We start from the raw sequence: 72,089 nt of genomic DNA, 5'->3' as shown, positions 1-72,089 counted from the left end.
GCCGACTGGAACACTATATGACCTTTATGAAGCTGCCGCCAGAACTGCAGCTTCGCATCAGCAAGTACTACCAGTTCCGCTACGGAGGGAAATGGTTCGACGAGAAGGAGGTTATGGACACTGTCTCCTCTGCATTGAAAGAGGTACACATACTCTCTCTCTCTCTCTCTTTCTCTCTCTCTCTCTCTCTCTCTCGGTGCACGCCGCTCCAATGAAGGGCTGTGTGTCTCTCTCTATGTCTGTCTGTTTAGAGTACGACCTATTGACCCCTGCATTCGGGTCACACACTGTTGAGCTGCTCACTGAGCAGTCAGCTAATTGGGGTCGCATTCAGGTCACACACGCACACACACACACAAGCCTGCACCGCTCAGTTCACATGTGTGCGTGCGTGCGTGCGCGCACAGGTTTTTTTTTGCGGTGCCAAACCGTTCCAATGAGTGACCGTGTGTGTGTGTATGTATGTATGTCTGTTTAGAGTACGACCCATTGACCCCTGCAGCTGATTGGGGTCGCATTCGGGTCACACACTGTTGAGCAGCCTAAAAGCAGCCAGCGCAGCCTGGGGTGTTGCTGAACAGCCTGCACTGCTCAGTTCACACGAGTGTGATTCTTTTAAGTAGTAGCCAATTTTCTTTTACACCTTACTTGTCCACATTTAGTCGTTAATTCCTCCCACTGCTCGCTCCAGGGCTGTTGTACCCTACTGGCTCACTCACCCCACCAGTGAGGAGCCACTGGTCAGAAACAAATCAGAATAAAAATGTCCACCGGAGGACAATATGTTGAACATTTTATTAATCTATATTAACTCGTATTCAGTATTATGACTTTAGAACAATGAGATCAGGGTCTACTCCATATGGGGATTGAGACATTGCGGACGTACAGAGATTCCACCCAATTATAGTAGTACTGTTTTATTGTTATTCCTGTTTGGTTGGATTCATTTGAATCGTTATGTTTTGCCAGTACGTACAGTGCAGACCTATATACTTTGTTGTCAATGTCATACCGTTACCGTGTACTCTCTCTCTCTCTGTGTGTGGGTGCGTGCGTGCGTGCGTGCGTGCGTGCGTGCCTTTGTGTTTCAGCAACTCCTGTCAGTGTTATGCCTCCGCCTCCTGGAGAAGGTTCCGTTCTTCCAGAACAGGGACCCAACGTTCCTCAACGTCGTCCTCCACAAGATGGAGTACAACATGTACCAGCAGAATGACGTCATCGTCCACCAGAACGCGCCCGGAGACCGCATGTACTTCATAGACCACGGACAGGTCTGCATGGAGGCCACCATCGAGAAGGAGCTGTGTGACGGAGAATACTTTGGAGGTAACCACTAACTAAGTTATTAGTACATTTACTCAAGTACTGTACTAGGAGGACAATTATTATTATTTATTTTCAAGTCATGTTTTAGGTTGTTATTAGAGAGTGTTGAATTTTTTTCATTTGTATTGCTGCTTTCTTTCGTTTTAACGATTTTAGCTATTTTTGACAGGAGGGCGGGGGCATTCGAATATGTGGTTAACACCATGGAGGCCCAGGGCGGAGATCTCCGTCAAGTTCAAGGTCATGGTCAAGTGCCCAAGGCGGAGATTGATAAATAGGACGGAGATTAATGATATCAAAACCGATCGCATCGCTCCACAGCCTAGGAGCGCTTGTTGCCCAATCCTCGATGACGCGCAAGAGTGACACGTCATCGAAAATGTTCCCTGTCTGTTTAGCTGACGAAAATGAAAATCTTAAAACGTTCATAACTCCCGATCTAAATCATCCCGTCTAATTCTGAAAAAAGATCCTGTGTTTGACGGCCTTCCGCGGTCCAGTCGCTAGTCGCGATAGATTTATTCTTACCTCCCGTTGTTGTCGATCGACTCTAGAGTGGTGTGGCTATTGTTAGCTGCTACACAGACATTCACAACAACTTCCGGTGCGCCGGTAAAAGTGGTCCGGGCGCTATAAATGATGGGCCTTTTTTTCTTTTTTACAATTTTTCATGGCCATTTCTTTATTATTATTTACTATAGTCCTACTAGACCCCAGGCAATTAGATCTGACCACAAAAGATCACAGGATCTATTGAATGTGAAGGGGGAGGTGACAAACTCACAGTATGGCAGCCCCCTAGTACCCCCCCTTCACATTCAGTATAGCGCGTGATCTTTTGTGGCCAGGTGTAATTTCCTATGGTCTAGTAGCACTGTGGTAAATAACAATAGTGGTGCCAAAAGTAATCGATTCAGCAATGCATCGCGATTCGGCCGTGCATAGCAATGCAATGAAATGCAGCGATGTTACCGGGGTTGACCAGGGTCTCTAATATATTATACTTCCTCCTCTTCTTTCTTTCACAGAAAATAGCCAATCCAATAGCTCATTGTGAGCTTGTAGATTGGCTATTCTTTCTCACTGAATGTCCGCCTCAGAAGAGAGACGCTGGGGTTCATGTGGTTAAAGTGGGTAATAGTTAGACCTTGAAATGAAAGATGCGCGCCGGGCTCTAGTCCCACTCGGTGGTGGGAGAACAAAGTTAAAATATCTCCTTTATTAATGGACCACTTCAGAAAGGTTCAAATGTTGCCTATCTATTTAAAGAGTTTTTGGAGTTTCTTCAAGGTTAAGGACAAAACCTTTCTTCAAGGTTTAGCCCACATGCACTTGCTGTATAATTTTCGGCTGACATATCTTTTTTTTACCTGGTCTGGCAGAAAACCTTATGAGGACCAGGGATTGTGGGGTTTGTTATGAGTTGGTCTTCTTAATCAATTTGAACATTATGGTTAAGTAACACTAACACTAAGAGGCTTCTTGAACAGGTTCCAAACAAAGCTATTATAGTTTTTCATTTTTCATTCGTTTACATTTTTTTAATTTAGTTTTTACCTTTGTGTGCAATTTGAGTTTTCATTATTATTATAAAAAAATATGGTTTAGTTTTAGTTTAGTTTAGTTTGTTTACGCTCACAGTGCATCGCTATGCGACCCGTTGTGATGAGCTTGCAGATCTGCTTTTTGTCAGACTGAAACTAACTCACCACTTTTCAACCTATCTTTATATAATTGGTCCTCACTAATGTTCATGATAAAATAGCACAATTCTTTTCTACTCAGTCTGTGTCTCATAGGAGGGCTGTGGGCAGTTCAGAAACCAGTCTGTGTCTCATAGGAGGGCTGTGGGCAGTTCAGAAACCAGTCTGTGTCTCATAGGAGGGGCTGTGGGCAGTTCAGAAACCAGTCTGTCTCATAGGAGGGCTGTGGGCAGTTCAGAAACCCGTCCACCAGTGACATCATCGATGGGGAATCCAAGCTACTAGAAACTGCAGGCTTTCTATTCCTGGAAAGTTACCATGCTATAGAGAGTCGCAGTCCCGCCCCCTCGAGAGACCCGGAAAAGAAATCCCCGTTCATTTTTCTCATAGACTTTTCAGAAAGTATTTACTTAAAGACGTTTACTTGTGTCGTGACAAATCATGACAATAACACTTTTTTGTTGTTTTTCTTCTTTGTAATTATTTGTTTGGTCCAAAATATTGTGTTTGTTGTCATGATTTGTCACGACTCGAGTTGGCTTCGTACAACGCTTAAAAGGTCTTCAAATAAATACTTTTTGAAATGTCTATGGGAAAATGCATTGGGATTAATTTCCTGGGCCTGGCGTCGTCATGAAAGAGGGCGGGACTGCGACGCTCTATAGCGGAAGCCATTGTTCTCGCGATAATACAAATCTAAATATAAAAAAATAAATCTGCCTAACGATGATGTCACTAGAAGATGGGTGGGTTTCTGAACCGCCCACAGCCCATGAGACACAGACCCAGTAGAAACGAATTGTGCTATTTTATCATGAACAGAATAGTTTTATTTCAGTTAACTAAAATGTTAAATGCCAATTATAGTTTTATAGCTTAACTATCATAACCCTGGTTCCGAATCATCCCTCCCGTTTAGGATTTAATCTCCCATGTGATTAAGCTCATCACTGCATCACTAGTCGCACAATTGGCAGTGGTGGAAAGTAACTAAGTAAATTTACTCAAGTACTGTACTTAAGTACAGTTACTTACTCCACTACATCTCAGAGGCACATATTGTACTTTTACTCCACTACAATTATTTTAAATTATTATTATTTTGTTTATTATTACAAAACTTACATGAAAACTTTGAAATGGGAGTATGTGACATTATGTATAATGAGTTATTTTACTTTTGGTACTTACCAATACTTCCATACTTTTACTCAAGCACATTTTGATTACAAGACTTTTACTTGTAACATGAGTATTTCACCTTTTCGGTGGTGAGGTGACTAGACCACCGAACTACAACATGACGTCACGGTGAAGAGCAAACCACCGCCACCGCCCCAGCCCTTCTCTCTGTTTTTACTCACCACCGTTCAACGTTATTTCAGCTCCGGTGGTCACCTCACCACCGGAGCAGTGGTCACCTCACCACCGGAGCAGTGGTCACCTCACCACCGGAGCAGTGGTCACCTCACCACCGGAGCAGTGGTCACCTCACCACCGGAGCAGTGGTCACCTCACCACCGGAGCAGTGGTCACCTCACCACCGGAGCAGTGGTCACCTCACCACCGGAGCAGTGGTCACCTCACCACCGGAGCAGTGGTCACCTCACCACCGAAGATCCAGACTATGAATGAGTCTTTAGCCTCCCGCAGCCTGTGTGATTTCTGCATGGCAGTGTTATTCCTCCACAGCCTGTGTGAACTGATTTCTGGTCTAGAGGCAAAAACAGCCGATGGATCCTATTGGTTCACCGATCTGAGCGCCCTCCTCCTCCTCCCCACTGACGTCAACAAATTTGGAGCGACGCCTCTCTGCTCTGTTATTGTTTAGCGAAATACAAGTTGGCTACGTTCTGCACCATATACCATATACATCTGGCCACAGTGCGAGTTAGGGTTTGAGTTAATCAGTTCTCTCCCCTTCCCTTCCCTTCCCTTCCCATCTCTTCCAGACATGTGCATGCTGACCAGGACCAGACATACGGCCACAATGCGAGCGCTGACCGACTGCCAGTGCTACTCCCTGTCCTGGGACGGCCTGCAAGACTCTCTGGAGTACTTCACAGATATCAGGAGCGACCTGGAGAAGTTGACCCTACACGAGGAGGACGATCACTTGACGATATGTTAGTTAGAACCATGGTTCCCAAAGTGGGGTCCGGGGACCCCCAGGGGTCCTTGAGGGAGTTCCAGGGGGTCCCCATCTGTATGATATTTTGGAACCAAATGGACCTGTAACGCCAGGGCTCCACCGGACGCGTTGCGTCTCCGTCGCGTCGCGTCAAAAAACGCACCGGTTCAATTTTAATGCACGCGTCGCGTCTCCGTCAACGCGGGCTGTGTAGCCACCCTTCATTGATTAAAAAGGGAACATTCCCTGACGGTGACGGAGACGCGACGCTGACGCGCCCGGTGGAGCCCGGCCGTAATGGTCTGTAACTCTGAGAGTGTACAAATGGAACCATTCGTACACTCTGAGTTAAATTACCATTGATTTAACAATACAAATTGGGGTCTCAATAGAGATAGAAAGGCCATTAAATGGGGGTCCGTAGCCTATTGCATGTCAAACTGGGGGTCCTTGAAATGAAAATGGTTGAGAATCACTGCTAGAGCCGTAAAGATCTTCTCTTATGGGGGTTTTCAAATGGGGGTCTAATTAGTGTCAATTTGGGGGTCCTTGACGTGAAAAGGTTTGGGAACCACTTCCCTGGAGTACAGGGACCCAAAAGAAAAATCTGATGTCTCCTCCGCGGGACCCAAACTAACAAATGTATTGCCTGGAATTTCTTAGATTTTTCATTGATTTCTTCTTGAAATTACTGAGAAGTGAATTTTGTTTTTAATTCATGATTTTATTTATTTATTTATTTTGCTTGTCAAGGACCCCCAAATTGACACTAATTAACCCCATTTGAAAAGGTATGCCAGGGACCCCCATAAGAGAAGAGAGTTTTACGGCTCTAGCAGTGATTCTCAACCTGTTTAATTTCAAGGACCCCCTTTGACATGCATTAGTCTATGGACCCCCATTTTAATGGAACCAGATGGACCCTAACGGGTCCTTTTGGTTCAAATTGTACACTCGCTGAGTTACAGACCCATAAGGGTCCGTTTTGGTTCCAAACTATCAATTAGCTGGGGACCCCCCGGGACTCCCTCAAGGACCCCTGAAGGTCCCCGGACCACACTTTGGGAACCACTTATCTACTGTATTATTGTAACGAATCGGGAGGACAATAAAGCTGTGTGGGGCCAAGAACATTGGCCCCCAACGTTGTACCATTTAATGGCGGACAATATAGAGTACTGAAGTCCTGGCGTCACTCTCGCTACCCCTGGGTCACAGTCAGAAGTATATTTTTTCAGACCACTGGTTGAAAACCATTGAAATAGGACATGCATTCAAGGACACTTTGAGACCCACTGGTGTAGCAGAGTCATGTTTCCAGTGAGCCAACATGCACAAAAGCAGCACCCTGACAGTACGTTTTAACATCGGGGCGAACAGCGGCGAGTCTGGGCGACACAAATCTCCCAGTGGGCGTTCCTGCTGTCATTAGCTATGTATGTGGAGGGTAAACAAAGAAACACATGAATTTGATTGGCTATATCGCCGGACGATGTCGTCCGAAGATATATATATATAAATACTTTCATGTTTTCGGGCGATGTTCCTCCGCCTCCGACTCTTTGACTATCGCCTCTTCGCCTGCTATACCGCCAGCAGTTGCCGGGTCCCGTAGACAAATAAAATATGCAAGGCTGTCACCCGCTGTTAGAACGTACTGTGACTTCATTAATATCAGCGCTAACACCTGTGAGGGAAGCGGAGAAGGGCCCCTGAAGTACTTTGGGAAGAGTTATTCTGTGTGCATAGAGCCTGTTGGACATCCGTTAGGATATATTATTAATATATAAGAACTGTGTTACAAAAATAAGGTATGTGACTCTGTGTCGTTTATTTTCTTACTCTTTGGATAAATTATAGTAGGCGCCGATTTGTTTACTTTTGGAACACATGCAGTTCTTATATGACGCGATCTTAGATGACCCTATGGGATTTTCAATAGAATAAATTACTCCGTGACCCAAAGGGGATAGCAGCCTCTATAGCGGTAGCGACGTCAGACTTCGGTTCTCTATAGTTGTGTGTCACACCGCAGATATATTAGCCTAGAGATGCTACTAATATAACAATCTTATATATCACACAAAATACATACTAATCCTATAGCGACGCTGTCTAAGACCACGGGCTAGCACATTTACCTACAGTATATATTGTACAGAATGAGCCGGACAATAACGTTATACAAGTACCATGGATGTTGCACAGAAATTACATGGACACTGAGCTTGTATAAGACGTATGGGCATTATTCGGTAGTGTCTAATTGTACAAAAGGTATGTTAAGACTGTATAGATTACCCTGACAAATACCAAATGTACAGAATACGACAATAAAGTTATATGAGACTGTCTGTCTGTCTGTCTGTCTGTCTGTCTGCCTGCCTGCCTGCCTGCCTGCCTGCCTGCCTGTCTGTCTGTCTGTCTGTCTGTCTGTCTGTCTGCCTGCCTGCCTGCCTGCCTGCCTGTATAGGACATGCATTCATGAACACAGAGAGATGTTGAGAGAAGGTATTGCAGATGACAGTCCGATGACACATCTGTTACAATGTTCGTTGCATGAGAACGATTCAGGTGATTTGGACTGTTAACTGAACATTATTCATCACAGTTAATCTCGCAAAAAAAAAGAGTATTGTTTTTTCTAAAATTACATTTTATTTGATGCAATGTTTATTTGACCTTTATAGAATAACCTGGAGGTAAATACCACATAAAGACAACAGCAATTGTTGATACATTGATACCTGTGATAAGAAATACAGCTTTGTAAGCTTGAGTTGAATATGAAAGATGGCTTCCTGGAGAGTGGAGGGGAGGTATATTCACACATAATGACACTGTACACAGTAAAAACCTAACCTTAGATGTATTTGTAACCAAATGGAGCCTTAGTGGGCCATTTGTACAATCTCACAGTTGAGCTGTACTACTGTGTGTAACTTTACAGAGTATGTACATACAATATAATAACTTATACAATTGGGGTGGTTGTATATGGTCTCCTTGCTCTTCTATTGAGACATTTAGTGTGTTCTGGTTTGACACGACTGGTTGACAAGTGTTACTTGCCTGAAGGACAAATTTAAATTCCTCAGCTGAACAATTCAGCACTTAGACACAGTAGACCAGAGTTCAAGTGCGGGGCAGGACCTAAAGGTTACGTAATGCTTTTTAACACGGAGGATTTTAGTCTGTACCTACTGCGAAAACAACTGCTGAGTGCTGACCTCACTATTTCCTCATCCAGCCAGTCCATGCCAGTCTTAGTACAGGAAATCTATGGAAAATACAGGATCAACCTCTAACTAATTGCAAAAAAAACGAACTCAGCTGATTTTGCATCTTCAATATATCCTGAATAACAGAAACAAAGTTGCCTGGAATTGTCTGAGGGGAAAGTGTTGAAAATAGCCTGTACAGTATGGCCACCATTGACATCCTAGTATAAGGTAATATTTTCTAGATTTCCTTATGCTTTAAGTAGCATGTGACATATCAAACTAGGGGGTTTTCATGATGCTGAATCCATTCCAAGCATTAGTTTTGCATAAAAACACTCATTGGGCTAAATTTGGCCATAGCAACTTGCCCAAATGTGCTGACCTCATGACATTTTGGCAAGTTGCTATGGCCAAATTTAGCCCAATGAGTGTTTTTATGCAAAACTAATGCTTGGAATGGCTTCAGCATCATGACAACAACCTAGTTTGATATGTCACATGCTACTTAAAGCATAAGGAAATTTAGAAAATATTGCCTTATAATAGGATGTCAATGGTGGCCATACTGTACTGTACAGGCCATTTTCAACACTTTCCCCTAAGACAATTCCAGGCAACTTTCTTTCTGTTATTCAGGATATATTGAAGATGCAAAATCAGTTGAGTTTGGTTTTTTTGCAATTAGTTAGAGGTCAAATTACATTATTACTGGACTATCTCTCTCATCATCTCTTTCCCTCACTTTCTCTAGTCTTACTTTTCTTTCTTTCACCTCTCTCCAGTGGTGGAAAAGTACATATCTTTTTTACTTAACACATTCCCTCCCGTTACCACAGGCAGTAACGTGAGGCTAGTGCCAGAGAAATGCACGACATAAGCAAAGAAGAAGAGCCATCATCTGGCCGACCCGGAGGCGATTGCCCTCCATTGTCGCGCCAGGCTCGCTCACGGCCATGATCTGCCGCTCGAACTATTATTATGCATAGCGCGACCTTGAATTAATGTTTTACTAAGATCTAAACATGGTCCTTTATCTCAATCTGAGCCCTAAAATGCTTTAGATCGTGTGCGTGCGAGTGCACAAGGAGATTTTGGATATTCGATGACTAGTACACACCATAGGAGCCACCAGAGGCTAAAAAAGGTAAATAAAATACTATTAATTCTGGATTAAATTACATTAAACAAACCCGAGATTTCTCGTGTTGGCAAAGGAGGTTGCAAGCATGAATCCTGAGAAATCCCGGGATTGGCATACATTCGGTTAAGTAAAAATATCAATACTGCAATGTCATGTGCTTGTACTTGTACAGGTAGTATAGGATACCTCCCTCCCTCTCTCTCTCTCTCTCTCCTATCCAAACACACAGACGGTCCCCGAGGCCAGGCGGTGTTTGTATTCGTACAGGTAGTAGGAGGCCTGGGGGAAGTTGCACCTCATCTCCATGCGTCCGGGCACCACGTGCACGGCCACGCCGGGCCTCAGGCCCTCGCGCAGCTTGCGCTGCATGCGCGCGGCCAGGTAGCGGCGCGCCCGGCCCGGGTCCTCCTCGATGGAGGCGTACACCTCGGGCGGCGGGTTGGGGATCTTCCACTCCAGGTCCACGATGAGCTGGTGGATGCGGCTCTTGTCCAGCGAGGTGGGCGTGTCCCGGTAGCACGCCACCACGTGGGGGCTGGGCGGCTCCGACGCCACCGACAGGAAGTGGTGCGTGGTGGTCGGCGGCGGCGGTGCGGGAGCGGTGGCAGCATCGTCGGCCTCGCCTTCCTCCCCGCCCTCGCCTTCTGTAACAGAGAGATAGGTCCTCGGTTACTTATGTTTGCACATGTAACCCTTATTTGCACAGCACATTTGCACTTTGAGTCATTTCCACAGTTTCTTTTTTTTCTTTTTTCTTTGTTTGTTTTTTATCCCACGATTTTGAAACCCATTTTTTCGTAATGGAATCCTGGGCACTACACTTCCTCTGCCAACCTGGGGGGGCAGCGGACTGACCTCATGCTTCTATGCATGAGGAGTCCAAGCTGCTTCTTTTCACCTGACAGGGGAGAGTTTCCCCGGCCGGACGTAGCGCGTGGAAGTTATTACACGTTATTCCGACAACGACAAGTTCCTTTCCCCTCCATCAGGCGCCCCGGTTGGCCAGGGGGAGGTAGTTTAGAGACCAGGATTACTGCATGTTTTTGTGAGGGGAGAACATGCAAACTCAGAAAGACCACAGTTTAACTTAACTTTAAGCAATAATTATGAAAGAGTGCAATAGGTTTGTATATAGTGTGAAGTTTGAATGCTTGTGTGTTTCAGTAGATTGGGCTGGACCACAGTCAGGATGTCGGTATGTCTATGTACGTCTAAGATCCTTCGGTGCTAGTAGACGGATTCTTCTTTTGTTTTTCACTTCTGTTAATATTAGTGTTCTTCAGTACTGTAGTACCACCTGGTATGGATGTTTGTCTGCAGCCCTAAAGTCACAACTGCTGCAACAACTGAACACTTGTTCAAAGATTGTTTGACAACCACTTCAGAAACTTTATACATCCACGTATGATAACAGCATCCTAAGGTTAGCAAGGAATGTCACCTCTAATACTAAGCATGTGTTGTATGGAGAATATAGGTTGCTACCTTCAGGAAGGAGATATGGTGTACCAGCATACAATAAGGTCAGACTAAAGAGGTCCTTTGTCCACCAGTCGACCTTGAGGCTTAATCAGGAGTTGTAGTAGCCACTAGCCACGGGGTAATCTAAGCGGTGGATATTGCTCTTGTCTTCATGTCTTTATATGTATGTAAATTGTCTTGTTCTTTGTGTTATGTCAAATGTGTGTAGGCCTATATATGTTCTGCATACTTGGCTGCTGGGTCGCAAGACAAATTTCAGTGTGAACTGACAATAAAGTACTATATCATATATCATATATTGTGTATCATGTTTTAGAGTTATAATGCACCCCTTGGAATGGAGCAGTCCAGGCTCATTAACTTCAGCTGTGTATAAAAGGCTGGAGCAGAGGGGTGGAAATCACCATCATGCCAAGAGAGTGACAGAATTGATTGGTGGATTTTGGTGAATAAACACAATATCTGGTTGAACTCTAACATGCCTCTGTAGTCTGTACTAATTCCAACCGCTAAGATCATAGATATATAAACACTTAGATGCCTCATTCGCCGCTGCAGTTCATTGGAGCGACCTGCATTAATTTGCACAGGAGGGCGGAAGTGCACTGGAAGCGCTGCCACGCAAGTGACTAATTGCCAAAGTGTCTTTTCCAGGACTTGTCAGAATCTCGCTGTAGGCTATACTGTAAAAATATCATGCAGCCGAGCCTTCTAACGCATTTATGTCTATTCACACCCCCACCTGCCTCTGATTGGCCTACCGAACGACCGCTCTGTGACGCACACGGCAGTTTCTGTGACGCACGCGGAAGCTTGCCCGTCCCAGAGCCGAAGGAGGCGTCTACCTTTCTATGTCTATGGCTAAGATGGTGCATAGGTTGGTTAGACGTACTAACCGACCGACAGGCATTAGTCCGACAACAGCGTCGCTCCCGACATGCGTGGCAGGTTAAAACTAACCTGTTGGTGGTTATAAAACTCACCCGTGGCTCCCAAACATGCGTGACAGGTTAGAACTAACCCGTTGCCGGTTACAATTCACCTGTAGCTCCCGACATGCATGGCAGGTTAAAACTAACCTGTGGCAGGTTAAAACTAACCCGTGGCTTCCCTGTGAGGTTAGGGTTATAGGTTAGGGTTTGGGGTAGGGTGTCGGACTAATGGACTGTTAGTAGGCTACGTCGGATCAATCACATGCACCCATGGCTAAGGTGGTCATTCTCTCACCTTCGCTCTCCTCGTGCTTCTTCTCCTCCTCCTTCTTGTCCTCCGAGGTCTTGTCGTCCCATGCCTCGTCCTCCAGGGGGTTCACGGCGGGGTGCAGCATCACCGCCCAGCGGAGCCAGTCGTAGTTCTTCTCCAGGGTCTTGAGGATGCCCGCGGCGGCCTCGTCGGGCGGCGCGCGGCTACACATGGCCTCCTGGAGGTCCCGCCGGATGTCCTCCTCGGCCTGCTCCAGGAAGTAGCCGGAGCAGCGGCCCCCTGTGGCCTTCATCTTCCTATAGAGGGCGCCCATGCGGTCGGCCCAGGTCTTCATCAGCAGAGGCTGGTCGCGGCCCGTCAGCGAGGCCTGGGTGAACAGGCAGAGCAGCCCCGTGCCGAGGACAAAGTTGATCTGCAACGGGAGAGAGCAGATATCATCGTCATAAAAATCTAACTTTATTTATATAGCACATTTAAAACAATCAAGATTGACCAAAGTGCTTTACACAATAAAATCTAGAGACAGTTATGCATACAAAATACAAAACATCAAACAAGTAACAACAAGAAATGAAACAGTTCAAATGACAAAAATAAAAAATCAGGAAGGATCAAAGGCCATAGAAAAGAGATGAGTCTTAAGAAGAGACTTAAATAGTTCAATAGACTGAGCACTTTCAAAGGAAGGCTATTCCAGAGAGTGGGTGCTGCAACAGCGAAGGCACGATTACCTCTGGATCTTAAATTGGATGGGGGAACAGTCAAAAGCAGCTGGCCGGCAGACCTCAAAGGTCTAGCTGGAGTATAATCATCCAAGAGGTCAGATATGTATGCCAGTAAGCCAGCCCAAATAAAAGTATCTTAAAATCAATATGAATATGGCTAAATTGAATGATGTGAATCCCGAGACCACAAGAGTAATCTCTCTCTCATTGCATTTTCCCTCTATGAGAGCAGAGAACAGATCATTTTTCTATTATTATTATAAATTATTGAGGGGCGCTATAAACAGCTATAATGTAGTTTCTGTCTTAACACAACCGTTAAATGCCATTGGCAATGAATGGAGAATTTACATCATATATGTCTGAGCAAATCGGCTGTCGGTTTTCGGTGGAAAACCTTCGCCAATAAGGGACCACCATTCTTGGTGATGTAACTAAGGTATGTTTCAAGGTTGGTATAAGGTAAATAATTGATTAGACGCGCCCCTCACTTCACACAGGTGTGATTTTTAGTTTCGTAGGGGCAGATATTCCCGAAATTTCAATTTGAGCCTTTTTTGAGAAACAGAAGACTGGAGTTTGCTAGCCTGGATCCAGCCCATAGACAATCAGGCTAGGAGTTTTCTGCATTTGGGGAATTGTTTAGCAACAGGACACTGACTATTTTAAGACTGATTTGGCTCACTCATTTAAACAGGAAAGCACACATGGCCTCGTGAGACTAGTATTCACAAACTGTTCTTTTTTTTTTTCAAACAGACCTCATTTAATTCCCATCAAATCAAATTCAAATCAAGTGCCATGTTTTTGTTTTATATAATCATTTTGAGTGGGTCTTTCCCCCTAGCCTCGGTATTACCCAGGCGCAATGTAGCCTACTTTCAATCGCATTAGTTTCCTCCCAATATCTCAATTTGACCATACAAACGCAGGCACACTCACTCACACACACGCACGCACGCACGCACGCACGCACGCACGCACGCACGCACGCACGCAGGCACGCACACACACACACACACACACACACACACACACACACACACACACACACACACACACACACACACAGCATGTGTGTTGGAGTGAAGGAGGACGTGTGAGCTTATCAGCTACGTATGGTCCATGTTTGTAGCTGATAAGTTCTTAAAGGTTAACAGGCCTCATTGTGCTTCATTGACTTCACAATGTCAAGTTGGTTCACGAAAAGTCGGCTTGTGAGTGAGTGAGTGAGTGAGTGAGTGAGTGAGTGAGTGAGTGAGTGAGTGAGTGAGTACCAGGGTGGGTTGTTGGCCAGTAAACATCTGTGTTCTGACCTATAGCAACCTGCTCATTCATTCACATGATGTGTCACATTTGTTTATAATATGGAAAAGCAGTCAGCCTATTTTTGGAGAGCAACGTGTCATAAAACAACAAAGTGGTTAATAGACTGGAAACAAGAGCGGCACTAGCTGTCATTGGCAACACAATACCACAGCTTTATCATTGCACACACACACACACACTTCATTAAAATTTTCTTTCATTTGATCATTCTCCTTTTTTTATTATTTCCTATGCTGCCATAAAAATAGCAGCTTTCTCGGGAGATCCATGCACATTGCATGGATGGATGCCAGAACAGAACCTCTCTGGCCCAAATAGCGGCCTGTTGTATATGCTACACTAGTTGTAGCCTATAGAGCGTCGCAGTCCCGCCCCCTTTCATGACGACGCCAGGCCCAGGAAATGAATCACAATGCATTTTTCCCATAGACATTTCAAAAAAGTATTTATTTAAAGACCTTTTAAGCGTCGTACGAAGCCAACTCGAGCCGTGACAAATCATGACAACACACACAATATTTTGGACCAAACAAATAATTACATAGAAGAAAAACAACAAAAAAAGTGTTTTAACCTGCCGTTTTTTTTCTACTTTCTAATTCTTTGTTTGGCCCGAAAAATTGTGTTTGTTGTCATGATTTGTCACGACAAGAGTTGGCTTTGTCCGCGGCGCAAACGTCTTTAAATAAATACTTTCTGAAATGTCTATGAGGAAAATGAACGGAGAATCATTTCCTGGTCCATGGTAGGGGGCGGGACTGCGACGCTCTGCAAAACACATTCTTTTTATATTACTCCTAACCACGCAAATCACTATAGTCATGTGATCAAAACGCATCTTTTGGAATTTTCATATTCCATCCTGATGGGCTAAGATTGGCTTCCAAAGTTTGCAGGAGTGGCTCGTTTTGAACAAAATGCCTCACATCATGAACGCAGCGTCCCGATTGCCGTGAAACTTTGCCTACATTATTCCTACAGATAGCATACAGATTTTGGCCAAACATCACACTAATCAGTACATATCATCTTTAACCACTTAGACACAAGACACATATGGGGCCAGGAATAAAAGCTGTTTCCATGGTGCCCACTATACCCATTCAGCTACAGCCACCCCAATAAGCCTGTGCCCAAAACAGGGACGGGGCTTGAAAGTGGTTAAGAACAACGTATATCCTTTGCCAGCTCAGAATGCAAGAAGAAGATAACAGTATAGGTCCCCCAACTCTGCAGAATTAAATATTTAGTTTATTTTCATACTGAGAAGATGGTTGCAGCATGCGTTCCCTCCCCCCGGGGACTGAGATGCGTTTCTGTGGTATTTATCATTTTGGACAACAACACAGACTGAACATTTAATCCTGTACAGCTGTGCTCATCTCTATTTTTTCTCTCTCTCTCTCTCTTTCTCTCTTTTTTTTAAATGGACACTGGGATTGGATTGGGCATATCTCTTTATGTAAGGCTGTCTGGCATGATGTTCATGTAACTCTAGCCTATAAAGGAGCCAGTGGTGGAGCACAGAGTATAACTAAAGTATATTTACTTTAGTAGCTACTGTGGGTCTGTGTGAGTACATTTATTATATTTTTTGCAAGCTCATGAATTGACCACTCCAATACATTTCAAATAGGGCCTACAGAGGAAATATTGTCCACTGAGTCCACTGAGTCCACAGTGTGTGTGTGTGTGTGTGTGTGTGTGTGTGTGTGTGTGTGTGTGTGTGTGTGTGTGTGTGTGTGTGTGTGTGTGTGTGTGTGTGTGTGTGTGTGTGTGTGTGTGTGTGTGTGTGTGTGTGTGTCGACCCTTCCGGGTCGACACAGGAGTCAAACAGGGATGTGTCATCGCTCCAACACTATTCTCCATCTTTATTGCTGCTATCCTCCATCTCACAAGCATGCATCTGCCCCAGGGAGTCGACATCATGTACAGGACTGACGGTCAACTCCTCAACATCAACCGTTTCAGGGCTAAAGGTCAAACCACCACCGTATCAATCATGGAGCTGCAGTATGCGGACGACAACGCCCTTGTAGCCCTTTCGGAAGAGGACCTACAGTCCATCTTATCCGCATTTGCGAAAGCATACAAACAGCTTGGTCTGGCCATTAACATAAAAAAGACCCAAATCCTCCACCAACCACCACCAAACAGCAGTACACCTGTCCTACCCCCCAACATCTCCATCGACAACATCACACTGGAAAATGTGGACCACTTCCCATACCTCGGCAGCCTCCTATCCTCAAATGCTGTCATCGATGATGAAATACACCATCGCCTCAGTTGTGCCAGTGGCTCTTTCTCAAGGCTAAGGAAGAGAGTCTTTGAGAACCGCGACCTCCAACCAAAGACCAAAATCTTGGTATACAAAGCTGTGGTGCTCCCCACCCTTCTGTATGGGTCAGAGGCCTGGACCACATACAGCAGGCACATAAAGGCACTTGAGACGTACCATCAGAGGTGTCTCCGGAAAATCCTCAGGATTAGCTGGGAGGACCGACGCACTAACACCAGCGTCCTGGAGGAGGCAAACGTTCTCACCATCACTGCCACCATTGCCCAAAACCAGCTCAGATGGACTGGCCATGTTGTCCGCATGCCTGACTCTCGCCTCCCAAAACAAGTCCTGTACTCCCAGCTTGTTAAAGGAAAACGGGCCCCGGGAGGTCAAAAGAAGAGGTATAAGGACAATATTAAAACAATCCTAAAGAAGTGCTACATTGACCTCAAAGCTTGGGAAGACAAGGCAACAGACAGGACGACCTGGAGAAACCTTGTCCGTGAGGGTGCTGCAAAGTATGATAATGACCTCCGCCATGCTGCACAGGACAAGCGCAGACTCCGAAAGGAGAGAGCATCCAGTAAACCGGTCCAACCCAAACCCACCACTGCATTCCCCTGTCCACACTGCACCAGAATAATCGGGTCCAGAATCGGCCTCCATCGCCACCTGACGACCCACAAGGACCAAGAAGGAGGACAGTCATACTCGGATACGAGTGACCGCCGATGATGATGGTGTGTGTGTGTGTGTGTGCGTGCGTGCGTGCGTGCGTGCGTGCGTGCGTGCGTGCGTGTCATGAACACGTCATGAACGCAGCGTGTAATTTACGTGAAATCTTTCATGGACTTTCCTACTAGTCTGAGGAATATATCCCACCCTTTTCACATTGGCCTGTTATAGCGCCACCAACAGGTGGATTTTTGATAAACACATTTTTGGAACAAAATGCCTCAAATCATCCAATTGCCATCCAAGGCGTAAGAAGAAATGGAGAGAGAGAGAGAGAGAGAGAGAGAGAGAGAGAGAGAGAGAGAGAGAAAGAGAGAGAGTGTGCATGGTGGGGCTTTAGGGCTTTCCACAGCTACCCCAACACAGCAGGCACTGTCTGTGCAGACAGCAGATCGCAATGTTTTAACCATAATACTAAATATTCAATCACTAAACATAAATCTCACTTTAATTGGATTGCAATACTTGCACATGTGTGAAAGCATTTCATCACATACACACTGCATGAGTGCAATATGCATTCATCACATCATCACTTCAACAATATTTAGCACGGAAAGGAGCCTTGTCTGTTGACTGGGTGTAGGGACAGACAGACGGACGGACGGACGGACGGACGGACGGACGGACGGACGGACGGACGGACGGACGGATGACAAGACAAGACAAGACAAGGCAAGGCAAGGCAAGGCAAGGCAGGCATGCAGGCAGGCAGGCAGGCTTTCTACACAACCCTCCTTCTACTCCACCCACCATTTACACAGAACTCCTTCATCTCCCAGTGCCCTCCACCCAGAACTCCTTCATCTCCCAGTGCCCTCCACCCACCTTCACACAGAACTCCGTCATCTCCCAGTACCCTCCACCCACCTTCACACAGAACTCCTTCATCTCCCAGTGCCCTCCACCCACCTTCACACAGAACTCCTTCATCTCCCAGTGCCCTCCACCTGCACCTTCACACAGAACTCCTTCATCTCCCAGTGCCCTCCACCCACCTTCACACAGAACTCCTTCATCTCCCAGTACCCTCCACCCACCTTCACACAGAACTCCTTCATCTCCCAGTGCCCTCCACCCACCTTCACACAGAACTCCTTCATCTCCCAGTGCCCTCCACCCACCTTCACACAGAACTCTGTCATCTCCCAGTGCCCTCCACCCACCTTCACACAGAACTCCTTCATCTCCCAGTACCCTCCACCCACCTTCACACAGAACTCCTTCATCTCCCAGTGCCCTCCACCCACCTTCACACAGAACTCTGTCATCTCCCAGTGCCCTCCACCCACCTTCACACAGAACTCCTTCATCTCCCAGTGCCCTCCACCTGCACCTTCACACAGAACTCCGTCATCTCCCAGTACCCTCCACCCACCTTCACACAGGACTCCGTCATCTCCCAGTGCCCTCCACCCACCTTCACACAGAACTCCTTCATCTCCCAGTGCCCTCCACCCACCTTCACACAGAACTCCTTCATCTCCCAGTGCCCTCCACCCATACCTTCACACAGAACTCCTTCATCTCCCAGTACCCTCCACCCACCTTCACACAGAACTCCTTCATCTCCCAGTGCCCTCCACCCACCTTCACACAGAACTCCTTCATCTCCCAGTACCCTCCACCCACCTTCACACAGAACTCCTTCATCTCCCAGTGCCCTCCACCCACCTTCACACAGAACTCCTTCATCTCCCAGTGCCCTCCACCCACCTTCACACAGAACTCCTTCATCTCCCAGTGCCCTCCACCCACCTTCACACAGAACTCCTTCATCTCCCAGTGCCCTCCACCCACCTTCACACAGAACTCCGTCATCTCCCAGTACCCTCCACCCACCTTCACACAGAACTCCTTCATCTCCCAGTACCCTCCACCCACCTTCACACAGAACTCCTTCATCTCCCAGTACCCTCCACCCACCTTCACACAGAACTCCGTCATCTCCCAGTACCCTCCACCCACCTTCACACAGAACTCCTTCATCTCCCAGTGCCCTCCACCCACCTTCACACAGAACTCCTTCATCTCCCAGTACCCTCCACCCACCTTCACACAGAACTCCTTCATCTCCCAGTACCCTCCACCCACCTTCACACAGAACTCCTTCATCTCCCAGTACCCTCCACCCACCTTCACACAGAACTCCTTCATCTCCCAGTGCCCTCCACCTGCAACTTCACACAGAACTCCGTCATCTCCCAGTACCCTCCACCCACCTTCACACAGAACTCCTTCATCTCCCAGTGCCCTCCACCCACCTTCACACAGAACTCCTTCATCTCCCAGTGCCCTCCACCCACCTTCACACAGAACTCCTTCATCTCCCAGTGCCCTCCACCCACCTTCACACAGAACTCCTTCATCTCCCAGTGCCCTCCACCCACCTTCACACAGAACTCTGTCATCTCCCAGTACCCTCCACCCACCTTCACACAGAACTCCTTCATCTCCCAGTGCCCTCCACCCACCTTCACACAGAACTCCTTCATCTCCCAGTGCCCTCCACCCACCTTCACACAGAACTCCTTCATCTCCCAGTGCCCTCCACCCACCTTCACACAGAACTCCTTCATCTCCCAGTGCCCTCCACCCACCTTCACACAGAACTCCGTCATCTCCCAGTGCCCTCCACCCACCTTCACACAGAACTCCTTCATCTCCCAGTGCCCTCCACCTGCACCTTCACACAGAACTCCTTCATCTCCCAGTGCCCTCCACCCTCCTTCACACAGAACTCCTTCATCTCCCAGTGCCTTCCACCCACCTTCACACAGAACTCCTTCATCTCCCAGTGCCCTCCACCCACCTTCACACAGAACTCCTTCATCTCCCAGTGCCCTCCACCTGCACCTTCACACAGAACTCCTTCATCTCCCAGTGCCCTCCACCCACCTTCACACAGAACTCCTTCATCTCCCAGTGCCCTCCACCCACCTTCACACAGAACTCCTTCATCTCCCAGTGCCCTCCACCCACCTTCACACAGAACTCCTTCATCTCCCAGTGCCCTCCACCCACCTTCACACAGAACTCCTTCATCTCCCAGTGCCCTCCACCCACCTTCACACAGAACTCCTTCATCTCCCAGTACCCTCCACCCACCTTCACACAGAACTCCTTCATCTCCCAGTGCCCTCCACCCACCTTCACACAGAACTCCTTCATCTCCCAGTACCCTCCACCCACCTTCACACAGAACTCCGTCATCTCCCAGTAACCTCCACCCACCTTCACACAGAACTCCTTCATCTCCCAGTACCCTCCACCCACCTTCACACAGAACTCCGTCATCTCCCAGTAACCTCCACCCACCTTCACACAGAACTCCTTCATCTCCCAGCGTCTGGGCTTGCGGCTCTGCACCAGCACCTCCAGCAGGGTGGGCTGGTCCGTGAGGGTGGACACGCCCATCAGGCGGTTGTAGAGCGCCGTCAGCTGCCTCTCCAGACGGTAGTCCTGGACGTACTGTAAGAACACCTCCTTCTCCCGCTTGGCGAACTCCGGCTGCGCCCGAACCTGAGGTGCATACAAACAGAATCATGGCTATTTTTTCCTACATTTTTCTTCCTATACATTTTTATCCCACGGTTTTTGTAACCCATTTTTCACCCAGTGCCAATTGCCTAAACTGTAATCCTGGGCGCTAAATACTCTCCCTCTGCCAACCTGGCCTGAGGCCCGAACTGAGCTCCTGCTTCCTTCAATGCATGAGGAGTGAGCAGGCCGCTTCTTAAGTTCTTATCACCTGATGTATAGGACGTAGCGCATGGGAGCATATAGATATTAAAAATATATAGATGCCTCATTGGTCGCTGCAGTTCGTTGGAGCGACCTGTCTCCAACAGGAGGAGGAAGTCAAGAGGAATCTTGAAGGCACGCGCGCCTCTGATTGGCCTATAAGGGCCTACCGTTCTTCCGCCATGCTTCGCAAGGAATCTCGGAAAAGCTTGCCAATGCAATCACGCATCCCCATCGCCTCCCGTTGCCTCCATGTTGCCTTCCGTTGAGATGACAGACGCCCCAGAGCCTTTATATGTCTATATGCATGGAAGGAACACATTATTTCTTTCCCCTCCATCAGGCGCCCCGGCTGACCAGGGGGAGGCAGTATAGAGACCAGGATTACTGCATGTTTTTTGTGAAGGTCACGGGGAGAACATGCAAACTCCACACAGAAAGGCCCTTTCGCCAACCCCACTACATAGCTTACTGTACATAGGCCTATACTCTTTGTGTGTGCAGTTTGCCTGCAGTTGGTGTGGATTGATGTCCTATAGTGTTCTGGGGCGTGGTGTCCTAGAGAGTCTCCCATAATAGAAGAGCCTGCATGTTCAACTCTGTAAGAATAGGTCAGTCAAGGGCGTAGTGCAATCCCAAATGTTCTCATTGACACGTGTGTCCACTCCACAGGACAAATTAACTGTGTGTTCATTTGTCCTGTGGAGTAAGATTCAGGGTGTTATTTTACCCCTTTCGGGTCCATTTGTACACTCTCAACCTACAGTTTATAGTTTATACAGTATGAAAATGGCATGGCAGTAGAGGTCTTAGAGAAGGCAGCATTGTTAATATTATTACCATAAAAACTATTAAAAAGATATGAAAGAATCAGCACCCACCACAAATTAAATACGCAAATGACATGTCACATTTAATTGGCATCTAAGAAATGTTCAAATATCAAATGAGTCAGTTTGAACAGGCTGCATTGCATGCTCCCGCTGTCAGTCAAAGGGCCTTCATAAAGTCAACCTAATCTAATCTATAGAAGTACTTGTTGGAGGGCACCTTCACCCTGTGTGCTGTTGGCGTGCCTCATGCCACCAACCCCCCAACCCCCCTTTGAGGCAGGGGTCATCAATGTGTCCGACGTGTCCGTCCCGTGGCAAGACTTGGCCTTGTCCGTGGCAAATCTTTTGTTTTTTTAGTGTTTTAATAAGCAATTACTGAATATCAGTCTCTGTTCTTTCTTCAGAATATGCGTGACACTGATTTACTATGACCATATGGCACATTAGGCGTCCGCTAGTTCAGTGGTTCTCTAACTTTTTATTTTCAACGAGCCCCCATAACGCTGAGAGTGCAGCTAGGGTCCATTTGGTTCCATTTGTGCACTTTCAGAGTTACAGACCTTTAAAGGTAGATTTAAGGCCCTTTATGTATGTATTTCTGGTAGTATTATTTTCCTGTATGTCCATGACAAAAATGTCCACTACACAAGCCAGCATGGCGACCGATGACCCCTGTCTTCCCCTGCGGCCTTACCGCGGTGCCGAGCTGATAGTAGACCACAGCCAGGTCGTCCTCCAGCTGATGGACTTCCGGGTCGTTCATGAGGCCCTGTCCCGATGTGCCCAGCTCCTGGTCAATGAGGTCCAGGTTCTTCTTCACCAGCTCTGTGTCCTCGGCCGTGGCGCTGCCTCCCATGTGGGAGCAGATCCCCTGGACCAGGAACCTCAACGGAACCAAAACCTTTCAGTTAATTCAAATTCATTACATATTACTTCATTCTACTAACCATAACTACTTTTTTTTCCCCACCTGGAATGGTGGTCCCCGGACCACTGTTTGAAAACCGCTGAACTACAGCAACATGATGTTTAACGTTACAGCGTTTACTTTAACACTTTTACTTCAGTATTGTCTTTGTGGTATGTGTTGTATAAGTATATCAAGCCCCACATAGTCACTATTTCATTTCAAACTTTTACCCCCACACTACTTTATTATATTGTATCAAAGATTACATTTGATGGACTTGTGAAATATTATTCTAACATATTTACATAGTTACAATATGCTACATAATAATGGGCTACTCCCTGTATTTTAAACATTTTAGTAGTGGCCTACGAACGACATTGGTTCCGTGTTTTTGTTATAGGTTCAGTCTGTCTTAATAAGAGCTCACCTCAATGTCTGCATGTAGCCCACTGGCTCCAGAACCTTTCCAAACAGGGCCATGGCTGGAGCACTGAGTACTGGCAATGTAAATGTATGTTTTCTCATGCCAATAAAGCCCTTTGAATTGAATTGAATTGAGTACTATGAGTAGAGAGAGCTCTCTTGAAAGACAGCAATGTATAATAAAACAATAATAGTTAGATAATCATCATTTTGATTGTCACTGTCGGGCGGAAAGCTTGCCATAGGCCTACAAAACAAAGTATAAAATACAGTATTATGAAAAAACACAAACATAGACAGTGATAATAGGCTACTGTAAATGTATTCATAGTAACACACAAAAAATAAAATAAACATGTATTTAGTCAGAACTATTTATACAATTTACAATTTGGCAGACACTCTTAATCCAGAGCGATTTACAGTAAGTGAGACCAAAAACATGGTAATACATCAAATACATAAAAATAGTCCTCATGCCCACATAAAAATAGTCCTCATGAATCATACGTAAGCTAAGAACAGTGGAATATCGATATAATGTAACTATACGTATACACTATAGAGTGCTATGTCTACATAAAATGCTATTTAAGTTATCTAAATATGGCACATGATCGAGCCTACCTACTTTCTGGATGAATGTGGGGCCCTCTGAGTTCTCAGTAGTTCTGCAGCCAGGTAGCTTCTGTTCAGGACAGGTGTGTGTGGTGAGACTGGTGACCTTCATGCTTTGTGCTCAGTATTTATTCAATCTCCAAAATAATCTACATCTGATCAGTGATAAGATGTCTCCACCGACCAACTACCTCCTCGGACCTCAGTCAAGTGACTAAACACAGAACAGAATAAAACCCCTAATAACAAAGTTTATGAAAATAAATAAATGTATAGCTGGAGACTTTCTTCCCAACTACTGAGATAATCTTTGTGACTTATTGTTTAGTTATGAACTTTACTTTACTCTTGCAATTCGCCTCCAAAGCGTTGAGTGGCAGCATAGCCGAGTCAACCAAAGGCATAAAACTGTTTCCGCTATAATAAATAAAGAAAAGAAGAAAAACGGATTTACGAAAGCAGCAGACTTACAAGCCCACAGCAAATCGCATTCGTCACAGGCTGTGGGCTTGTAGTTCTGATATTTTGACGCACGAGGCACGACACCGTTGGGCGACGAAGTATACGTTGGGTTTACAGCCGGTGTTGCCATGTGGGTTTATTATAAGCGACTTTGGGCTTATTTTTTTGTAAAGTTGCTAGTTGTAAATATTATATTGGTGGTGGGTTTATGATGATGAATGTGTTTGTTGGGCTTGCTTCCTAAATGTTGTTTAAACCAGTGGTTCTCAAACATGTTCATGTGAAGGACGCCCGTGTAATTGTCCGCAGACCCCATCTGAAGATATTTTTATTTTTTGTGACAGAAACGTTGTGTTAAATTATTTTAATTTTAATATATATATAGATATTAAAACCACACGTTTTCTCTGGAAATTATCAGATGAATACGGTATTAGATTTAAATTGCTCATTTGTGGAGTAGCTGGCTGCATTTGGGACTCGTTTTCATATACCTGGTCGCTTATTTCTGTTGCACAAAACTCTGGCAACATTGCTTACAGCAACAACAAACCGGAGGTACACAAAACGAAACGGCGCCTCATTCGAAAAAAGCGTTTCTCCCTCCCCACCCAGAATACTCTATGCCCCAGAGACGGACAGACTAGGGTGAACACTGTACAGTTTAATAGTTGACATTTTCTGTATTTGTTGGACGCAAACAAACAGACATGGACCCCAGTCACCCCACGTCTCGCTTCTTCGCTAAGCTCAGAAAGGTTGCGGTGAACCTTGAGACGCGAAGCGCAGAGCTTCAGAGAGCTTATGATTCCCGCAACGACGATGATGATGACGGTGAGTTTGATTCATTGAAATATTTATTAACAGTTTAGCAATTAGCAGAATTACAGTACATTTCAAGCACAAACTCAATACAAAGACTGTTAACTGTGAGTGGACAAATAAGCATTACACTTGTTTACAAGAGGGTCCACCTTGTTCAATTCATCAAAACATTTAGAGACGTACAAATAGACACTTATATATAGTCAAAGAACAGAACAGGAATTCATGATCATTGATTGAAGTATTTAACAGTTTGCAGAATGGGTACATTTCACATGAAAGCACAACAACTCATTCAATACAAAGACTGTTAGTGTTACTGTGTGTGGACGACCCACTGATAAAGCATTACAATTGTTTATGTGACAGGGTGTGATATATGGATTAACCTATATACCGGTAGCCAACTATACGCCACCTGGGGAATTGCGCCCCAGGAGATATTTACTAAGAACACCCGGAGCACTTAATGACTCCTCCACCACACAGATTCGTATATAAAGGCAGGCAGAAACGTGTGTAACCAAAAGTACAAAATCATCATTCAGCAATATTATGCAGTGCAGTTATCAATTCATCATTAAGACATTTCATTGTTCAAGTTCAACCATAAAAATAGATGGCATTCCACAGGGATTGCTAGAGACTATAAAGTGCATAATGCAGAGACATCTGCATTAGTAGGACATTACTACCACCCCTGGACGGCTGTCAACTGCTCCAATGTACCTTATCCCCAGCACCGGTCCTGTAATGAGAATATATATTAAATCAGCACTTCACACTAGAAGGTAGGCTATTTAAGATTACAGTATCCCTTCTAATCAGAGGGTTGTTGGCCTACGGCCTAGTTGCATCCAAGTTACAAGGATATAGAATACAATACACACATATATATTATATAGCATATACTATATATCAGCCAGTATAATGGTGAATACAATATATAGAATAAACAATTACTGAAACCCAATCATAACGGTTTACAATAAACCAAGGCCCTCAGAGGGGACAAACAACCCAGAGGAGAGAATTTGTAGCCGCGTGGGTGCTCTCTCACAACAGCGGTTGTGACTGGGATTGAGTGGATTTAAGGGGCATCAGACAATACAGGAGATGATTCTCTATTCCAAAGGTAAACCCCAGCAAAGCAGCAGGTGTGGTCTGTGGTGCTGGCCTGGCCTTAATGAGGCCAACACAATTCAATTCAATGGGCTTTATTGGCATGAGAAAACATACGTTTACATTGCCAAAGCAGAAAGCACAATACAGCAATACAATCAAAACAAAGAATATGTACATTTGAACGTCAGAATCTTCAATAGATCAATTTCTATATTGTACCAAGGTCACTGGATGCAGGTATAGTGCAGGAATATACACAATGATTAGTCTTTAGGGTGGTTGTGTTCCGTTTGATATCCTTCTCCTATCACAGCAACTCACGAATCTTGCTGCTGTGAGCACACTGTCGTGTCGTTGTGCTCACTGCGGCGGTAGCCAGGTAAGAGGACAACTGGGTGGCGTGGTGTTGTTTCACCACACGCCAAGCAGGACTCCAGCAGGAGTGAGTCAGGTGTAGCCCCGAGGCTGCACCGATGTGCAAACCGAGCGCTGTCATCTGTCAGACACACCAGCTGACCAAGCATGGTGTGGCAGCCACAATGAGAGACAACCAGCTGACCAGCAACAGGGAAACACACTGCATTTATACTGACATCAATCAGCTGCATTTATACTGACATCAATCAGCCACTGATGAGTGGGTGGGGGATGGGCTGTGACAGCGTGGGAACTCCCCGCCCATCCTGCCACAGTTACAACAGGGTCCACCATTTTCAATTCATCAGAACATTTAGACAATTCACGTACAAATATACACTTCGAGTGATGACACTGTCTGTAAACACTAAACAACTTCAACAACATGATGAATGTCGAGTGGTGGAGAAAGTACCGAAAATGTTAGTTAATAAGGTGACGAGATGGTTGACATTCAGGCCGACGGCGGCATAACTTGGCCGGTTTGTTACGTCACTCTGTAGTCAAAGCAAGCACTGAATGCACTGAACTCGGGCAGTGTTAGCCTCGGAAACCGTTTTATTAGGGCAGTGTACACAATCTTCCATCAATCCACTATCTATGTTTAGCAAAAAACTACAACTTTGTGTATAGGCCTACCATCTTCCATCTCTTTACTATCTTTGACGTCTCTGCAATGTAGAAATGCTGTTGTTAGTTGTTACAAGTAAAAATCCTTGAGTAAAAGTACAAAATATATCAAAATAAGTACAATCAATCAGGTACATGAACAAACTTAGCCTACATTTTAGACTCGTAGACTAGTATTTATCGTTTCTGACATAGATTATTTGAAAATGTCAGAATCGATGCATGTACGAGTCCGAGACGAGTCTAAATTTTAGGCTAGAACGAACTGTCAAGAATGAGAAATGCACTGTGAAGCTGCTTGCACAAAGTTAGGTGGCAGACGAAAATGAAAGCCTGGGTATCGATTGAGGCTAGGTGGCAGCTAAATGGGTGTCTGGGTAAACAATTAAAATGCTGCTGGTATTATAGCAAGAAAAGATTACTGTACATTTGATGGTGCTCGATCTTGAATCTGTTTTATTCTCTCCTTGCTCTCTTTTGCACACTCTTCCTTTCTTTCATCTTTTTACATTTGTATAATTATTCTACTGTTATCTATGCTGCTGCGTAGACCTAGTTCTTGAAAAGTAATCTCAGATCTACAAGTTCACAATGTATCGTATCGTGACGCATTGTGAGCTTGCAGAGCGGCTATTTTCAAAAGGCATGAAATGTATATGGCTGAAGTGGGAGCTCCAGGAAAACTTCACAACTACTTTAAAACTAGTGACTAGTACTAATCTAGTACTAATCTTGATTGATCCTGATTAAACTCAACATGTGTTTATTCCCTCAGAAAAGACGCAGAGAGCCATGCGGGTGTGTTATGAGCTGAGCTCTGAAGTTAAGGAATTTAAGGTAGGTGTTCCTTTTTTTGCTTTTGCCAGCTGCTTGAAAAGCATCTGGACAACATTTACATGCACCTCTATTGGTGACCATAGTGGACACTTTTTCATGATTGGCTGGGATGGGAGACTTACCCATAAAACCCATAGTCTGACTCTGAACGGCATAATTTAAGCCCTAACCACACCAGAGGGTCGCCATGCAACTCCTTGCAACATGCAACTACTTGCAACCATTATTCCCGATGGCATGTTGCAAGGAGGAGTTGCATTGGTGTGGTTTGTTTTGTTGCAAGGAGTTGCAGCGGTGTGGTTTAGACCTCATATTGGGAACGCCGCAACGTGAAGCCATATTGGCTGCATACTCGGAACGCCATAACGTGAAGCCGTATTGGCTGCAGACTCTGAACACTGCAACGTGAAGCCGTATTGGCTGCATACTCTGAACGCCATAACGTGAAGCCGTATTGGCTGCATACTCGGAACGCCATAACGTGAAGCCGTATTGGCTGCATACTCTGAACACTGCAACGTGAAGCCGTATTGGCTGCATACTCTGAACGCCATAACGTGAAGCCGTATTGGCTGCAGACTCTGAAAACTGCAACGTGAAGCCGTATTGGCTGCAGACTCTGAACACGGCAACGTGAAGCCGTATTGGCTGCATACTCGGAACACCGCAACGTGAAGCCGTATTGACTGCATACTCTGAACGCCATAACGTGAAGCCGTATTGGCTGCAGACTCTGAACACTGCAACATGAAGCTGTGATGCTCATAAACGAGAGCTTGCTGCAGCTGGCAATTATGGCTGAGTCATTCGTGTTTTATTGCCAAAGGAGAGAATTTGTAACAGAGTCTCAATCTCCACTCAGAACTCATGCAGGATAAACTAATGAAATTTAAGTGATGACACAAATAAATGGGCAGGCATGATTGGAACAGGAATGTGTTTGGGAGTAGGCCTACTGTATATGTTTCCAACTTTTTCTTCTTACATATGTAAATACATCTTTTTACAATGTTATGGTGTGCTTCAGAATGATGTTATATGTGGGTGTAAAATCTTGGGCAGCCCATGTTGGGCTACCTGCAAACGAACAAGGCCTCAAGTGGGGCTAGGACCCCCGGTTGCAAAACACTGTCTTGCATCAGTGTATGGTCTGTTTAATGCAGCCTGCCATGTTTTGGCCCTGCTGTAGTTTTTTATTGGGCAGTGGACTACAACATCGGTCTTGGTTTGTCATTCTACCCGTTAACCTCTAAGCAGCCATTTTGACATTAAATAGAATAAACACAGGTGTAGTGATACTAATTAATTCAGATTGTGTTCATGTAGGTCAAAGAGAGTCATGTAACAGAACCTTAATGAGCAATTAGCAATTCATAAGTAATCAAGTCATTTGCTAATAATACATTATGCAAATCTCAGACCGCCCAAGTGCAAACGACCAGACTTTAAATTGCATTTTTTTTGTATTTTGAATCCTATTGCTATTACTTTACGATACTACTTTTTTTGTTGTTTACTATTGTTTTTGAAAATCTTTTTGAAAATAGCAGATATATAGATGTAGATCGTCTATTTTCAAATGGATGAAATGTAAATAATGCTTACGTGGTAAATGTATGTTTGTAATAATAATCAAAATCTACAACTAGTAACTAAAGTTTTCAAATAAATGTAGTGGAGTAAAAGTACAATGGGGCGGCTGTGGCTCAGAAGGTAGAGCAGGTCGTCCAATGATCCCTGGGTCGGCGGTTCGAATCCCGGCTCCTCCTGTCCACATGTCGAAGTGTCCTTGGGCAAGACACTGAACCCTACATTACCTCAAATGAGTCGGTCAGTGTGAGCTCGCCACCATTGGTGTGTGAATGTAGGAAGTGAGGACGCTGGTGTCGACTGTTCGCCGCTTCACCTCCCAATGTATGAATGAATGAACCATTGTAAAGCGCTTTTGAGCACTTGGAAAAGCGCTACAAAAATGCAATTCATTATAAAAATGCAATTCATTACAATATTTGCATCCGAGATGTAATGGAGTAGACGTAAGAGTATTGGAAAAATGTGTACAATTTAAAGTACAAATACCTCAATGTTATACTTAAGTACGTACTTTGTACTTAGTTACTTTCCACCACGGACAGTGAGTGGAACCACAGTGCCAGTGATAATGCAGTCTGAGGTGGAGGCTGACCCCTGAAGCAACAGAGGCGGAGGGTGATTGATTCGTAATGCTTTCATAACAGTCTCAGGTGGAGGCTGACCTGAAGCAACAGAGGCAGAGGGTGACGGAGGTGGACCGCTTCCTTGATGCATGCGCGGTGATGAAACGGAAAGTTGGTGAAGACATGGAGACCATTCGAAAACATTGTGAGAACTACGGCTACCACGAGGCTCCCCAGAACCAGCAGAAAACACTAAGTAAGTAAAAGAGGGTATAGCCGGTGGGATTTAGTAGTGAACTATGCAGAGATGTCACAGACAACTTTCAACATTGTGTCTCCATTTTGGCCATGCCATTATAGAGCATCGCAGTCCTGCCCCCTTTCATGACGACGAGAGCCCCGGAAGAGAACTCCCCGTTCATTTTCCCCATAGACTTTTCAAACAGTATTTATTTAAAGAAGTTTACGTTGCGGACAAAGCCAACTCGGCTCGTGACAAATCATGACAATAAAACACAATGTTTTTGGATTTGTAAGAAGAAAAACAAAGCAAAAAGTGTTGTATCCTGCCTTTTTTTCCTTCTTTCTAATTATTTGATCGGCCCAAAACATTGTGTTTATTGTCATGATTTGTCACGAGCCGAGTTGGCTTTGTCCGCGGCATAAACGTCTTTATATGAATACTTTTTGAAAAGTATATGGGGAAAATGAACGGGGAACTATTTTCCGGGCCTCTCGTCGGTAGCGGGACTGCAAAGCTCTATAGGCCAAGTAATAAAAAATAAAAAAGAGGCAAATCTACAAACTGAATTTGTGAGCTTGTAGATCTGCAACATTTTAAATGGGGTTTAAGTGGTTAAGAGAAGAGAGATGTGCACTAAGAAAATAAGATGGACATTGGTCATTTTTTACTGCAAAACCATTTAATATATGTGTCACTGCTTGTTATCAAACATGAAGCCTGTTTTTACTGTAGGGAAGGAGTCAAGGACATAGAGAGATATTAGCCAACTGTATTGTACCCTCCACACAGTATTTAAAACCCACCCGCTGTGGTGCTGTGCTCCCACAGCACTTGCTGTCTCCAAAAGGTCACTTGCGTCTCCAAAAGGTCCTTCGGGAGTCCTGATGCAGGGCTCTAGAACGGGCCAGTCTTCAATCATTTGTTCAACCCCTTAGCTGATAGAGAGATGAAACAAGGACCCCCCCACTACATTTTATATATCTCTGCTGTCGGGAGGAAACCTCATAACTCCAAAATGTAAATTTTTCAGGAAATTAAAAATATAATCTTTTCAGGAAATTAAGAAAACCTTATATTTTCAAACAAAGCAATACAGCCTCATCAAAGTTGGTGTTGTAACTTTATATATTGTCAATTACTTCCATGAGAGGTGGAGAGGTGGTGAAGTTAGTTGCTTTAGCAGACATTTTGTGGGTCCAATATAGTTTTGTCCACGCCAAAGCACTTTTTACTACTTTCCATTGGTTCAATATTTTCTAAACAACACACAGACGTAAAGGGTGTTCAATAGCACTGATTTATGCCAAAGAAAATCAAAAGGTTATGAGGTTTCCTCCCGACATCAACGTATAATAGTGTTACAAAATAAATGACACTTTTTCATAGATGTCATAGCTTCATAGACTTGTTTGACAGAACTATCTTATCATCCGTGTTTAATTTCATGTTTTTTGTTTAACACGTCACGTTTTCTATTAACATTTAACACATTTCCCTGTCGTACACAAATAAAGGAGGAACAGAGCAGCAGCAGCAGGAGGATGCTGATGATGAGAAAGTGGGACGAGCAGCTGAAGATGCAGAGAAGGTCGGAGACGAGGAGGACTCTCACCCTGCAGCAGCAGCCGCCGCGGCAGACCTCCAGCGCACCCCTCAGTTCTCCGACTTCGGCCTGTCGGAGGCCAACCTGAGGAGGAGGATGGTGGAAGCTGTGGACGGTTCAGGCGAAGCGGAGTTCGGCGGAGCGGCGGTGGCCCGGGGCGGAGCCGCAGCCGCAGCCTCCTCCCTGTATTTACGCAGCCCTCCTCAGTTCTCCGACTTTGGCCTGTCGGAGGTGGACCTCAGGTAGGTGTGGGCGAGAAGGAAAAATATAATATTTTGTCAATGATATATTATCACGATATTTGTTTCATGCAGGTTTTAGGGTTATTGTTCAAGTTACTTAGTAACAGTAGAACCACCTACAAGTTAACTAAAAGAAAAAGGAGTAACAGAACATTTAGACAAATACTTTTTTGGTCTATTTTGTCTAATGAAACCGTCGTTCTACAAAAGTATAAATTAAGGTATCACGATATATATACGATATCTCTGAAAAGGCATATCGTTGAGAGACATTTGCTAACGATATGATATTTATCACCATATCGCCTCAGGAAGAGACTCCAGGGGCCTGACGTCACGGCCCCCTCGCCGTACTTCCCGCCCTCCCTGTACGTGTCCGGTGTCATGCCCCAGACGCCCAAGTGCACGCTGCGCATGGACGACGACGACGACGAGATGCGCACCCCCCAGGCGCCGTACTTCGGCCTGTCTGAGCACACCATGTGTCTGAACAATGACTTCACCATGGATCTGCAGCGCAAAGACGTGGAGCTACAGGCTGCTGGGAGGTAAGCTTGGTATACTAGGCATGGGCAATTAACACATTGACTGCCACCTGGTGGACGAAAGTGGTGGTGCTTGGGGTGCCACCGGATCAAAATCTGTTTTAGTATGACGCGTGTCCGTTTTTGGGTTCCATTTTGAATGCTAAATTATTAGCGTTAATGCTAGCGAGCTAAAATTGGCCAATCCTTGTACTAGAAAAGGCCAATGTTCCAATCGCGATCACCGGATAATCACAGTTTTACTCTTCATTGGTGTATTATTGTGTTGCAAAATGAAGTAAAAGAAGTTCTTCTGTCGTGTGCAGCTCAACTGTTTCTGCACTCCATCCTGGGACTGATGGCTCGGCTTTACCTGGTATGACAATTGAGACTTACAATTACATTGAGATTTACGTCTTTATTCTTGTCTTTAATTCGGACCCCCTTTAGCTGCCACCAAAGTAGCAGAACTCCTCCTGGGGTCGGCATCTCCTTCTGTACATCTTCATCTTAAACTTTTGGCCACTTTTAAGCCAATTGTACTCTAGTCTATAACCCTTTCACAGCAGCCATTTTGACAGGTAAACATGGCTGAATGTTGCTGTGAAGAGGGTCCATTAAACGGGTACGGTTTCAATGCCTTGCTCAAGCACAATTTCTCAGGAGCTAGCTTGTAGCTGCTACAACCTTTTGTGAGACATGGCCAAAGCATTTCCGGGGGTCCCCAGCCAGAAACGTAGAGAACCCCTGTGCTAGATGATGGTTAACAACACGTGTATTGTATTATGAGACACTAATCCAATCCATTTGGGACAGACCGTGTTGAACTTGCTCTTGTGGTGTTGTCTTTGTTCTCTCCAGTAGATGGAATGTTTCTATCTCCTAACCCTTCGGTCCCACGTATCCGGAGCAAAGGAGCGTATGCACGCACCTCTTCACCACCACCACCGGAGGAGAGCCCTTTCCTAAAGAAGCAGGCCCTCAGCATGCCCCTGAAGTCTCCTGAGGTCCCCCAGGCCTACCTGAACAGAGCGCTCGGCTTGGTATAAATGATAATGGGTTTATTTGTGTTGAGCTTTTTTCAAACGAGGTTACAAAGTGCTCTCTACAGAACGATGAAAACCATGAGAATGAAACGAGTGCATAAAGCACGCGTGTGTGCATTTGTCTGTAAGCCCACTGGTTGTCAATGTCGGGTTTGGGTCCATTTGGACCCTTGCAGGTCTCCCAACGCTGGTGTGTACAACCATTTGTGACCAGGTCTAGCAAAATGGTCCTCATCTCGCCTATAATGAAAAGGCAAATTTTTGTGATTTTCTTTTTTTTTTATATTAACATTAACACAGCTTGAATGTTGAAGAAAGTTTTCATTCCAACAGATTATTGATTTGGGCAAATTAAATGTATACATTTATAAGTCAAAGTAGGCTAGCCAGCTCTAGGTGTTGAAATGTTGTGAACATTCAAAGGGGATTTTCTCAGCTTTGGGTAAAACGGCACATCTCCTTCAAATATTTTCCAATTTCATTGAATGATACATCATATGAAAGCTTACATTCTGTACTTTAATAATCTGTAAAAAACTGAAAAATGACTCTGGTCGAGATGAGGCCCTATTTGCCAGACCTGGTCACATTTGGTTCCGTTTGGACACTCACCGTTCATTTAACACTTGAGGATTTTACAATGTTTCAAATTTCCTTTTGCTTGTTGGTTTGAATGAGCGTTGTACTTTGGTTCCCAGGGTGAGAAACACACCGGGGTCACCAGCGTCCCAGCAGATGGTGGAAAGCGTGACTGGGATCTTCCCACGCCTGCCAACCGCACAAAGCCCGGCCAACGAGCCTGGGAGTACGACGTTCCAGAAATGTCACTCGACGACTATGTGCGTACGCCCGAGACGCCCGTCCTCGAGTCTGATTTGTGGCTACAGCTTTCAGGAAGTGTAAGAACGCGTCACATTTGACTGAAATGGCCCCATTTACACTGGCAGCCAAATCTAGCCTGAATCAGATCTGTGCCACATCCAGATTGAAATCTGATTTTGTTTTGTCTAAATGCAGACAGGTCACATGGTATCCGATTTTTACAAAAATGTGACTTGAGTCACATTCAAAGGTGGTTTCAAATCTGATTTGAGGAGATCCGTCTCAGTCTGAATGCAACAACCTGATCAGATTCCATGTGACTTGCATGTGACTTGTTTGTGTTTAGACTTGTTTAAACAAATCAGATTCCAATCTGGATGCGGCACAGATCTGATTCAGGCTGGATTTGGCTGCCAGTCACACAGATCTGTGACAGATCAGATCTGGTCACTTGCAAATGCAGTGTGAACGGTTGGTTGGGCCAAAAGATCAGATTTGAATCAGATTTGACTGGATGTGACTGCAGTCTAAACGGGGCCTTAGTAGTTTTTTCACTTTGTTTCTTTGTTCATTTGTCTTTCTCACCCTCATCCTTCCTGTGGTCCCTGCAGAGGGGTGTTGTAAGTGGGCAAACGGAGCCGATGGAGCCCAGTGTTCCCAGTCTGAAGCTGGACGATCCCATGAAGAGCCCCATGATGCCAGACCTCAGCTCTGAGACACTGACCAACATTCATGTAAGTCTGCCATTCAGGCCACATCTCATGTATTCATGAACCTTTGGTGATTCATTCTTTTTTTTTTCAATAATATTTTTATTGATTTTTCCATTTTATGACAAAGACAAGACAGGAAAAAACAAACAAAAACAAAACAAAACAAAACAGACAGCTCAGCTCAGACACGTTGTGGAACAAAAGACACAGTTATAAACATACCCATTACCTACATCGAACCAAAAAATAAAATACAAAAATAATATACAAATATGGACACATTAAGTTTGGTGCTTGAAAGTCTAGATGGGTTAACAACTCCAGAGAAAATTAAAGAAAATAAAAGATATATGCATATATTCCATACATAACATGCATACATTTATCCATCAAGGTCAGTGGTATCTCTTCTGTCCAGGAACCCTATGGTCAAGGTGGTAGCTAACTGAGGGCCAACAAATCTCAAATATGGGTCCCATATTTTATAGAAGGTATCCGTTGTGGAGCGTAGCAGGCATGGTGATTCATTCTTAAAGCTAACTTTCCTGATCTACCCTGGATTTGAAGCACCTTGTAACCTTGTTTAGAAAATGTCTTTAAAAAGCGTTTACTGTGTCTCCAAGGCTACCTCTATACTTTTGTCTACTTTATTATTTAAAGCCATCAAGGAATACCTCAGACAGACATGCTTTTAAAAATGTCATTGAAGCACATTCTCCTCCTGCACAATCGTTGCACCTTTCTTTTTATAGCGTGCATAGTAGTCAGCCTTTGCAAATGTTTTTTGATCAAGCACCTGACTCTAAAAAAACGTGAAATTGTTTAACACTGCTGAGTTCAGCAGTTTTTCTTAGCAAGGCTTTGCAGTGGCCTTGTTCTGATATAGCTATACTTCATATTTTGCCTATGAAAATATACAGATTGTATGCAAGAAAACCACTATTTAGTCTAAAGGTATGTATTCATGAAGTAATCCATATATTGGAGGAATACAAAAATACTTGAATTTCATGGAGTTGTAAATGAAATGGTTTTCTTCAGAAAGGCATTGCACACACAAAAGATTTTTTTTTCCTATGAATTAATTTGGTCAATTTCTTTCATACCTCAGCATATGCTGGAACGGCAAACGGCAGTAGTGTTGCCAAACCACAGACCCCCAGGAAAGGAAAACAGGTAAAATCTGCAACACAAAAAAAAGAAAATAACTAATTTATCAATCAATCAATCAATCAAAACTTTATTTGTATAGCACATTTCATACAGCAAGTGCAACCCAATGTGCTTCACAGATTTACAAATATAAAATACATTAAAGGGAATGGAAAAAACAAAGAAGGGAAAATAAAACATTGGAAAACATTACAAATAAACCTAAGACAAGGATAATGATATGACCTAATTAAAAGCAATGCTAAAAAGGTATGTCTTAAGTTTTTGTTTTTTTTAAATGTCCGTGGATTCTGAGAGCCGCAGGTTTACAGGCAGGCTGTTCCACATTATAGGACCGTAATAGCTAAAGGCTGCTTCTCCATGCCTTTTAGTTTTTGGTCTAGTCTTAGGAACCTCTAAAAGACCAGTTCCCGAGGATCTAAGAGCTCTTCCAGGCACATACCCAGGGAGCATTTCATACACACATTTTCTATTCAGGATCTGTGTGTATATTTGTGAGGGACAAATGTCCCCTCAAGTATTGTGGAATTTGACAAATGGACTGTTTTGTGAGGACATCTTTCCCGGTCCTCACAAGAGAAATGGTTGCTTTTATGGTTCAGAAATATTTTTAGATTAGGTTTACAGTTAGGAAAAATGGTCAGGTGGTGCTTAGAATTACATTTAGAGGTTACTAGGTATTATTTTCAGTGTGCAACACCGGCGCACAACTAAGTACAACTCAGGATTTAGGGTCAGGGTTAAAAATGGCAAAAAAAACAAACAAATGTATTTATAAAATTGCTGTGCTAAACATGTTGATGTCCTTCCTTACACAACTTATAGTACTACAAACGAGTGTGTTTGGGCTTGTTTGTAATGTTGTTCCAGAAGAACCATGAAGGTCATATCCGAGGTGACGCAGGCTGAGTTCCAGCGCCTGCCCAGCTACCTTCGTCAGATGCCTCTGTCCAGCCTCAACCAGGCCGTCCAAAAGCTCAACCAAGCTGCTGCTGACTCACAACACGGTTAGTTGGAACTTGTCTGGCGTGCTGTTTTCTGCCCAATATCAAAGCAAATCGACACATTTAGGTGTGGATATATTCGGAGATCTCACTCTTGAGTTATGGGCGATTGGGCGTCGTTGAAATTAAAAGGTTTGAGCACCACTGATCTAGGAATAAATACAAATTCCATGTTTATTTCTCTCCGCAACGTTTTCATTCTTAAATGTGTGCTCCTTCATATGATGGTGTGGCATGCCGAAAATAGCAGACCTACAAGCTCACAATGCAAGTATGAATCAGGCTTAAAACAGTTTCCTCTCCATGTGAATCGTCAGTCTGAGCTAGTCTAGGCTTTTAGGTGTCTTAACCACTACACAATATCTCCTACTTTCCACAGACAGGCCAGCCCATTCTCTATAAGACAGAGACAGATTAGTTGGTGAGAGGGAGACACAGGGACAGTGGCTCCAGAGACACAAGCCATTTATCAAGAGAATGTTGTCCAAGGACGGATGTTCTTTTACAGCAACAGCTGGCGGCACACTCGCACGATTACACACATTTCGTGTAATGCCATTAAAAAGTGAAGTGGCTTTTGGACAAAGCGCTTTGGTATGGATGGGTCTCACTGGGAATATAACCCCTTAACCATGGCAGCATTAGTTAGTGCCAGGCTCTACAATGTGACCCATACACTTTACAGGAATGCTGTTAATTATCCCATTTGCGTGGTTTTGTCCATTCCTCCATGCATACTGTGTGTAATTAGCAATTTGTCACTGTCCACTGTGGCAAGTCTGGCAACGTTTATCTAAATGTGGCAGAGACGGCCCATGAAAGCTGAATACATTCAGTATCTTTTCCAATGTGTTTTATTCAATGCATTACTTGAAAAGGATCCAGCTTAAGTGGCAACATAAGATTGACCTAAGAGTAAGTTGACACCCAGGGCTGTGTTACAGTTATCAACTACATTCAAACGCTGTAAACCAATGTGGCCTCATTAAGCGCTGGATTCAAGCATTCCATTTCTGCCGCGCAGGAGTGGTAGAAAAAGTACTTATTTTTTTTTCTAAATGTTTTTATCCCACGATTTTGCAACCCATTTGTTCACCCAGTGTCAATTATCTAATGTAATTAGATAGGAACACGTTATTCCGACCAGTTCCTTTCCCCTCTATCGGGCGCCCCGGCTGGCCAGGGGAGGTAGTTTTAGAGACCAGGATTACGGCATGTTTTTTGTGAGGGTATACCTACCCTAGGGGACACAGGGAGAACATGCAAACTCCACACAGAAAGGCCCTTTCGCCAACCCCGCCTCGGGTATGGGCACTGATGACGCGGAGGAGGGAACACGCCCCCAATGCCCACAGCGTCCCCAGCGGGAATCTAAAGTACTTCTTTACTTAAGTAAATGTATCAATACTGTAATGTAGAACAGCTCTGTTACAAGTAAGTCTGGCATTCAAAATGTACTTGATTAAAAGTACAAAAGTATTGGCTTAAAAAGTAAAAGCACTCATTATGCTGAATGTCCCATTTCAAGTTTTCAAATGTATACAAATATTTTGAAAATGGCAGATCCACAAGCTCACAATGCGTCGCATTGTGAGCTTGTGGGCCGAAATGTATATTGGGCAGAATTGTTAATGTGAGTTTTATAATACAAATACAAAGTAACTAGTAACTAAAGTTTTCAAATAAATGTAATTGAGTAAAAGTCCAATATTTGGATCCGAGATGTACAGTATAAAGTATTGGAAATTGCCCACTCCACTAGGAAAGTAAAAGTACCTCAATGTTACTTAAGTACAATACTTGAGTAAATGTACTTAGTTACTTTCCACCACTGGAAAGTGGAAACCATGTATGTTCAAAACCATTCATTTTTTCAGGAAACGGACAAAAGAACCTTTGTACCATGTATATATGAAAATGGCTGATTGACAAGCTCAGATGGGACACGTTTAGAGCTCGTACGCCGGCTACTTTTCGTACTACACCGTCATACGAAATGAGTATGGGACATTACGTGAAATATGGCAATGCAAGTTTTTTAATGTGTGGAAAAGAGGTGAAGAAACGAGTGCAACAACGTTCTCTTGATGAACAAACACCACTGCCTGTAACCCATCCTGTAACTGAGGATTTACACATTCAACTCTGAATGAACTCGGTTACGACGTGTACGTAATGCCAACGACTCCCATTACCTGTGGGCCGGGGCCCACTGATAGGCCGTGAGGACACTCCCATTACCTGTGGGCCGGGGCCCACTGATAGGCCGTGAGGACACTCCCATTACCTGTGGGCCGGGGCCCACTGATAGGCCGTGACTCCCATTACTTGTGGGCCGGGGCCCACTGATAGGCCGTAACTCCCATTACTTGTGGGCCGGGGCCCACTGATAGGCCGTGACTCCCATTACCTGTGGGCCGGGGCCCACTGATAGGCTGTGACTCCCATTACCTGTGGGCCGGGGCCCACTGATAGGCCGTGAGGACACTCTGGCACAGTGGTTCCCAAACTGTGGTGCGTAAAACCCTTGTGGTGCGCGAGCGCCTTCTAGGGGGTGCTGTGGTGCGTGCACCCCTTGTGGTGCGCGAGCGCCTTCTAGGGGGTGCTGTGGTGAGTGCACCCCTTGTGGTGCGCGAGCGCCTTCTAGGGGGTGCGTGACATGAAAGGTCTAATGGTGGTGCTATGGTTTTATTTTAAATATATTAACATATTATGCCAATATATGGCAAGTAATGCAGAATATAGCCTATGCTGCATATATTATATTGCCATATTCAGGTTCATATATGTGGATAGAAAGGAAATGTATGTCTCCATAGCTTATGCAATTTCCATGTGGGGGGTGCATCAGCTAGGTCGGGAGGTAACGGGGGGTGCATGGCCAAAAAGGTTTGGGAACCGCTGCTATCTAGCAACATACATTTTAAAAACAATCACAGTATTTTTTTTCCTTTTCTTTGAACAAATGGTTTCCATTGATACTGATAAATGACGACCTGTGTGAAGTGATCGGATGGTTGGGCCGCAAACACAAGATTTTCGAGTAAGCAATGGGCACTCATTCAGAAAAGGTTGGGAGTATGCGCGCCTTGATGATTCCTTGACGGCCATTTGTCATTCAGCATGTCCTTGAAGTTGGGTCTGGCTCGAACCTGCGTTGGAAGTGAAATATACAGTGCATTGTCTGGCGTGTCACTTTGTAAAAGATACATCATCTCAAGTGACGGAGCAATTTCACCTCAGGGAGTTGGTTTACAGCAGGAATGTCACGACGAAAGACAGTCCAGTGCTCCTCTGTCTATATGGGGTAGAGACCATGGGGCTGATCCCCATTAGACCACAGATGGCTGACATTTTGACCAATATATGACAATTATTTTAATACATTTGAAAAACAAAAGAAAAAAAATATAAACAAATAACATGTATTAAACGAAAGAAAGAAATCTGGACACATTCGAACTGGACAGTTCGAGTGTGTGTGTGTGTGTGTGTGTGTGTGTGTTATATATATATATACACACACACACCTTGTGTGTAGGTATATGTGTGACACACACACGTTTTATGTGGCATGGCAACAATATGTGTACTAGCCTTTGCATATAGGCCCATATTTTTTTTTCTTCCTGTTTATAATGTACATTGTGTATTTGCTCTGTGCACAATTTATTGCACCCGGTTACTGTTAGTGTACCATTGTTTCAGTCTCCGTCTCAATGTGTTTTTACTGGTTAAATAAAGGTTAAAAAAAGGTGGTTCTAACATTTTCATGGCAAGGACACCCAAATTGATATTAAGCCACAGACCCCCATTTGAAAATATTTTGGTGCTCATAACAAGATTTGTTAGATTACCTATTGTTGGGAGATGAATATTGGAGAATGAAACCTATAGTCATTATACATTGACAGCCATATATATATATATCTCTGTGGTGAGAGAGAGAGAGAGATGGGATGTTGTGTATGTGCTCAACCATATTTCTCCACACATACCATTCAGTCTTCAGTTCAGTGTCTTATAATCCATGTGTTTGGTGCCCCCTGCAGATGAAAACGAGGAGTTCAGCATGTTGGAGCTGAAGAGGATGGCAGATTTAGACACTGCTGTGAGCAAGGCTCCAGTCTACTTCCTCTGCCTCACGGAGCTCAACAGACTCAAGCAGGTGCGAGGTGTGGGCATGAACTCGGAATACAGGCTGGTCGCCAAATGAACACCTGGACTGGGTCTTTCTTGAACGTGTTGATTGTTCATTCCTGTTGGCGGTTTTGAAGCTATGTCCATGATATACTAAATGCTGTTTAGGATGTTTTAAAGTTGTGTCACTGATTTAATAAATGATTTAATTGCATCAGTGCCTTGAATATTTAAAAAATAAATAAAAATGACATCCACCCATGGACTTAAAGTGAGCTGTACAGCGATCTTTATGATTCCATTATATGCCCCTCAACCTTGAACACTGAACAGCAAATTATTTGTTAACTTGAAACCGTACCAATACTGTTTTAAGATCAGCACTATTTTTCTAAGTAATGCTTTGCATTTTTAAAATGTTATGCTGTATATTTGTTGCCTAAGGCCTTATATTTTAAAATCTGTAATCGACTGTTATTGTTGTCGACACAATTGCAGGTAAAACTGCAGGCTTCATGTTTGCAGCTCAAGGAGAAAGATTTAAGAACCCTGACAATAGCCTGTAGAAGTCCTAAATCACATGTGAAGATATATAAATCTAACTCACATTTGCATAGTACTGTTCCCATGCTTGATTTATTAATTGCAAGTTTGCAGTCCACTGAATTAACGTACATTATACTAGTACATAGTTTATAAGGCCACAAAACATTTTCCTACTTTTTACCTGTTATGTTTTCTGGCAAACTCCAGACTTGATTCTCTTTCCATCGTCTCATACTGTAGGTGCCAGAGCCCTTTTTTCCCCCACCCATATTCAATATGTACAGAATACAGATACATGTGAGGGGGAAGGCTGGGAGACGCAGAGTAGGGAATCGAGCTGGAGGACTCAAGGCATTTGAGCCCATGTGGTGCACAGCCTAACCACTTGCCCCATCATAGTGGGGTTTTCAGTGGGTCCCTGGTAAAAATGGGAACATTTTCACTATTTCACCACCTAGAAGTTAGCTCAATGTATGACATCTTAGGTTTCATTCTCTTCAATATTCATCTCCCACAAATAGGTAATCTAACCTTATGAGCACCAAAGTATTTTCAAATGGGGGTCTGTGGCTTAATATCTATTTGGGTGTCCTTGCCATGAAAATGTTTGAGAACCACTTGTCTTATCGGCTCTTGATATTGACTGGTATATATCCCCGGTAATCCTGGGGTTTGACACATGCGCACTTGCGCAGACCCATTTGTGCCTACTCACTGTCTCGGAGGGTGGTGGAAGGTCAGAAGACTGTATAATTCCAATATAATAATCTTTGAGCAATGGATTAAAACAAGATTTTAAACCTTTACATTAATGCAATGACTTCTATTTCAAGTTAACATGCTAACTTTCCAGTAAGAGAAGACGATTGGTCAAATTTAATTACCTTTTCAAGGCACCGTTTGATGAGTTCTTTCAACATACTGTAACATGCTCATCTAGGGCCTTGCACTCGAGCTGCGAGATCAGAACTACTTTGAAATACTTATTTGCGTTACAGTCCGTTGTGATTTAATATGCATACAAAGACTTTTTGAATAGAACACCATCTTATGTTATAAAGTCTTTAATTCACAGCATTCCAACAGAAGAGCAGTGTCTGCACTCAACACAAAACTTTGGTTACACAATGTAGAAAAGCTCACAAATTTCTAGAGTTTGAAACAGCAGGTATAAAAAGCGTTTGTCCCAGCTGAACACCTCTGCACGGAATGACATATTTCCAGGAAAGGTGGGCAATGGTCCCTAGATTACCATAATAGCTTAGTTCGTTTTGGAGGCAATTGTCAAAAATAAAAAGGTCTTCTGCCATAACTTTGCCAAAAAAAAAATCTTTCAAAGTGTTTACAAAATGCTGTGAATGCTATACCCGTTATTTCAGATACATTGTTTACATGAAACGATTTGTATGAATGTATATTATTATCTTGTATAACAAATTGTGATGTGTACTATTTTTGTTGTCTGTGTGCGTGGGGGGGGGACATGTAACATCTGGGTATGAATGCAACAGCCAGTGTGTGGGGAAACCGTTACAGCCATTGTGAACGCAACAGAGCGACAGGATAGTTATCGCATCCGGTGTGACTGCACCTTGAGACAAAAATATGAGTTTGTATCTATAAAATACCTCACATCCATGCCAACAAAGCAACACAATTTAAGGTCAATTGGGTGATGAACATTGTCACCTGCAGGTTAGAGTGACTGTTAGCATATAAGAAAGTTCCCAGTTTCAATCAAGGCCGGTGTTTGCTGTCGTCTGAATGTCGAAGATGTAACCGTTAGTAGGGTCTCATACGACCCAGTATTGGCGGGGCTCTGTTGGGTGCCGTGATTGCTATGTCCAAATAGTCCCCAATCTTGAACTTTTGGGACTTCAGCGTCATAGAATCATCTGTGCCCTTCTGACCTGACACAGTGTTGCCAATGTTTTTCACTCTGAAACACAAAGAAGGCAGTGTCACAAAAAACTATTTTAATTCACTTCAGAATCAGTTACGTCACACGATTACAGGTGTCAAAGTGGGTGAAATAATATTTTGTGCAAAAGTTGTGAGTACTTAACTTTAATATTGTTACTCAAGTTAACAATATTAAGCCTAACCTAGAGGTGATTGGACACACACACGGTCGACAGCTTTGCACCAATGTACCTGTAGACGCGGGTTTTCAGGTCGGGGTAGACTGTGGCAAAACTGAAATGTGTGCCCTTCTTGCGAGCTTCGGGATACACTTCTTTCACAAGACTTGTCAGCTCTTTCAAGGTGGCATCCGTCCTGTGAGGAAACAGAGAAAATCCTAAAGCATCTTCTCAAAGGACTGGAGCATGGCACAAAGCCTACATGCGAATACACAGGAAAATCATTTATCCATTTGTAACAAGAGTGCAAAACTGAGTTGAATGTTAAATTAACATTGCGGATTTTGCTGTGTGTCAGTAAATTCACATCACAGTACCAGTTTGCTAACCTGACTCCGCCAGATTGCAGCAGTATCGAGTTCACAAGTTCCCTCCTACCTTGATCTGGTCTCTCTCAAGCAAAAACGATGAACCGGAAGCAGCAGACAAATCTCATATCTCCATAATCATTTCGAGTTGTAGTCTTGTTAGGTTGTGTTTACATTTGCGCTGTGGCAGCGCTTCAATACGGCATCAGTCTCACGTTGATCCCGCCTCTAGCGGCCGCATATCGCTCCGATCAGCATTTGATCGGAGTACGGCGTCTGCCCGAGAGAGACCAGATGGGAGCAGGAGGAGGAACTCACTGCTGCCGCCATCTCAGGTTACCAGCTTGCACCACCTTCATGCAAGTATTTCTGTCTTCCATAGAGCCATCTGGCCATAGCTTGCACACACAAAAAGACAATAAAGTTATCTTACCAGGTGTAAATCTGAAGCTCGTTTGCAGGAACGTTGCCTCTGGTGAACTCATCCACTCTGTGGTGTCGACCGTTATTGGTGGTGAAGACCCTCAGCAGAAGAGGGCATGTCTGGTTGGAAAGACAACACAAAGCAGACATGTAACTCAACAGGACAGCGTGACTTCCCTCCCTGTGGAACTCTGGCATCATGTTGATGAAGCCTGTCTTTGTCTTGTCCCATTTTTGTGGGCAAATATTGTACTTTTTACTCCACTGGTGTGAAAAAAGAGCAGACCAAGTAAAGTAGGCCTACATAGTGAAAAGTAAAGTTTAGTAAGTATTCTCCATATGCAGACCGCAGCCATCTTACCATATAAGTTAATGGCAAGGTGCTACCTAGGTGCAACTTCCAATGGCAGCCCAATTGTGTCCAGTTAGCTCGGTAGGTAGAGCTTTTGCCTTTGCAACACAAGGTCATGGGTTCAAATCCGGGCACCTCTAACTCAGTGTATGTGTCTTCAAGAACCCTGCCCCCCACTATAGGGCCAGTGCATAGGGAGGAGTTTCACTCAGAACGGGTTATTCTGGTTGACATTTTTCTGCCTACCACTTACGAGTCGGCTAGTAGGCTATAGTAGTAGGCTGCGAGGCTATTTTTCCAGCCTCACTGGAGACATATACCATTGTAGATATAAAATAACTAAATAAACACTGTATGGTTTGGGTGTCAGATGACAAAATAACATAACCTTGATCCACAACAGTAATGGGTCTGCCCTGTCGTTTTTATACCCACACTTGTCCATTCCACCGCGGGCCGAATTATGCTTCCATTGTAGCCTTGCAGTGCGTTGACTGTCGGAGATATCAAATAATTATTAAATACATGCTGTATGGTTTGAATTGGTTTCTTTGATTTGGGTGTCAGCTGACAAAATATCATAACCTTAAGCAACAAACATTCCCAAACACATGTATGCTCTGCTGCCCTCTACCTGTCCTCAAACGAGCATGACAGTGTAATCAAAATAATAATGGTCAGATCGCATACAGACAGATTACTTATTTAGGCTACATAACATGTTTGGCTGATCACTCGTCACTCTTGGTGTTTTTCCCCTCTCCCTGGTTCCATAAAGATATGTCCACATTTCAGAAAAAGAACGACCCTGTCACAATTCCATGGTCTTCTTTTTCTCAAGTTTAGTCTTCCATGTTTCTATGGCTAATTGTGCATATTATTCTTATTGCCTTCCTGCTTGGTCCTGCCTATTTTGTACTAGTAGTAGTAGTAGTAGTAGTAGTCTTGTAAAAAAGACTGTATTGTAAGTTCGTATCAAGATGTGCAAATGTTAGACTTGATCAAATACATCAAAAGGCTTTCTTGGGTTAAAATCCTCTCGGCAGAAATATTCAATTTTGAATAGCCGTAATTTGCAACACTAGATTTTTTTTGGTATATTAAACGTTGGACTTTGACTTGTAACCGTGTTACTAGTTAGGCCTAAGAAAAGGTAAACTAGGGCAGTCCCGAAAGGAGCTAGCCGGCGCAGGTGTTTAATGTGAAGGACCCCAATGGAAACAAGCCATATATATAGTGCTTTCTTGGGGGTTTAAATCCTCTTCGTAGACCTTGTATTGAACTGTACTACTTTCCTGTACTACTTTACTTTTCTTCTGACTGCAAACTGTTGATAAAAGTATTGAATCAATGAAAAGCTCCATTCCAACCTTCTCTCTGTCCACTGGTTGCTCTGGTTCTTTCTTGATCTCCTCTTGTGTCACCCTGGATTCCACCACAGCCATCATTGCGCGTCCTCCACGTACACTTTCTGAATGCTTAAACATGTAAAGACAAAAGGTAAAAGTCAAGTTTTAACCCGTCCTAACCCAACAACGGTCGGTTTTAACAAATGCTGTATCGAGCGAGGCCGCCGTTTTCACATTAGCAACAGCAGCACAACATAGGTTGGGCGCATACTGATGACGTCGTCAGTGGGCAGTTCTCTTTCTTTTTCAATAAAATGAAAGAAAAAAATCACCATACAAATAAACACCAAACAAATAATTGTTATGTAGATAAATTAATTCAAAACAAACATAATATACATTATATTGGTTTACATTTTAAGTGCTCAGATCTTTGTCTAGAGCCCGCCTACTGTATCCGGTACTTAAAACACGCACGCACGCACGCACATCCCATGTCATAATTTTACCTCGCCTTCTGACGTTTGGCAGGAACATGAATTACCTCACCTATTGACGTATATCGGAAAAATAATAAGTCATGGCGTGACTTAAGTGTAAAAAGGTCACGCTCTGACGTTTTTTATTTTTCTGTCTAAAATAATCTGAAGCTATATTATTATTCATGTCATGTTAGAGCAGGTCTGAAATAAATGTCAGAGCTGATATAGACATATAAATATGAAATAAATGCTTAAACATGTCACTATGTCTAATGTTATAACCATTGGGTTAACCAATGCTAACAGCTTCCCTGCTAAAGTATGCAAATTCCGCTAAAATCCGCCTTTTTGTACACAATCGTTTTGGAAGATAATACTAGTCTTTTACTAACTGGCTAACAGAAATAGCAGATATTGATTGATTGAAGAATTTATTAACAGTTTGCAGAATTACAGTACATTTCAAGCACAAACTCAATACAAAGGCTGTTAACTGTGAGTGGACGACCCAATTAAGCATTACACTTGTTTCCAATAGGGTCCACCATGTTCAAATCATACGACGTACAAATAGACACTTCTATAGACAGAACAGGAATTAATCAAAAAGGAGGTAAAAAGGGAAAATAAATATATACAGTGAGGGGAAAAAAGGGGGGGGCGGGGGGGGGGATTCAGATTTTACGGGGGCCAGTTTCGAATTGCAGCCATCCGTAGGTGCCCTTTGAGAGCGGTTTTGAAGGAGTCAAGGGATTCGCATGTCTTAATGACAGTTGGTAGGGCGTTCCACATTTTGGTGGCATAGGAGCGAAAAGAATTTAGTCCCTTGTTTGTGCCGAATCTGGGTTGTACATGGTTCGTTGCACTCCCTCTGGTGTTGTGGGTGTGGACTTCGTTAACATTAAGGAAGTATCTAGACAGGTACATGGGTATCTTGGTGGTGTATCGAATCTTGTGGACCAGACCCATTGCAAGATGCTGTACTCTGTCGTCGACCCTAAGCCATTCCAGCCTGTCGAAGTGGGCAGGGGTGAGGTGGGTTCGGGGGGCTAGATCAAGTAGGAGCCTGACCAGTTTGTTTTGGGAAGTCTGGAGCCTGGTTTTAAGGGCCTTTGAGGTGCTGTGGTACCAGGAGGTGCATGCATAGTCAAAGAAACCCTGTACAAGGGCTCCCGTTAAGGTCTTCAAGGTGTTTTTGTTGACCAGTGAGGAGATCCTGTAGAGGAATCTTGTTCTATGGTTGACTTTTTTGATTACGTTGGTGGCCATTTTATCACCGGAAAGATTAGCCTCCAGGATGGAACCTAGGTAGGTAATTTCATCTTTACGTGTGATAACATTGTCACCCACTCTAACCAAGAAGCCATTTGCCTTGCTGAGATTACTAATAGAGCCAAAGAGAATGGATTCAGTTTTTCCCAGGTGTAAAGATAGTTTGTTATCAGCGAGCCAGGTGCAGATTCTACCGAGTTCAGAGCTGAGGGCATTTTCAACCTGCAGTTCGTCCCTGTCCGAGACCAGCAGTGCTGAGTCATCTGCGAACAGGAACAAGTTGCAGTCACAGGCTGAAGTCATGTCGTTTACATATATTAGGAACAGTAGAGGCCCTAGTATGCTTCCTTGTGGAACGCCACAGCTCACTGGGAGGGGGGGGGGACAGTGTTCCGTTCACTTCCACCATCTGTTCTCTCCCCTCCAGGTAGGATTGCATCCAGCTCACTGATGTGCTATCGAAACCAATTGCTTTTAGCTTGTTAACCAGTATGGAGTGGTTCACGGTGTCAAAAGCCTTTTGGAGGTCCAGCATGACCATGCCGCAGTATTTGCCAGCGTCCACCTCTTGTTTGATGTGGTCGCTCAAATAGAGAAGGCATGTGTCAGTGGAGTGGGATGTTCTGAAGCCAAAGAAGTATTAACACTGATAGTTTGTAAAAAGTGTTTATTTTGGTCCGCCTAAAGCTAATTCATGCTAATGTTCCAGCTGGGGGCACACGTCGTTTAATACAAGCAGATCGCAAACGCAATGTGGATGAGTAGGGAGTCAACGGAGGGTATTGAAACTCTAGATTCATCCAATTATAAAAAAATCTAGAGTTGTTAATAACGATATACATTAACGTAACGGTGAACAAAAAACGACGTTACCTGTTGGAAGTGAAGTGAAGTTAAAAAGTTTAAAATGTTGTGGCGATAAAAAGCCAGTCCCACAGTGGTCTGATTAGCCTCGGAAACCCAGACTTTTATTTCTGGTCTGATTGAATTCAGCTGTATAATCAGCGAATGGCTCCGTCTTTTTGGCAAATCTAGAGCTTCCTGTTTGAGAGCTAGCAAATCTAAGAATCTAAGCTTTCAGAATAAAAGTGTTGTTAATTAAATAATTATTACATTACATTATTAGTATTATATATTACATTACAGTTATTGTAAAGACACACCTTGTGTTTCTGTGTAAAAATAAGTAATTAAATAACTTAAAAAAGTTATCTAAATGGATAAATGCTGATGGATAATTTTGAACAATTAAGATTTAATTGTTGGTAGATCTGTTATTTTGTGGAATTGTTTAAATGTTCCCAATAACTTTGTATCTTCATGCCCTGTGTGCCACTGAGTTTACATCTCATTTCTGCCCAACGTTTAGATAAGTATTAATTCTCCCCCCAGCCAGCGTGCTGGGGGGATCAATCGTTTTGGAATCGTTTTGGAAGATAATACTAGTCTTTTACTAACTGGCTAACAGAAATAGCAGATAAAGAAGTATATACACAGTGATAGTTTGTAAAAAGTGTGTTTATTTTGGTCCGCCTAAAGCTAATTCATGCTAATGTTCCAGCTGGGGGCACTGGTGGAAAATGCGGAAATGGCTTCCTATTTCCAATAGCAGAAGAAGAAGACTCGAACGAATTTAGTGTAAACATTGTAACATTATGTCACCATAACGTGGTTATTATTAGTTGCTTTGGAATGTACCTGCCATGAAAATTAAGGTCATAATAACGCAGATCGCATCGATATGTAATATAGTGCGATAATGCACTTGTTTAGCTACAGGATTGATATCAATATATTAGCTAGATGTAGCTAACGGCTATCGTTGCGGCGTTGCCAGGTTCTGCGAGAGAAATAAGCAACCCGCCCGGTATATGAAAACAAGACCAAAATAAGCGAAAATAGCCGATCTACAAGCAATTAACAACACAAATCTTGTCCAAATCTGATATGGGGTCCCAGTCCCTGGCACAAAATACATTTTTTGATGTAGGGTTCTTGGACAATACATAATTCTGGGGGTCCTTGACATGGAAATGTGTGAAAATCACTGGAAACTTTAGAAACAAGCGAGGGTTGCCAAGTCCTCTTATTATAAGCGACTTTGAGCTTATTGGTAGTTGCAGCCTTGCAGGTTGCGTTTTTGGGGGGCTTGGGCTTGTTTTCATATACCGGGCGGGTTGCTTATTTCTCTCGCAGAAACTGGCAACGCCGCAACGATAGCCGTTAGCTACATTATTTAGGCGGACCAACATAAACACACTTTTTACAATATCAGTGTTAATACTTCTTTATCTGCTATTTCTGTTAGCCAGTTAGTAAAAGACTAGTATTATCTTCCAAAACGATTGTGTACAAAAAGGCGGATTTTAGCGGAATTTGCATACTTTTAGCAGGGAAGCTGTTAGCATTGGTTAACCCAATGGTTATAACATTAGACATAGTGACATGTTTAAGCATTTATTTCATATTTATATGTCTATATCAGCTCTGACATTTATTTCAGACCTGCTCTAACATGACATGAATAATAATATAGCTTCAGATTATTTTAGACAGAGCGTGACCTTTTTACACTTAAGTCACGCCATGACGTAATATTTTTCCGAAATACGTCAAGAATTGAGGTAATTGAAGTATTTTGCCAAACGTCAGAAGGTGAGGTAATCATGATGAGACAATGTTGGTCTCACACACACACACACACACACACACACATACAAACAATGTTTAACTCTCAGATAATATACGGACGGTAGGCTATTCCTAATATTTATATCTTTTTGAAAATAGATCTACAAGCTCATGTGGTGGAGTTATATTGGGCTTGTTTGGCTGTTTATTTCTCTCTCTCTTGCTCTCTCTCGCTTGCCTTGCCAGTAACTAAGGCCAGTCGGCAGTCACCATGCCAGTGTTGCCATGTCCGCGTATTATAAGCGACCTTTGGCTTGTTTGTAAAGTTGCTTGCCTTGTAACTGTCGGGACTGTTGTTTAAACCAGTGGCTTTCCAAACATTTTCATGTCAAGGATCCCCATGTATTTTTCGGTGCCCCAGCTGCAGTCTTGCAGACGAGACGTGGTCTCACGTGGTCCGTGAGCCAGGGCGCGCCGCTAAACAAATATCGCAGCGCGGGCGTTTGATTGATTGATTGGTTGATTGATTGATTGATTGAAATATTTATAGTTTGCAGAATTTCAGTACAATTCAAGCACAACTCAATACAAAGACTGTTAACTGTGAGTGGACGACCCAATTAAGCATTACACTTGTTTACAAGAGGGTCCTTGTTCAATTCACCAAAACATTTAGAGACGTACAAATAGACACTTCTATAGTCAAAGAACAGAACAGGAATTCATCATAAGGGATAAAAAAAAGGGAAAAGAAACATAATTATACAGTGAGGGGAAAAGGGGTGGGCGGTGGGGGATTCAGATTTTACGGAGGCCAGTTTCGAATTGCAGCCGTCCGTAGGTGCCCTTTGAGAGCGGTTTTGAAGGAATCAAGGGATTCGCATGTCTTAATGACTGTTGGTAGGGCGTTCCACATTTTGGTGGCATAGGAGCGAAAATAATTTAGTCCCCTGTTGCTCCGTTAGATTTAAATTTGCTCATTTGTGGAGTGTCTTCTTTTGGGGCTTGTTAATGTTTAGTCTCTCGGGAAAGACTGTTGATGGCAGCAACTATTCAAAGGAAAAGGGGGGGCGCTGTTTTATTTTTATTTTTTTGCCAATGGGTTCCCAGATTGAGAATGAGGCTTGTTTAGACCGGGTTGCTTATTTCTCACACAAAATCTGGCAACACTGCCACCAGCCCGACCACCATTTTGGGAGTCAAAAAAAAAAAAAAAATCTGAAGCGGTACCCCACCACCACACACACACACACACACCACCGTCCACCAGTGCACCAGTGTACCACCACCCGTGGGTGTGGAGGAGGAGAGGGTTATGGTTCACACGTGCGTGGTGGCCGGCTGCAGGAACAGAAGGACCCCGGGCACCACGCTATCCTTCTACCGCTTCCCCCGGGACCCCGAGAGGAAGCAGCGGTGGATCGCCGCCGTCAACCGGGAGGGATGGGTGCCCAACGACGGTAGTCGCCTCTGTAGCACTCACTTCGTCTCAGGTAGCCTGCACAGTAGCCTACGTACACACACCCGCAGTTAAAAAAAAACCAAGATGCATTTTGTAATGTAGGCTGTAGTAGCTAGCTGACTGACTGTACTGTACACTGTACTGTACGTACTGAGTGTACTCCACTGTTTCCCAAACAGTGGATCGGGACCCAAATTGGGACCTTTTTTTCACCACTTTCAGCGCTAGTATGCTTTTATTTCTCCTGGCCAAAATGGATGACAGGATGAGTTTAATTCCCCTGTAATTTTAACGGCCATTAGTTGGACCATTGATTGATTGATTGATTGATTGATTGATTGATTGAAATACTAAAGAGTTTGCAGGAAAAAAAGCTAGAGGAAAGTACAGTTCAATACAAGGTCTGCTATTAGGATAGGACTATTAGGATAGGACCCAAGAAAGCTTGGCTTGTTTCCATTGGAGTCCTTCAGATTCAATTCATTGGAAGGTTACGGTAGGCTATGTATAAGAATGACTCAATGTTCAGATCATTTCACCCTCTCCATTGTCATCTCCCCATAGGCTAATATACACAATAGCCTAAACTTGCCTAAAGCATTGATAGTTAGAATTCTGTACTATATCTAAGCTAACTTATTTTTTGGGCGTCCCTGGCACAATACATTTCAAATGTGGGATCATGGCCTAATTAATATCCATCCATCCATCTATCTTCAACAGCTTATCAGTAGTCAAGTCGCTGGGGCAACAGCTCCACTAGAGAGCTCCAGACTTCCCTCTCCACCAGAGCAACAGTAGTAACTTCATCCTGTGGGATCCTGAGTCGTTCCAGACAGATGTTGGAGATATAAACCCTCCAGCTCATCCTTGGTCTGCCCCCGCCCCGCGGTCTCCTGTGGGACGTGGGACGTGCCTCGATGACCTCCCTAGGGAGACGCCCGAGAGGCATCCTAACCAGATGCCTGAACCAACCTAAGCTCGCTTCTTTCCAAGAGAAGAAGCAGCGACTCTACTCCGAGTCTCTCTCATGTGACTGAACTTCTCACCCTATCTCTAGTCTAAGGGAGATGCCAGCCACCCTAAATCTCATTTGGGCCCCTTGTATCTGCGACCTTATGCTATCGGTCATGACCCACACACATGACCATCACCATAGGTGAGAGTAGCTTTGCCTTCTGGCTCAGCTCTCTTTTCGTCACAACTCACAACAGTGTGGTACAGCTACTGCAATACCGGCCCCGCCGCTCTGATTCTCCGGCTGATCTTCTTCTCCGTCCTCCCCTCACTCGTGAGCAAGACCGAAACCATAAGGTGCAATAAAGGCATCTATTACAGCATCGGAGCCATCAGTGTGCAAGCGTCCTTATTTGTTATCCTCGTATACTGCTCGCCGCTCAGCACCTGCCCAAGTTTGGGTTGGATGTGCATGCCTTTGTTCTTTTTTCATGAAACCAAATGGACCCATAAGGGTCCATTTGGTTTCATTACATTCTCAAGAGTTACAGTATTGCTAAAAATCTGCATTACTTTACAAGAAGTCTACACAATTTGAGAATGTAGAAGAATTGTTATTTTGATCAACGTTTGCCTGTTATCTCTCCTACAGTACCAACATCAATACAGCATGGAATTGTGAACAAATTCCTATCCCAATGACAACAAAGTTTTGTGTCTGTCTGAGAGACTAAATCTCATCAAATGGTGGTCCGTGGCTCAAATTCCAAATAAATTATAGGCCTTTACATGAAAATGGTTGAAATTAAAACCACTGCCTTTGACCACCACGCTTTTTGTTCTTCTCTCCAATGCGTCCAGGTAAGCAGGTGAAGAACCCGCGGTCACCAGATTATGTCCCCTCCGTGTTCATCACGGTGTCCTCGGCGGAGATGAAGGAACCAGGGGCGTTTGAACCGCTAGACAAGCAGGAAGCGCAGGTAGAGGCCGCCAACGCCTTGCTGTTCCTCCAGGGCCAAGGCAGGTCATTGGTGGGGGAACACGGACAGACCCAGGCACGTGAAGAGGAGGAGGAGGAGGCAGGGGATGAGGGGAGTGCTTCCTCGTCTGCCAGCAGTGATGGAGATGACGATGAGAATGACGACCTGGAATTAGCGAGCGACAGCAAAAGGGGAAAGTTTGCCCAGAGGTCGTCGGACGCGTTGCCGTTGAACTTTGAGGACATCCTGAAAGCTCTCAAGAGAGAGAACCAAAGTCTCCGAGAGTCTGCGGAGAAGATGTCGCTCTCGGAGACCTCCCTGAAGAACGACGCGGAGAAGGTGAAGTTCTACACGGGTCTTCCCAACTACTTTGTGTTGGAGACCGTCATGTGGCTTCTGGCACCCCACATGGACGGCATGAAGAACGCGAGGCTCACCAAGTTCCAGCAGCTTCTCCTGACTCTCATGCGGCTCCGCCTGGACCTGCGCAACCAAGACCTCGCCTACCGCTTTGGCGTGAAAGTCGGTACGGTGACCAGGACGGTCCACCGGATGGTCAACATCATGTCCTCCACCCTGGTCCCCACAGCTGTTTTCTGGCCCTCCAGGGCCGAGCTCCGGAAGAACCTTCCCGCCGCCTTGCGCTCCGCGCATCCAGACTGCGCTGTCATCATAGACTGCTTCACTGTGCCCTTTGAGGAGCCCGTTTCCCGGACCAACCAGCAGCAGACGGCCTTGCTGCTTACACCTCCGTCGGTTCACCAGGGGGCAGGCACTAGTTCCAGTAACATACTGAAGTACCTGATAGGTGTGGCCCCTCAGGGTGTGGTCACCTTTGTCTCCAGGGGCGTGCTGGGAAGTGTCAGTGACAAGAATCTGGCCGAGGGCTGTGGCTTCCTGTGCAAGCTCCTCCCTGGCGACGTCGTGCTGGCCAATCGGGACCTGGACATCGGTGAGTCTGTGGCCGCCCGTGGGGCTCTGTTCCAAGCGGCTGGCGAGGGAGGCGGAGGAGCTCTGCTGATGGACACATGTTCCCCAGAGGCTGTGAGCGTGCACCGCCACGTGGAGCGGGTGATCTCAATGGTGAAACAGAGATATGCCATGCTCACCGGCCCTGTGGAAAGCCCCTTCACCGCAGCCTCGGAGCGATGCACGTCCAGCCTCTCCACCTTCGATAAGATTGTGCAGGTCGCCTGTGCCTTAAACAACCTGTGCATCTCTGCTGCACCACTGGAGTGACGCGGACTGCGTTCTGCAACCCAGTCGCCAGTCAGGCACGTTAGATCCCCTCTACAGCTTTGGAACTGAATAAGCATACTCCTCACTACGTCAATAAGTGAACACTACATGTTAACTGCAGGAAAACATTTTAACTCATACAATCCAGTTCACGCGATCACATGTGTGATCTCTGTGTCCTATGCCAGTTCATTCCATAGTTGTGAACATGAACAACTCTCCCCAAACCAGACACCACACATATTGTCATTAAGGTATATAATACAACTCACTTCAGTCGTTCAGCAACACATCAAGATTTTGTTTATGGGCCAATGGAAGATTTGTTTAATCCTTCACAGCTTATCGAGTAAAAAAAGTGTGCTTTCTTCTTTGCGTACGGTGGAACTTGGGGAATGCAGGGCAGTGAGGAATGGATAATCACAACAAAGTAATAAGACATATGCTCAAACTTAAAACACAAACAATAACCTGCAATAAAGCAAGGCTTCCCCGAGCACAAATTAATTCGGTTTCTGAGCCATAAGATTATGAAACCATCAACCATCATTTAATGGGAGAGAAAGGTTTTCATAGCACATAATATGCAAAACAAAAGGGGGAGAAGAAAGATGAATAATTGTAGCACAATTCTGTTTAAATTCTAAAAATCACAAATTGTGTGACGTGACCGGCGCTATTATCGTCATACATCATCATACATCACATTCCGTGCTCAACCAATCAAATCATCTCAAATTTAGTACACACAGACACACAACGCTGGGCATACGAGGTGCTAACGTCCCTCAAATCTTACTTCAGCCTCCAGAATAAACAACAAAAATAATTGTCATTTCTTTACTAATGTCTTTACATTACTAAGCTGTTCCCTTTTCAAGTAGAGCTGTGCATAAGTGCATTACTGTGACATCACATATTTGAGGAAGAACAGACCCCTCACCTGTGGGCATTTGGGTAAGAACTGTCCACCAATATGAACTGAACTGTCTTGATGCACAGGAACACCCTTTGAGTATTGAAAGTCAGCTGTACATTATTATCACAGTTCTCTGCATAATCGTAACGGTATATTTGGAATATAAAATAGCACCATTTTGTGTCAAAGGGACTAAAGAGAAGCCTTTGACATTGATCAATTTTGAAAAGGCTATGGGCTCCATTATCGTCACCGCTAAACCCCTTATCCCTAAACTTCTTTGCCTTTTTTTACTATTTTGAAAAACATTTTTGAATAGTTCAACTAGCCAATCTACATTGACACGCTGTGAGCTTGTAGACTGACCATTTTAACTATTCAAAAATGTTTTGCAAAATAGTAAAACAAGGCAAAGAAGTTTAGGGATAAGGGGTTTAGCGGTGACAAAAAAGGATTTTGCAAAGATCTTTTCACTGACAAAGAAACATCATTGACAAGATGAACATTACGCTTTGCTGTGGTGATCTCATCAGGGGTTTTTGGCACTTGGAGAATGTACTGTAGATGGTGGTTGGAATTCCATCGCCTTGGAGGGATGTGTTGGCATGTTTCACAAGTTCTGTCTTTGCTTTAATTGATCGTTGCGTTTAGGGACCTTGATTGTATATTTAAGTGTATCAGACCTTTGTGTTTGTGACAACATAAGACTGCAGGGTAGTTTAACCACATTAACCCATTTAGGCCTGACCTCGAAATTTAAAACAAATCTTCTAAATCCTCCAGTTTTCTGAAATAAATATTTTCACGATTTTTCAAAAATAGCAGACCTACAAGCTCGTAGCGTGCCACTCGGTGGCACGCTATGAGCTTGTAGATCTGCTATTTTTCAATAGCTAAATTATAACAATGTTTAAAACACCAAAAGGGGTTCCCGCCCAAAATGGGTTAACCCTGGCATCTCTATTTTGGGCTTGTTATAGGTACAAATTCCAAAAAATAGCCTAGTCCTATAATTAACTAATACAAGTCAAGTCAATATAAGCTGGTGTTGAGCAGCTAAAAGATCTACAAGCTCACAATGCACCGCAAATCTGCGATGCAATGCTTCGTGAGCTTGTAGATACTTGTCGTGTCCGGCTTAAAGTGGCTAAGAAGTCATATCAAGTGACAGATCAAATGCATAACTGCAAAAAAGATCAATAATTGGATTTATAATTTATACATTATATAGTTTGCAAGCTTGAACTTGGATATTGGTTCTCGCTGATGCCTTCTCTGCTTTGCCTGGTATCTGCTTTAGTTAGGGCTGGGCAATATATCGATATTAAATCGATATTGTGGTATGAGACATATATTGATAGATATAACGTCTGAGATTTCGGATATCTTAAGACTTAATCTATTGATATAGCATTATGCTGCCTTTAAAAAAAACGTTTCAAAAATAACAAAATGGCTGATCTAAGAACTCACAATGTGTCACAACAATGTGATAAGTTGTGGCTATTTATCTTTGGAAAAATAAATAATAATAATGAATGTATCACAAAACATATTGTGATATTAGTTTTTTGTCCATATCACCCAGCCCTATGGTTTAGAGTAGGCCTGCTTCTTGATATACCCCTTTTGGTTCAACGCTGTTCTCCTCCATTGTCGGCGGTGCCTTAGTTTGTGAAACTGCTACTGCTGTTTAAATGGCTCTGATTTTTCTATGAATATTTTTGCACCATGCAGAATGCTTCTTGATCCTTTCCTGGTTTTGGTATTCTTTTAAAACAGGATATACACAGTTTGTAGGCTATTGCAATACAAAGCAACATTTTCTTTGTCTATTTTTGTTTGACTGTTGACTTGTTACCCTGTTACACTCTTCTGCTGGAGAACAACTGTTAAGTGCTTTCTTTTCTTACACGACTTCCCCTGTCTACTATTTAATATATCTATTAAAATCTGAATGATGTCAGGTTGTTATGACCACCTCCAATGTGTTTTTGTTTACCTGATTGAAAAATGTGGGGCAAAAAGAAAATAAATAATAATAAAGTGAATGGGTGGTTCTTAAACTTTGTCTTGAAAGTCAAACTGGATCATGATTCTATCTGTTGGTTCCCCTCAGTGGAAACATTATGCTTCATCCACATGAACCCTATTCTGGAAAACCTACTAGTTACATATAGATTGTAATGTGCCCATCAGTCCAATAGGTGGCATTATTAAGCCTAATTAGCCATGGTGTGTGTAAATGCTCAGAGCTATATGAGTCTTACACCGTCTTATTCAGGAGTCTTATACAGTATATATCAACCTTTTATTAAAGTTGTATTACTCCATCTATATATGACTGCAATCTACCTGCATGCCTGCCTGCCTGCCTGCCTGCCTGTCTGCCTGTCTGTCTGTTCACATTGTGTCTGCCTGTTCTAAAATTACACTGTATGAAACAAAACGATCATCAAGCAGTAAGGGTGATTGTGTGGTGCTCTCACTTGTTCAACACAAGAAATAACTCGAACATGAGTTTGAATGTAACAAATCAAAAGGGTCAGAACTTAGTCAAGTCAAAGGTCAAAGTGGCAAAGTTGTTCCTCATAAGGAGATGCATAGTGCCATGCAGTTTCATGCCTGGCTGTAGCTTCAACAGGGAACAACAAAATAGGCTAGCACAATGACAAACCGAACACTCAATGTTCAATATAAAATACTTTGGATGCAAAAAAATAAAAATAATAATAAAATAACTGTAATGGTGAAAGAAGTTAACACAGAGACAGAGTGGACCTCAGACCAACAAGACTGAATGTAGGTTGCAATGCCATGTTGGCTATACTGCCCTACAAAAAGTAAATATAACAGATACATGGGTTTATAAGTGTTTCAACTGGTCAGGCAGCCAAATGAGATATTCGGTAGGCTATATAAGTGATATTACACTATATACCAGTGATTGATTGATTGATTGATTGATTGAAATATGTATTAACAATTTGCAGAATGGGTACATTTCACATGAAAGCACAACTCAATACAAAGACTGTTACTGTGGACGACACACTGATAAAGCATTACACTAGTTTACAACAAGGTCCACCATTTTCAATTCATCAGAACATTTAGAGATGAACAAATATACACTTCTATATAAAAAATCACACCTGTGTGAAGTGAGTGGTGCAACTCCGTGTGGGGGTCCCCGGGGGGACATATACAGTAAGGGGGAAAGGGGGAGGGGGGATTCAGATTTCACGGGGATTTCACTAGTGGTCCGTGGACCACCAGTGGTCCTTGAGGAGGTTCCAGGTGGTCCCCAGCTAAATGATGGAGAGTTAGTAACCAAATGGACCCTTATTAGACATTTAATCCTTATATATCATGGACCCTGACGAAGGCTTGTAGCGGAAACGCGGTAGTCCTCCCTTTTTTAATGATCTTTGCCATGCCATAAAATAAAGGCTTTTTCACTTCACTGGAACAGAGTGCCTTGGACCCCTTTTTTATCGCTAACAAAATATTCTTTAGTTTTGGGTCTGAGAGGCTAAATCTCATCAAATGGTGGTCCGTGGCTCAAATGCAGAATACATAATGGACCTTGATATGAAAAGGGTTGAGAACCACTAGTATATACACTTATACAGTAGGCCTATCTGTTTTTTGGTTTTTTTAGATATTTTTTGGGGCTTTTTGCCTTTTATTGATATAGATTAACAGTAGTTTGACAAGAAAGGGGGAGAGAGATTGGGGGAAGACACGCAGCAAAGGTCGGGATTATCAGCCTAGGTGCCTGAACCGCTCGGCCGGCCAAGGCCACAGTATCTGTTCTTGAGGTCATTGTTTATCCCCAAAACTCACAGAGGCTAATTTGACCTTTGGGGATGTAAGCTATACACAAATACATTGGCTTGTGTCCAAAAACGTAGTTTCTGCACTTTGGCTTTGCATGGCATTAAAGTAGGCAGTATTAGGCAAATATAATAATTAGAGGTAACCAATGGTATAATGAAGCTGATCGGTGAAAGCAGGCACAGTGCCGTCAATCACTGTTGAGGCCCAAAAGAGCCTGCATGAAAATGAACACCATATAGACATAAATTATATACAATCCAAACAGCATACAAACATGGAATCAATGATCTTATCTGAAAGACACAGGTCATTTGGACTAATACCAACATTCAAGCCATTATGGATTGTCTTGTCATTATACACTCTTCATATGACCACCGCGCTCTGACTATAGGTGCGCCACCCGTTCAAAACACATCAAAATAAAGGGTAGTGGGTCGCACACACCAAGACTGCAGTTCAAATAGTTTATTTCATATTTGAAACAAATGGACAAACGTTTCGGCTATCCAGCCTTCATCAGTGTCCTGTCTTGTCATTATACACGAATACTTATTACTAACTCATACGGAGGAACTTTTTTTTTTAAAGACTTTTTTGTGGCTTTTGTGCCTTTATTGATAGTTACAGTGAAGACGGGCAGGAAAGAGGGAGAGAGAGAGAAGGGGAGAGACATGCAGCAAAGGTCATCATGAACGGGACTCGAACACGCAACGCGCTGTCAGGCCAGAGCCTGTATGTGGCATGCGCCTGGACCACTAGGCCAGTGAGCACCCATACAGAGGAACTTTTTAGATTGCAGACCTTCCCTTGATCCACCTACAGGCAACAGTGGTTTTCAACCAGTGGTCCTTGAGGGGTTTCCAGCCAGGTGGTTCCCTGCAGTTAAACTTAATTGATGGAGAGTTGGTAACCAAATGGACCCTTATAGATCTTTAACTCTTGACAGCGTGAAATGAAACTAATTTTACGCTCTCAAGACATGATCTGCATTACTTAATTTACAAGAAGTCTAGAAGTTATTGTTATTTTGATCAATGTTTGCCTGTTATCTCTCCTCCTAATGGTACCAACATCAATAGGCTACAGCATGGAATGTAGCCTAAGATTTAGTCTAAATCTTAGGCTACATGGAATTGTGGACATGTTATCCAACAAAACAAAATATTAATATTAAGTTTAGGGTCTGAGAGGCTAAATATCATCGATTATATATATTCTTTTAAAATGCATTATTATTTTATCATTAGTTTATTATATATGATCGGCTTAGGCTATATATTATAACTACATATATGTCATGTGGTCTATACTTGATTATATTTTATGATAGCGCACGCACGCACACACACGCACACGCACACGCACGCACACACACGCACACACACATGCACACACACGCACACACACACACACACACACACACACACACACACACACACACACACACACACACACACACACACACACGAATATTTAATAATATTATTAGGTTGTATTGTTATTTTACATATGGAAGCCCCGCGGCCCCCGCCTATAAATAATACATGTCAAATGTCACCGTTTTCACATTTTTATCAAAGAGCCACCAAATACATTAGAGTGAGCCCCGCCCACAATGCTCTGACGTCACAGTGGTCCCTCCCGTGACCTCTGGAATGTGAACAATGCAGTAACTTTGTATCCAACTTCTGTACCGATTCACATTCTACTTCTAGCTGCAGGACAGAAAATGGACGCGAGTTTATAGTGGAACAACTTCGCTCCAGCTAAACTGAAGGAAGAAGAACGATTCGGATTATACGTAATAAGAAGAAAGTTTACCCGGAGAAAAACAAGAAAGAAAGAAAGAAGGAACGAGTTTCTCTGGAGGGGGATTTTTTTCTTTTGCCCCTTCTCTTTTCTAACTTTCCCGAATCAAAGACGTTTTTTTTAATTTTTTTATTCTCATGCCATCTATATATCACATGGTGAGTTCTTGATCTCGTATCTTCATATATGGTGTATATTATTTATAAGCCTGTAATAATATGACTTGTTGTCGGGGTATAAAGTCATGTTTAGGGAGGGGGGCAGGGGAGGGGGGGGGTGTATTTAAGTATTTGAAGCAAGGAATGTAAGTCAAAAAGAGAGACGGGAAAGCCTCGGCTTTTCCAGTCCAACACAAACCAAGCTTCAGTTCAGGGCCATCCATGGGACTTGCTTGGGTGTCGCTCGCTGCTGCTGGGCTAAAAAAAAGAACAGATCTCCAAGCCAACAACGTGTCGCACCGCGACGCGTTGTTAACTTGTAGATCTGTTCTTTTTTTGTCTGTCAGCGACACCGTGGTGCGGCGGATTATAAATTCTCGCTGCGTTGGAATGTCGGGACTGCTCCAGTCCTCCAGACCTCCTACTCCTCCTGCACTGCAGCCCTGCAGGGCAGGCCCCAATCTACACACTGTCTCATCATGTATTCATATTATGTAGGCTATATGGCTGGTTCTATGATAAAATGCGTGTGTGTGTGTGTGTGTGTGTGTGTGTGTGTGTGTGTGTGTGTGTGTGTGTGTGGCTGACTGTGACACTACTATAGGCTATGTGTGACAACCTTTTTTTAATGTATTGAGCCCCCCCCCCCTACTGTACCTACTGTACTGTGTAAGTAGGTGTAAACACACACACACACACACACACACACACACACACACACACACACACACACACACACACACACACACACACACACACACACACACAGAGAGAGAGGGGTATCAGTGAAACTCTGATCAAAATAGATTAGATAGAACATTCCTTGTTATCTTCTCTAGTCTAATGGGTGAGGACTAACCATTAACTATCAGAGCTGGGGACCCCCTGGAGCGAGGAGGACCCCTGGCCTGGGTGTCCCTCGCTCCTGGGGACCCCCTGGAGCGAGGACCCCTGGCCTGGGTGTCCCTCGCTCCTGGGGACCCCCTGGAGCGAGGACCCCTGGCCTGGGTGTCCCCGCAGGACCGCTCCACTTACCAATGAACCACACAGATAACTTTGTCAACAACAGCCCCAGTACACACGCACACACACACACACACACACACACACACACACACACACACACACACACACACACACACACACACACACACACACTGTTCGGTTGTATATCAGGGTTATGAATGGCTTCTTCTTTGTTATAATGCATGACTAAAAGGGGGAGAGAGAGAGAGAAAAACGCTCTTTGGAAATGGACTGAAAAAGTGTGTGCACGATGTGTTGTGATTTGACCTTTTCCCATAGATTCATTCATTGTAGCTTGGTTGGCATTGCTGCAGCCAGACATGTGTTGTGCTCAGGTGTGAACCTAACACTTACAAGATAACATTCATACAGGAGATGATAGCATGCCAGCCACGCCGGCCTATGAAATACACATCTGTGCTTTAATGATTTTCCATCTTAAATTGTCCTAAGTCCTGGTTTGTCGTATGACGGTGTTGCACAAAAATAGCACATACAAATTCCATGTGACACGTTGTGAGCTGGTAGGTTTCAGCTTTTATTTATACAAAAAAGGAAAAAAATAATAATAAAAAAATAATAATAATCGACCATTCCGGCAGTTGGCATTTCTGGCAGTACCCTACAGGCTGTAACCCCCCCCCCCCCCATATTTTTGACTGGGGACTGGGACTGGGGACCCTCCAACCTGATAAGTACTTGGAATGTACTGTAGGAGTTCTTAGGTTGTTGTTGTGTTCAATTTGGCTACAGATAAATATTGGGAAAATGGCAGATCTACAAGCTTAAGTTAAGTCGTGCTGTGAGCTTGTAGATCGGCTGCTATTTTCACAATTTTTGCCACTTTCTTATAGAATTTGACAATTTGGCCAATGTTTGACCCGTTTTTATAGTTTGGTGAATACAATTTTTTTTGTATTTAAAAAGGTCTTAAATATCCTTTACTACATTGTAAATCGCTCTGGATTAAGAGCGTCTGCTAAATGCCTAAATTGTAAATTGTAAATTGTTCATCGTTGTGGGAAAAGGTTATTCCATGCTTTATTGAGGAAGTACAGTGAAAAGAGTCGTCTGCAAAGTGAGCAGTGAAACAAGGGCCAAATTCCAATACCCACACTTGGGTCACTCCAGCATGGCAGTGTTACGGGTGAAATTGGTGACCTGCCGAAAATATGTGACCATCTTGTGGACTTCACATAACTTACACGGAGATCTTTAAATATGTGTCCTAAATACAGCTAGGTTGAACTTTGCTATTAAACAAACTGAAATGGTTTACATTCGTACACTGACACGTTATGTGATGTCAACACGACTGTCACATATTTCAGCAGGTCACCAATTTCACCACAACACCGCCATGTTGGAGTGACCGAATGTGAATGAATTGAATTGAATGAGTGAGTGGCCAGGATTTGGGCTATTGAAATTCAGCTAAGGTCTCAGATGGGAAGTGAACCTAGTAAAGAGATGAGGTTGTGTGATCAGAGAGCATCAATTTGGTCAAGCGAGCATAGTCATACAGGTTACCTCTTAAGTGCTGGCAGACTTTAGCTGTGGCTGCTTTGTTGCAGCTTGTTGTGGCTGGGGAATTACAATCTACAAGCATTGAGCTTGTAGATTGGCTATTTCTGCTATAAAAAACATGAATCATAATGAAACGTTTTAAAGAATTGTGATACTGATTTGAAGTCACATATAGCCAAGGCCTACCCGGCTGCTGTGGTACTGTTGTTAACCCATTTTGGGCGGGAACCCCTTTTGGTGTTAGCATTATGTTATGCTTTAGCTATTGAACAATAGCAGATCTACAAGCTCATAGCGCGCCACTGAGTGGCGCGCTACGAGCTTGTAGGTCTGCTATTTTTGAAAAATCGAAGAACGACTGACATAGAAACACAGCTTTTTCAGAAAACTGTCAGGATGTAGAAGACATTTTTAGAATCTGATCTCAGGTCAAAATGGGTAATAATTTGGAGGAGGTAAGTCTCCTATATCCCATTTACACCTGAGGCCGATTCTAAAAACGCCTTCTAAATCCTGACCTATGTTTCCTATGTATCCTGATGTACAGTAAGTCAGGTGTGTTCCTGGACTAATTGGGATATTCTCACAATGAAGTTGATTTGTAGAATGTAGGGTTGCAGCTATCGGTTAGATTCTTAGCCTTGTTCTGTTGATTACTTTTTAGATTAATTGATTTTTTTTTATTATTAGACTAATCAATAGACCTATTTATAGGTCTATTGCAGCAGTGTTTTTTTTTTTAAATGTTTTTTTTTGTGGCTTTCGCCTTTATTTTTATTTTTTATGGAGGGACAGACAGTAGGCTGACAGGAAATGGGGAGAGAGATGGGGGGAAGACATGCAGTAAAGGCTGTCGGGATCGGGAGTCGAACCCGCGGCACACTGCCAGACTGGATTGCCAGCCAAGGTGCCTGGATCACTGAGCCATGGCCCAGGCCATTGTGCAGCAGTGTTGCACAAATTATTGATAATAGCTGATCTACACACTGTGAGCTTATTGATCAGCTATTTTTTATAATCCATTAAATCCATTAGTTTGAACTGTTGCAGCCCGTGTAAAATGTGAAATCGATCACGAGGACTTCCCACATTAACATACGTGGATGTACTCGAGAACGATGCAGGAGCGCAAAGTACCAACAAACTGGCCGGATGTACAGTATGGAGAACCGGGATGACTGGAAGCAACGATGGAGGGCTCGTCTGAGGACAACCTAGAGAATTTAAGGATAAGCTTAGGTACAAAAAGTGGGCCTAATTATCTTTGTGGCATAAAAAAATGAAATGATTAACAGACGTTTCCTAATTATACACTGGAATCAGGATAATTTAAGTAGAGGGTAAAGCCAAATTTAGCCTATGCACAGTAGTAGTATGTCACACCAAACAGAGCTCATCTCTACACCATCACACTGTTCTGTATGTACTATATACATTAAACGTAAGGGTTGAAGTTACGCTTCTGTTATCGAGGGATGGAAATTAGGAGAGATATACATTCATTCAAAAGTAGATCAATAAGTATAGATTATGTTAGTGCAGGTGTGTGAGGGAGCATGCCACACAGAAAGCACAATTACGAAACATTTCCTAGCCTCTTTGCTAGGAAATGTTTCGTATTTGTGTTGAGATATGTGTGCGCCTGCGGTGTGTGTGGATGCCTCCCCATTTAGACTACATACTGTATGTATATGCAATTTATTCCGTGTATTTTAGTCGTCGGCTGCCCCATGATGCAATGGCTGGTATGGTTTAACTTGTACTTACTTGTGGAATGGAATGCTCTCTGGTCAGACGCAGTGCTCCAAGCATCGCAGGAATGGATGGAAGCCCAGGAAACACATCTCATGGATTGGGCAACAGTCTTTTTGTGGATGCAAACACACACACACACGCACACGCACGCACACACACACACACACACACACACACACACACACACACACACACACACACACACACACACACACACACACACACACACAGACACAGACACAGACACAGACACGCACACGCGCACAAAACAATCTTTGTATCTGTTTGTCTCTGAAAAAGTCTTATCTGCAACAAACAGTGATGGCTGTGTGTGTCCTGGTTGAGAAAGGTCCCAGAGGGGCTGGGACGATGGAGTCAGTCTGCTACCATGGTGTTGTTCATAACAGGGTTCCTCTTATTTAGACGGCAGGATCTGAGACATGTTGGCTTCTTCTTGGCGTCCCAGTTAGTTCAACGCCGGCGTCCTAAAGTGGCTGCACCCATTGGGCATTCAGCACAGATAGATAGACCTCTATTGACCCCGGCCCGGCCTGGCCCGGCCCGGCCTGCAGGGGGAATTCAGTTGTCATGACAAGCTCAAGATACAGCCAAAAGTAAAAACAAACCAAAAATGACGCTGTATGAGGCTGTATCGTTTGCCCAGCTGTAGATGTGAAACTGTTGTAATGAGGCATGTCACCCTGTCTCATCAGAGGGTGTAGAAAACATCAGTTCCCCCCCATGAGTTCCACCTGGCTCATCACACCCCCCATGAGTTCCACCTGGCTCATCACACCCCCCATGAGTTCCACCTGGCTCATCACACAAGGTGATGAGCCATGGGGCTCAATTATGCACACCTCTAGTTTGCCTTGTATTAATTGTGTGTGTGTGTGTGTGTGTGTGTGTGTGTGTGTGTGTGTGTGTGTGTGTGTGTGTGTGTGTGTGTGTGTGTGTGTGTGTGTGTTGACCACAGGCTATACTTTCTTTGCGATTATTCTATCGATTACTTTTTCGATGAATTGGATTTTTGTAATAATATATAGACGAATCAACATGAAAAGCTTCGTATATATATTTTTAAACGATAGACTAAATCAGTTAGACAGATTATTATATAGTTACAACACTAGCCAATTTACAAGTGGTGTTGTGAGCTTATTTTTGAAAATGTATTAAATCGATTAGTTTGACTAACCGTCACACCCCTGGCTGATATACATATATATATATTATTTTTTAAATCCATTGGCCACTCCCAATATTTTTCAAGACGATTATAATTCCAGTTAGCACATGACTATCAAACAATGGTAGGTTTGTTGCCAAAATGGCAGCAGGTATCGTAGACACACTTAACAGCCACAGCCCAAATGGACTGGCATTTGGTTGGCATAGCTAGTGGTTATGGTTATGTCCCACCCTGGTAGCAAACCAGAACGCTGCTGCCTGGGATTCACATTGCAGACCAAGCATTTTGTCCATCCGCCAACGTGGAAACTTCCCTTGTCTGATTGAGGGAGGCAGGTATTTGAAGCTTACAAGATCTCAACCTGGGCCATGCAGTTGCACGCACGCACGCGCGCGCACGCACACACGCACGCATGCGCGCGCCCACGCACACACGCACGCACGCACTCGCGCGCACACACACATTATGTTGGCTGTTCCTGAATTGTTTATCAATAGCAAAACATCCTTTTACTTTAAGTAATTTATTTAAGTAAAAATGTACCTATGAATCTGAAGTATTTAGTTAATTGCTATGACTAGCAATTTACTAATTTAGTTATGATTTATGTTAAAATAGTTATACATAATATTGGTGAATATAACCACTGATCTACAAGCTCACACAGTGTTGTGATGTGCAGCATTGTGAACCTTATACTGTAGATTTGCCTGCGATAAAGTATTGTAGAATAGGGCTTTACATGGTTAAATGTTTGGAGGATGGATGGTGGAGGAATGAAATGTTATTTCCCTTCACTTTCCATCCAGTATCCTACTGGGGGAAACGTTGAGTAATGTTACACTATACTCTGTTTCACATCAAAGATGCATTGTTCAGCTCTGGACTGTAGCGGCGTGGCTTCTGGAATTCATCACGCATACTTTAGCCTACTGCATTTGTTCTGGCAGTAAGTTGCACAGATACCAATACTCCAAAAGTGGGGCATTCATTGATTACCCACTCAGGGCTGTTGACATAAAGCCTCTGTGTGTTCCTGGCGGGGGCCATTCTGTTTAGCCCAGCAGGTTAAAGAGGCACATGCCTCAGTCATGCTTATGCTGCAAAAAGTACAAAGAAAACTATATGCCTGTAATAATCCTAATATCGTCACCCAGGGTCACTCATTTCACCTTGTCTGTCTGTCTGTCTGTCTGTCTGTCTGTCTGTCTGTCTGTCTGTCTGTCTGTCTGTCTGTCTGTTTCAACGTGACGGACTGACACTTCGGCCCAATTTGCCTTAGTGTGCACATGTACTACCCAACGTGCAATATTGCACATCATGTGTGCATTGAGATGTCGACGCTGCAACGATATATTTAGCAGAAAATGAGGTAAAAACAAACTCCTCCTAGCCAGATATACCACTGTTGCACTGTGTTTTATTTCGTTTTAGTGAGCGGTAAAAGCTAGTCGACGGAAATCGTTCGTCATAGTTTTTAGTCTACGAAATCGACACTGGTGCGTGTGAGCGAGCGCAGGCCTCCACGTGAGGACAGAGAGGATGAATGGGGACATGTCTCCACGTGAGGACAGAGAGGATGGATGGGGACATGTCTCCACGTGAGGACAGAGAGGGTGGATGGGGACATGTCTCCACGTGAGGACAGAGAGGATGGATGGGGACATGTCTCCACGTGAGGACAGAGAGGATGGATGGGGACATGTCTCCACGTGAGGACAGAGAGGATGGATGGGGACATGTCTCCACATGAGGACAGAGAGGATGGGTGTGGACATGAGGACAGAGAGGATGGATGGGGACATGTCTCCACGTGAGGACAGAGAGGATGGATGGGGACATGTCTCCATGTGAGGACAGAGAGGATGGATGGGGACATGTAGCTGTGTTGTTGCAGGCAGCCCTGTCCTGCCGTGGCCTGGTTTTCAGCCTGATTTGCTGCGTTCCGGGATTCGCTGGTCAGTCTGGAAAGGGTCCTGTTTGACTCGTTACGTATAGCCACGTTGTGGCTGATACGTCATCGCTTTCCAATGCTTTTCTCCATCATTGTTGGAAACAACTCCAATCCACTATGTCAGATTCAGTGGTACCAAACAGCTGACGGCTGTGTGGGGTGAGTTTAGTGAATGAGTTTAGTGAATGATATGCTGAATGATCTGCTAAATGCCTAAATTGTAAATTGTATACGTACGTTGCAGGGCAACAGCAGTAGCCACGCAGTGCGCATTGATACAACATCAAACTGGTGTTTTTTTCCCCCCAACCCGCACCACAGACCAATCAGAAGCCACGGGTCGATTTCTACTGCTTACATGTCCCGCCTACCTTGGAGATAGGACCCTTTCCAGACTGACTAGCGAAGTGACAAAACAAATCACGGAACCAGGTTAGCCCTGTCCTGCCCTGCCCTGCCTGGAGAGTGAGTGGTGCTGTACTGTAGCGTAGCTAGCGTTGCCATTGCCAAGGCGGAATGCAGAGTATGTTCCTCCAGATAAAATGATCAGGCAGCGTTTGACATGTCTGGTTTCACACTGACCGGCTGACGTAGGTAGAGAGCATTAGCTTGTTTGACTCACCCCCAGCCCCCCCACCCACCCACCCTCCCACCCACTACTACCTACCCATTCCATGATTAGGACAAGGCCATGTATTCTTCCTTTTTTATGCTGTTTTTCCCACATTATTGTATGCACCAGAAAGATACCTTGTGTGTTATAGGTTTGTAGCGATGCACCGATTTATCGTCCGTACATTCATACATACTCAACCTTGTTGACCACTGTGGGTGTATATATTTTCAAATAAGATGACATTCACCGTGACAGCGGCCAATGTTTAGCTGTTATTATCTATTATAAATTCTGTGGGATTGAATTTGTGCTCATTATAATTATGATTGTGTCATGAATGTCAGAAAGTGCAATTTGTTATTTGTTCTCTCTTATATTCCTTAATCAAATATTTATTTGAGCATTGACGATACAGGGCCAGGCAATGGCATCTTTGTATGTGCGTTCCTCTGTCACACGCGCTGCTGACAGCACTACATTCACAGAAAACCACCCAATGATAGAACCGCATACGTTTAGATGAATTACGATGGGCGGGAACCCCTTTTGGTGTTAGCATTATCTTATGCTTTAGCTATTGAAAAATAGCAGATCTACAAGCTCATAGCGCGCCACCGAGTGGCGCGCTACGAGCTTGTAGGTCTGCTATTTTTGAAAAATCAAAGAACGACTGACATAGAAACATAGCTTTTTCAGAAAACTGTCAGGATGTAGAAGACATTTTTAGAATCTGATCTCAGGTCAAAATGGGTTAACTGTTACGTTTAATTGACTAATTTCGTAACGGCGATTAATCAATTAACTATTAACATCCCCAACTTGAATATGGAACATCTAGCAGTGAAATGGCACAGGCACGGTTGGTCTCATGGACAAGAGAACAATGTGGAGGAACAGACCATAGATGGAGCCTTTGCGTTTGACCTTGAGAGGGGCTGATGATTAATGGGTACCTTATCTGGACGTCAGGAAGGCCCTGTTCTGTTCTGTTCTGCAGCCATCAGCTGAACCGTGCACGTTGACCGCAGCTTGAACCAGCAGGTTGACACGTCCCTCGTCCGCAACCCATTAAGACATTCTGGGCGGGAACCCCTTTTGGTGTTAGCATTATGTTATGTTTTAGCTATTGAAAAATAGCAGATCTACAAGCTCATAGCGCGCCACCGAGTGGCGTGCTACGAGCTTGTCGGTCTGCTATTTTTTGAAAAATCGAAGAACGACTGACATAGAAACATAGCTTTTTCAGAAAACTGTCATTTTCAATCAGACATTTTTAGAATCTGATCTCAGGTCAAAATGGGTTAAGACATGATGGAACGCATCTGTGTCACTTCAGCGTTTAACCACATTGTAACCATGGTTTTA

General features: G+C 43.9%; 4 protein-coding genes across 6 annotated transcripts in view; 3 read left to right on the top strand and 1 right to left on the bottom strand.

Moving 5' to 3' along the window:
• Window positions 1–7,507, top strand: part of hcn5 (hyperpolarization activated cyclic nucleotide-gated potassium channel 5) — a gene marked incomplete at its 5' end in the record, with an annotated part of 29,884 nt that extends 22,377 nt beyond the window's left edge. Inside the window, 4 exons of the mRNA XM_079517804.1 lie at window positions 1–143; window positions 1,095–1,329; window positions 4,985–5,174; window positions 6,209–7,507. The exon at window positions 1–143 is cut by the window's left edge and continues 4 nt beyond it. Coding sequence (XP_079373930.1) covers window positions 1–143; window positions 1,095–1,329; window positions 4,985–5,163 — 557 coding nt within the window. The 3' untranslated portion in view covers window positions 5,164–5,174; window positions 6,209–7,507. The remainder of the gene's footprint in view (window positions 144–1,094; window positions 1,330–4,984; window positions 5,175–6,208) is intronic.
• Window positions 7,508–24,815: 17,308 nt separating this feature from the next.
• ska3 (spindle and kinetochore associated complex subunit 3) lies at window positions 24,816–42,176 on the top strand. 2 transcript variants are annotated; one of them, XM_079518890.1, is made up of 12 exons: window positions 24,816–25,113; window positions 28,052–28,113; window positions 30,351–30,525; window positions 32,028–32,358; window positions 32,670–32,906; window positions 33,209–33,258; window positions 33,744–33,925; window positions 34,627–34,827; window positions 35,362–35,484; window positions 36,575–36,639; window positions 37,510–37,643; window positions 41,693–42,176. In XM_079518890.1, exons 1-12 carry the CDS (start codon window positions 24,990–24,992, stop codon window positions 41,854–41,856), a joined length of 1,848 nt encoding a protein of 615 aa, XP_079375016.1. In that variant the 5' UTR covers window positions 24,816–24,989; the 3' UTR covers window positions 41,857–42,176. The 2 variants fall into 2 exon arrangements, with proteins under 2 accessions (XP_079375016.1, XP_079375015.1); XM_079518889.1 differs by having other exon boundaries at window positions 37,507–37,643; window positions 41,693–42,162.
• A 1,198-nt stretch (window positions 42,177–43,374) lies between these two features.
• sap18 (Sin3A-associated protein) lies at window positions 43,375–49,653 on the bottom strand. 2 transcript variants are annotated; one of them, XM_079518506.1, is made up of 5 exons: window positions 49,527–49,653; window positions 46,921–47,028; window positions 45,209–45,318; window positions 44,481–44,603; window positions 43,375–44,265 (listed from the first exon to the last, which is right to left on the bottom strand). In XM_079518506.1, the coding sequence occupies exons 2-5, from the start codon at window positions 46,996–46,998 to the stop codon at window positions 44,109–44,111; spliced, it is 468 nt and encodes a 155-aa protein (XP_079374632.1). In that variant the 5' UTR covers window positions 46,999–47,028; window positions 49,527–49,653; the 3' UTR covers window positions 43,375–44,108. The 2 variants fall into 2 exon arrangements, with proteins under 2 accessions (XP_079374632.1, XP_079374631.1); XM_079518505.1 differs by lacking the exon at window positions 49,527–49,653 and having other exon boundaries at window positions 46,921–47,152.
• A 2,841-nt stretch (window positions 49,654–52,494) lies between these two features.
• On the top strand, window positions 52,495–58,857 carry LOC306935360 (uncharacterized protein). The gene is made up of 2 exons (XM_079518372.1): window positions 52,495–52,777; window positions 54,565–58,857. Exons 1-2 carry the CDS (start codon window positions 52,600–52,602, stop codon window positions 55,920–55,922), a joined length of 1,536 nt encoding a protein of 511 aa, XP_079374498.1. The 5' UTR covers window positions 52,495–52,599; the 3' UTR covers window positions 55,923–58,857.
• Window positions 58,858–72,089: the final 13,232 nt, after the last annotated feature.

Source organism: Electrona antarctica (assembly GCF_951216825.1).
Source record: "Electrona antarctica genome assembly, chromosome: 13".
NCBI lineage: Eukaryota > Metazoa > Chordata > Actinopteri > Myctophiformes > Myctophidae > Electrona > Electrona antarctica.
Note: the sequence above shows the minus strand (reverse complement) of the source record. Positions and strands in the feature narration are given on the sequence as shown.

Bases quoted from the DNA above. Each gene is read 5' to 3' on its own strand.
- ska3 (XM_079518889.1), top strand. From the start codon at position 24,990: ATGGACCCCAGTCACCCCACGTCTCGCTTCTTCGCTAAGCTCAGAAAG. The intron at 32,907-33,208 runs GTAAGCTTGGTA...TGTCGTGTGCAG, and splicing joins GAGCTACAGGCTGCTGGGAG to CTCAACTGTTTCTGCACTCC. The intron at 35,485-36,574 runs GTAAGTCTGCCA...TTCATACCTCAG, and splicing joins AGACACTGACCAACATTCAT to CATATGCTGGAACGGCAAAC.
- sap18 (XM_079518505.1), bottom strand. From the start codon at position 47,037: ATGTTTAAGCATTCAGAAAGTGTACGTGGAGGACGCGCAATGATGGCT. The intron at 45,319-46,920 runs GTTGGAATGGAG...CTTTCCAACCAG, and splicing joins AACCAGTGGACAGAGAGAAG to ACATGCCCTCTTCTGCTGAG. The intron at 44,266-44,480 runs GTACATTGGTGC...TTTGTGTTTCAG, and splicing joins CTGAAAACCCGCGTCTACAG to AGTGAAAAACATTGGCAACA.
- LOC306935360 (XM_079518372.1), top strand. From the start codon at position 52,600: ATGGTTCACACGTGCGTGGTGGCCGGCTGCAGGAACAGAAGGACCCCG. The intron at 52,778-54,564 runs GTAGCCTGCACA...CAATGCGTCCAG, and splicing joins TAGCACTCACTTCGTCTCAG to GTAAGCAGGTGAAGAACCCG.